We start from the raw sequence: 72,089 nt of genomic DNA on the forward strand, positions 1-72,089 counted from the left end.
GTTTGTTAATAATAGCTCAATAAAATTGGGGAAAAAATCATTAACTACAGTGATTATTTAAATATACACACTAGGTAGGGATCCCTGGGTGGCTCGGTGGTTTAGTGCCTGCCTTTGGCCCAGGGCGCCATCCTGGAGTCCAGGGATCCAGTCCCACGTCGGGCTCTCGGCATGGAGCCTGCTCTACCTCCTCCTGTCTCTCTCTATATATATATCTATCATTCATAAATAAATAAATAAATAAATAAACAAACAAATATTTAAAAAAATAAATAAATATACGCACTAATATAGGGAGAAATGACAGGTGTATGATATCCAAGCATGGTTTTTCCATTTTCCCAAGTCTTCTGTATCCTAAAATAGCATTTTTAAGTTATTTTCATATAGAAATACAATATTTTTAAGGTTATATTTTTAACATTCCATTGCTTTTAAAACAGGATAGTAACTACTCTTCCATTTATATATATATATATAAATATATTTTTTATATGTCTCATATATATAAATGTAGTGTTAAGTATATTCACATTGTTTTGCAATAGATCTATAGAACATTTTCATCCTGCAAAACTGGAATGCTATAGCCAATACCTCCCATTACTTTTTAAATTTTATATTGTATATATGAACAGTTAATACCTGCATTTTGTTTTATTTTCCATTTCACAAGCTTCCTAAATTCTTTCATTGTTTTTAATAGTTTTAAATTTGATCATCTCTGCCTTCTGTAGTATATATTACATCTGCAAATAGTGAGTTTTATCTCTTCCATGAAATTTTGCTTACTTCTGATTTTTTTCTCTTGTCTTTATCTTGGCTATTATCTCCAGTAAAATGTTAAATAATAGAGGTGAGGGTGGACATCCTTATCTTGTTCCTGACTTTAGTGGAAAGTTCATTAAGATATATTTTATTATGTTTACAGTATTTAGTTTAGCTTATTTTATTGATGTTATTTTTTAAATTCTAACTGTGGAAGATGCTAAGCCTTTTTAGTATTATAAGTTATTTCTTCTTAGATATTTTAATATGATAGATTATATTAACAGATTTCTTATCACTAAGCCATCCTTACTTTCCTATAATAATTCCTCGTGGTCCTAGCGTGTTACTCTTTTAATTTGCTTAAGGATTCTGTGTTTATTTTGGACATTTGGACATTGTAATTCAAAAATGAAATTGACTTGTAAATTGGTTTTGTACAGTCTATCTCAAACTTGGGGTCATTTTCCTTCTTTTTCTATGTTCTGAAACAGAACATAGAAAAAGTTATGAGTTATGTGCCTTTTAAAGGTTTACTTGAATCACCCTATAAAACCTATAAAGTCATCTGAGCCTGGTGCTTTAGGTGGGTTGCCCCATGAAACCTTTCTCTCCACCTCCCTTATTAAACATGAATTTTTAAATTTTCTTTATTTCCCAGAGTCGGTTTTGGTAATATATTGTCTTAGAAAATGATCCACTTTACTCAGTTGTTGTTTCCATGTTTCCAATGAAGAAACTGAAGCTAAGGGACCTGCACTGGTACAGTGAGGACTTCAGGCCTGATCTCTCCTCCTTATGTACATTGTTTACATTACCAATGTGGTTTTAAAGTATGATGCTGTTTGAACTGTAATGGTGCATGGGAGAGGTGATTGGGATCGAGGCAGGTTAGAGGACAGGGAGAAAAGGGCATTCTGGTAATGGAGTTAGCAGGAATACTGACACGATTCTGACAGTGAGTGGACAAGGGCACAATATTAACTGTGGTATACATATATTCAATGAATAACAGAAATATAAACAGCTGGAAAGAGATTCCTGAGGTCAAAAAAGTATGGGGCATATTTGGAGACAGCATTATGTTTTAGAAAAGGAAATCATTAAAACTTATTTTGATTTAAATATATTAATAGTACTAAGGAAAATGAAAAGCTGGAAAACAGTGTTTTCTACCAACAATTTCAACCATTTTTTCCTTTTTCAAAAGCCAAAAAAAATTAGAAAAGAAAATTTAATTTGCAAGTTTTTTCAGTCATTTATATCTCTAATGGAGAGATAAATAGATCCACTCAATAGCAAACTTAAAAACCACAGGAAGTCCTAATAGGGAAATATCCTTACAGTAGGCCATCTACTAAGTTCTTTACTAGTCACATGTATTTTGGAGGAAATCTACAGTTTGTACATAGCATAAATCTCAGAATTGAAGAAAAGTTCTCAAATCTGTGGAATGACTTGACAGATATAGGAAGAAAAGAGTTCCTCAAAGAAAAAGCTGCTGAACACCAGACTCAATACCACCACAACAGAAGAATAAATATGCTCCCAGGAGAAACAATTAAGGAATTCTTCAAAATAAATCATATAATGAAAAAATAATTGTTCAAAAGAATGAGAAAAATCCATACAAAATCAGAATAATTAAAATCTACATGAAGGAGGCTTTTAGAAGTTACCTAAGTTACCTAAATTATACAATTTCAAGGTTCTATTCTCATCTCTAATACATTAGTACATTTATAAAGCTCTGTTTCCTTTGATATTTTCCATTCTTCTGCTTCAACACATTTCTTTCTTTAGAGCACACATGATATTCTGTATCTTATAAGATTTATTTTTTTTAGATTTTATTTATTCATGAAAGACACAGATATAGGGAGGCAGAGACATAGGCAGAGGGAGACGCAGGCTCCATGCAGGGAGCCCAATGTGGGACTGGATCTCAGCACCGCCGCATCATGACCTAAGCTGAAGGCAGACGCTCAACCACTGAGCCACCCAGGCATCCCTACCTTATAAGATTCAAACTCAAAGAGAATCCAAGAATGTTTTTCCTTTTCAACTGTTGCTTAAAATAATTTCTAAGGAATGAATTTCTAGAATCATGAATGCTTGGAAGAAGTTTCTAGAGAAAAAAACTCAAGGATTGCTTAGCCAATTTCAATACTAAAGCATAAAGCACAAAATATAATATATAAAGTGAGTTAATCTTCCACAAAGGAGGAAAATGTGTCACAAAGAATAAAGGCTACAACCAGATACGGACTAAGGACCGAGGGTTGAAGTTAGATTGGAAGCTCATATTTCCTTTTCTCCATTTATCAAATCAAGTCAATTCCATGTGTCTGATTTCAGGAAATTAAGAAAATTCAAGACAAATTAGAATAATTTCCTTTGGGAGAGAAAATCTTTGAGCCAGAATGTAGCTAGCAAAGGGCATATTTTCAAGTCCAAGGTCTGGCACTTACAACTACACACAATTCTAATCATATACATGCTAGTAACAAGGAAGGGGTTCAATCTATTTCATAATAGAGGTGATATAAGTTATTTATTGATTCCTGATGAAATCGCCTACAATATTTTCCTTTTGCTCCATTGGAAAGGACTGTAATTACATGGAAATCCATGATAATGTATTAAAGATCTCATGTCGCTGCTCTATAGAGCACTTAGAATGGAGTAACATTACGCCACACACAGCAATTAGAATGCAACTAATTAGTGTCACTTACTGGGAGAAGCAACTGATTAATTATGTTTAGACATTGCTGCTGAGAGAAAACTCAGAGCCTACAGCTTCTAAATTGCATGCTCTGCCATTCAGCTAATAGAACACCTCTGCTAGCTCCATAGTGACTGTGTATTTAATTCAGCCTCACTCTCTGGCTGATACAGGCACCCCTGAAGTTCTGCACTAATGCTATGTTCATGAAACAACCATACATCAGGATTACAGTGTACTTTTCCCTCTATCGCATTAGGAGAGTAATTAGTGAGGCAGCTGCACAGCTACAAACTTCCAGGCTCAACTCGGTGGGCAGTAATATATTTCATCGTCATAGAAACAATATCCTAGCACCTTCAGAACATCAGTTTGGAAAATGAGAATTGCTCAAGGAGTCAAAGGAAGAGATGTGAATACTTTTGTCAGCTTCTGTGAAGCTATTATAGCAAGAAAGCATTTTGAAAAGGGCCCAATACCTCATGCCCAAATTTTGCCAAGTCCTCGTTTACTCTCAGATATCTAGTCCTGCTTCCCTAAATTGAATCTGATAATTGCCTCTTCTCGATCATCTCCATGTTTATGCCACACCAGGGTGGGAAGTGAGGCCAGATGGTTATTTGAAAGTGTCTCAGCCTGGTTTGCAGAGTTTCCTTGAAGAAAAAGCTGCTAAACACCAGAATCAAAACAACCACAATAGAAGGACAAATATGCTCCCAGGAGAAACAACTAAGGAATTCTTCAACATAAATCATATAGTTAAAAATAATTATTCAAAAGACTAAATCTACTCCATTACATTTCTATTTAAATCTAAAATTTGTTCCTACGGCTGCTAGGGAGACCATTCAACTCCACTTCTGCTGTGTGCAAGAGCAGCAGAGGAGGATCCAAGATAAGCATCCATTCCTTCCATATCCACTGAGTTCTATCTACAAAGCATGGGGTGAGTCCTAGAGCCTCTCTTATGAACTGGGCCTGACCCAAAGAGGGAGGACCTCACTGGTCTGAATTTTTAGGCTGACAATTTATAATATCAACTGCTACATCCTCTCTTTTTTAATTCTTCCTTTCTTCTCCCTCTGGCACTGTCCGGTTCCAGGTTTCTGGTGGCTTCCTTCTATACTATCAATTATTATAGGCCCATCATCTCCTATTTTAACATGTAGAGGATTTATGTTGGAATATTATTAAAATGCAATGTAGCTATAGCTAACAATACTGTATAGTATACTTGTAATTTGCTAAAAGAGTGTATCTTGAGTGTTCTCACTGAAGGAGGAGGAGCGGGAGGAAGAGGAAGGCAAAAGAAGAAGAAAAGAGAAAATGGTAGCTATGTGAGTATGTTCATTAGCTTCATTGTGATGATTATTTCACAATGTGTATCAAAACACCAAATTGTACACTCTAAGTATAAACAATTTATCAGTTACACCTCAATAAAGCTGAAAAATATGCAGATTCTGATTGTGTAGGTTTTACATTTGGCCCAAGGTTCTGTGTTTCTACCAAGTGCCCATGTCCTGTCAATGCAGCTGGCTGCCAACCATGCCTTGAGTAGCAAGCTTCTACGTGATCTTATGTCTAGTTTCTCCCCTTCTAAAACACCCTTAGTATTACATTTGGATTAATTTCTTTGAAGTTGTATTTTATGAAATGTGACACCAGAGTTTTCTATAGTAGAATCAGATCTTATTTCAGACCTGATTAGTCATAACTTCTTAGAATGACATCCCCGAATCTGCATTTTTTAACAATCACCACCATGGTTCTCATGTACCCCAAAATTTGAGATTTGCTATTATAAGGTAGAATCCAAATCAAGTTATTTTCTCTTTCTAAAACATTTTTAATGGTCTCTTACTGCCTACTGAATAAAACTCCAAGTTTCTTATCTGACATTCAACTTTTTGCATTTTCTATTCCCCATGACTTTGCCATGCCAGTTCCACATATTTAGAAAGAGAGAAACTGACATAATAAAAATGGTAATAACTATCATTACTGAATACCTCATTTATCTCATTTAACCCACTGAAATCTCATCATTCATGTGTAATAATTTATCTCATTTCACTCTCTTAACCCTTTGAGGGAGGTAATATTTCTTGCTCTTTACAAATGACAAATCTGAATATCAGAGACAGTGGCAGGTTTATTAGTGTGATGGATTAAAAAACTCATGTTGTTTTCAGTCTCCCATATTTCTAAACCTGGAAAGTCACCTGAATGTGCTTTATAAATGTTTCACTCTCAAATAATCATTTGTATAGCAATCAATTAGCAAAAAGTTAGGGCCATTTCTAATGCATACAATGAATGTTGGACATATATCCTAGGCAAAAGGAAGAGTTTTTTTGTACTGATGAAGCAAAGTGTTTCTACTTCTCCCTTTTCTTTCTAAAACTCTATTAAATTCTGCTTGTAATGTTCTAGCTCTCAGAATAACTCTCCAGACTAGTTGCAATAGTCTTTATAAAATATACAGGCCATGAATCCATTGTAAAAATTTAAAACCATCTGTGTATTGTTCATCTAACACAGAACATATTTATTTGTATACCTCATGTACATTCCATTGTCATAGAATATCAGCTAATCATAAAGAGCTGTTGGTGAATTTAAAGTAATATTTAGTATTGTTTACAAAAGACATTACTGGATAAACATAAAAACTATTTTAATATGAGACATGAGACTGAATTTGGCCAGTTGTTACATTAGCACTTTGTAAATGGAGTGTATAAATCAATCATCAAATGGCATGTATTAAGACTCACAAGCATATGGTGCTATTTGAGGCATTGCATGAATAAAACAGACACATCTCTGTGATGTCCATCCCTAAAATAGAAAATGTGATATGGCAGAGGAAGAACAAGAATAGTTTTGCATGCCTTAATGTAATTGTCCCATTTGTCATTGGATTAAGGAAAAGAGAGGACAATTTAACACAAAACATTACTTTCTGTGGGAAACAGGGATTGGGAGATTCAAAGAAAAATTTTCTACTAGTAATCTAATTTTTCTAGTAATCTTAGAAAATATGTGTGTCTGCATATTAAGTGGATGTCATTAGTATCAAGTTAAGGATTTTTCAATGGTAAGCTAGTGCTCTGTTTTGATTTTCAAAATAAATTAGGAAAGCAAATCAATAAGAAGATCGGAAATTATTTCTTTAATACCATATAAATAAAACCAAATCATCTCTGTAATCCAAAAAGAAAGAATCCTCACAAGTATCTTTTTAATTTTTAATTGAACTATAGTTGATACAGATTATATTAGTTTTAGATTTACAACATAATGATTCAACAATTAAGTGCTTTATGAAATGCTTGCCATGATAAGTGTTGTACCATCTGTCACCATCTAAACTTATTGCAGTATTATTGACTATATTCTCTATGCTATACTTTTTATCCCTTGTGACTTATTTTATAAATGGAAGTTTGTACCTCTTAATCCTCTTCACCTATTTCACCCATCCCTCCAACCTTACCGTTGGCAACCATTAGTTTGGTTCTCTATATTTTTTAGTCTGTTTCTCTCTGGATTTTTAGATTCCATATATGTGAAATATTATATTATTTGTCTTTCTCTAAGGATACACTCTAGGTCCATCCTAGTTGTCATAAATGACAGGATCTTATTCTTTTTAGAACTGAGTAATATCCCATACACACACACACACACACACACACACATCATCATCATCATCATCATCTTTACCCATTCATCTATAGATGAACACAAATTGCTTCCATATCTTGGCTATTATAAATAATGCTGCAATAAACATAGGGGAGCATCCTCCCATGAATTTTAATGACAAGTCTGGTCAACTAAGTCACAGTCTCATATCTGAATGTACACATCAAAAAATGCAAGTTATATGTAACATCATAAAACATATGGGGTACAACAGTAAATTAAAAGTAACAATGATAAAAACCAAAGAAACAGTTACTATACTACTGCTAGTTTAAATTATTTTCTACCTTCTTATTAGCCATATTGCATACCACAGGTATGCATATCATACCATATTGCAAAGCTGAGAGGCAATATGCTCATTTCTTAAAATATTATGCTGCTCCTTATAGTTCTAATATTGTTCTAATATTCCATATTTGTTTTTCCATAGAATCTTCTTATGAGTATTTCACCTTAATGAAAAAAGAAAATGAGTTTAAGCCGCTACTTTAATGGCTGAGACATAGTTCATTATTTTAAAACTGCAGAGTAAAACTTTCCACGTAAAATATTTTTTGGACATTTGACTAATGCTTTAGACTCAGGATTTTTTAAATTCAGAAACAACATATCCCTGTATGTCTATCCCCTCTATAATAGAACTTATTTACTCTAGAAATTGAGAAATTTATTAGCATCCAGATTTTCAGTCACTAAAATAAAAAATTCAAATATATATGTTAAAATAGCATTAAATATTATAGGTCCAAACCTATTAAGATTCTTTGTTATCCAAGAATAGGCTATTGAAACAGGTTATCTAAGCATGAATCGTAACCTTCCTTAGAGGATACCCACTCCCTCTCCTGTTCCAGATCTAGCTATTTCTGTAACTCATTCCTGATAATTAGGAATATGTCTGTCAAGTCACTGACAAAGATGATCCAGCCCCATCATTCCTTCTTATTCAAAGTAGTGAGTTTTCTCTGGCCATAGATATTAAATTTCACAACTAATAAAAAATATCTATATTAAAAACAATACCCCCAATTTCTATTTTTCTAACTATATGTGCCCTATTGAAGCCAGGTACTACCTTCACTCCCCGCCCCCAAATCCATAGACATCCATCACTTCTCTCTAAATCTTTAATCTGTCCTCCCTCCTCTTTTCTTTCTGTCTCCGTCCCTTTATTCTCACCTTCCTTTCTTCCTCCCTCACATCAACTCATACTCCTTTTAGATTTTAAATATTTGATGATATCTTTTTTGAAAACTGTCCACCACTAATAATTTAACAGCTGATTGTAATTGTCTCATAATTGTACATGGACCTATAAGAAATCCTATTCGAATAAATTGACTTTTCAAGCTGACAGCTCTGGGCCATCAAAATTTATTTTGGTTTAAGGCATCATTCTTTAGAGGAAGACCATTCAGGAATTTGCCATTAAAAAAAATAGAATTAGGAAATCATGTTAACATGTGAAAAGGAACCAGAAGACTATTCTCTTTGCAATTCTTTCCACTTTGCTACAAATGTATGTGTACATATAAATGAATATAATGACATATAGCGTGACCTGCATGACAGTAGTCATGAAAGTAATAGTCAACTTAAGATATCAGAACCTTGGTGGCCATTTAATAGAGTCTGACAGGAATTATAATGGTATCCACACATGTACTCAGTTCTTATTCACCCTGAACCCCACTGGAAGTTACTCTTTCCAAACAAAATACATAGAATATTATTGTAGTAGCTTTCAAAGTATCAGGAAAGGACAGTCCTATTGCTCTTGAGTGACTTGCAGCAGTCATTTTGTATTATGAACATCCTTGGAACTATCTCTGAGAAAGCCTAAAAACTTTTGCAATCATAAAAAATAAAAAAACCTGATACAGAGAAATAACTCCTCTGCTATGGAACAGAGTGGGACCCAAATAAATAGACAAGTAATTTGGAAAATAAGAGACAAGACATTTGCACTGGACCAGCATAGATGATGCAAATTCATATGAAAACTCTACTATATATTATTTATAGGTTGTTTTATTTATTTATGGTTCCAATAAGAGCATGGACTCTAGAGTAAAACAGTCTTAATTTAAATCAATTCCCCACTACTTATAGCTCTGTGACCTTGGACAAATTTCTTAACCCCTCTTAGCCTCCATATCCTCATTTTTTAAATGGAGATATAGAGGCAAGATGGTGGAAGAGTAGTGGTCTTCCTCTTGTCCCCTAAATATAGCTAGATAACTTTCAAACCATCTTGAACACCTATGAATTCAACCTGAGATATAAAGAAAGAACAGCTGGAACACTATAAAAAAAAGTGACCACTTCTTGCAAGGTGTATTTTGCTTGGGTTGTGGTTGATATTTTTGACTCTCCTCACTCATATAGCCATTCTCCACTGGACAAAATGACTAGAAGGAAGAATTCACCACAAAAGACAGGACTATAAGTAATACTGTCTGCCACAGACCTAATGGGTATGTATTTGAGTAAAATGTCAAAGGTAGAATTCAGGATTATAATTATAAAATTACTGGTGCCTCTTGCAAAAGGCATTAAAATATTCTAGACCATCTCTTACTGCAGAAGAGATCTAATCAGGCCAAAATTAAAAATACTTTAATGGAGATGCAGTCTAAACTGGATGCAGTAACAGGTAGGGTATCTGAGGCAGAAGAGAGAGTAAGTGACTTAGAAGACAAGTTTATGGAGAGAAAGGAAGCTGAGGAAAAGAGAGAAAAACAACTAAGAGCCCAAAAGGAGAGACTATGAGAATGAAGTCATATGTTGAGAAAGAATAACATCTGTCTTATTGGGATTCCAGAGAATATGGGGAGAAAGAGAAGACCATAAAGTATGTTTGAACAAATCATAGCTGAGAACTTCCCAAATCTGGGGAAGGAAACAGGCATTCATATTCAAGAATAGAGAGGATCCTCCAAAATCAACAAAAACTGATCAACACCTTGACATATAACAGTGAGGCTTGCAAATTTCAGAGATCAAGGGAAAATCCTAAAAGCAGCTCAAGATAAGAGATTACTAATTTATATGGGGAGAAATATCAGATTAACAGCAGACCTCTCCACAGAGACCTGGCAGGACAGAAAGTGTTAGCAGGATATATTCAGGGTACTAAATGAGAAAAACATGCAGCCAAGAATACTTTATCTAGCAAGGCTTTCATTCAGAATAGAAGGAGAGATAAAGAGCTTCCAGGATAGAAGAAACTGAAAGAATATATGACCACCAAACCAGTTCTGCAAGAAATAGTAAGAGAGACTCTGTAAGCAAAGAGGGAGCCCAAGGAAACAATCTGCAGAAACAGGGACTGAATAGGTAATATTATGACACTAAATTTATATCTTTCAATAGTTACTCTGAACATGAATGGGATAAATGATCCCATGGGATAAAAGACACAGGATATCAGACTGGATAAAAAAGCAAGACCCATCTATATGCTGTCTACAAGAGACTAAATTTAGACCTAAGGACACCCCCAGACTGAAAATGAGGAAGTGGAGAAATATTTACCATTCAAATCATCCTCAAAAGAATGCTGCGGTAGGAATCATGATATCAGATAAATTAGATTTCAAACCAAAAATAGTACTAAGAGATGAAGAGGGACACTATATCATACTTAAAGGGTCTATTCAATAAGAAGACCTAGGAATTATAAATGTTTATACCCGTAATATGGGAACAACCAATTATATCAACCAATTAACAATTAAAGGGACACATAGATAATAATACATTAATAGTAGGAGGCTTCAACATGGCACTCTCAGCAATGGACAGATTATCTAAGCAGAAGAATACCAAAGAAAAAAGGGCTTTGAATGACACTAGACCAAATGGATTTCACAGATATATACAGAACATTCCATCCTCATACATCAGAATATACATTCTTCTCAAGTGCACATGGAACTTTCTTCAGAATAGACTATAGACTGGGTCACAAACCAAGTCTCAACTGATACTAAAGGTTGGAATAATTTCCTGCATATTGTTAGACCACAATGCTTTGAAACTAAAACTCGATCACAAGAAGAAATTTGGAAGGAACTCAAGTGCTTGGAGGTTAAAGACCATCCTACTAAAAAAATGAATGGGTCAACCAGGAAATCAGAGAAGAATTAAAAGTTTCACACAAACTAATGAAAATGAAAGCACAACTGTTCAAAATCTTCAGGATATAGCAAAGGTGGTCTTAAGAGGGAAATACGTTTCAAAACAAGTCTCCCTCAAAAAATTGGAAAAATCTGAAATACATGAGATAAACTTACACCTAAAGGAACTAGAGAAAGAACAGCAAATAAAGCCTAAACCAAGCAGAAGAGGAGAAATAATAAAGATAAGAGCACAACTCAATGAAATAGAGACCAGAAGAACTGTAGAACAGATTGACAAAACCAGGAATTTTTCTTTGAAAGAATTAAAAAGATAGATAAACCCCTACCAGACTTATTAAAAAGGAAAAAAAAAAGACTCAAATCAATAGAATCATGAATGAAAGAGGAGAAATCACAACCAATACCAAGGAAATAGAGATGATTTTTAAAATGTATTATGAGCAACTGTATGCCAACAAATTAGGCAATCTGAAAGAAGTGGATGCACACCCCAAAACCAACAAATCACCAAAACTTAAACAGGAAGAACTAGAAAACCTGAATAGACCAATAACCAGAGTGGAGATTGAAGCAGTCATCAAAAACTTCCCAAGAAACAGAAGTCCAGGGCCAGATGGCTTCCCAGGGGAATTCTATCAAACATTTAAAGAAGAAATAATACTTATTCTACTAAAGCTATTTCAAAAGATAAAACTGGAAGGAATACTTCCAAACTGATTCTATAAGGCCAGCACTACCTTGATACCAAAACCAGACAAAGACCTCACCAAAAAGGAGAATTACAAACCAATATCCCTGATGAACACGGATGCAAAAATTCTCACCGAAATACTAGTCAATAGGATCCAACAGTACATTAAAAGCATTATTCACCACAACCAAGTGGGATTTATTCCTGGGATGGAAGAGTGGCTCAACATTCATAAATCAATCAACATGATAGATCACATTAATAAAAGACAAGAACAATATCATCTTCTCATTAGTTGCAGAGAAAGCATTTGAGAAAATACAACATCCATTCCGGATGAAAACCATTCAAAGTATAGGGATAGAGGGAACATATCTCAATATCATAAAAGCCATCTATGAAAGGCCCACAGCAAATATTCTCAATGGGAAAAACTGAGAGCCTTTGCCCTAAGATCAGGAACATGACAGAGATGCCCACTTTCACCACAGTTGTTCAACAGAGTACTAGAAGTCCTAGCTTCAGCAATCAGACAACAAAAAGAAATAAAAGGCGTTCAAATTGGCAAAGAAGTCAAACTCATCCCCTTTGCAGATGATATGATATGTATATAGAAAATACAAAGATTCCACCCAAAACTGCTAGAATTCATATAGCAACTTAGCAATGTGGCAGGATAAAATCTGCACAGAAATCAGTGGCATTTCTATACACTAACAATGAGACTGAAGAAAGAGACATTAAGGAATCAATTCCATTTATGATGCATCCAAAACTGTAAGGTACATAGGAATAAACCTAACCAAAGAGGTAAAGAATCTGCACTCTAGAAACTACAGAACACTTTTGAAAGAAATTGAGGAAGACACAAAAAGATGGAAAAACATCCCATGCTCATGGATTGGAAGGATAAATATTTTGAAAATATCTATGCTACCCAGAGCACTTTACATATTCAGCTCAATCCCTATCAAAATACCATGGTCTTTCTTCACAGAGTTGGAACAAATAATCTTAAGATTTGTATGGAACCAGAAAAGATCCCAATGGCCAGATGAATGTTGAAAAAGAAAAATCAATGCCGGGGGCATTACAATGCCGGATTTCAAGCTGTATTACAAAGCTGTGATCATCTAGACAGTATGGTACTGGCACAAAAACAGACACATAGATCAATGGAACACAATAGAGAACACAGAAATGGACCCTCAACTCTATGATCAACTCATCTTTGACAAAGCAGGAAAGAATATCCAAGGGAAAAAAGTCTCTTCGATAAATATTGTTGGGAAAATTGCAGAGCCACATGCAGAAGAATGAAACTGGACCATTCTCTTACACCATACACAAAGAAAAACTCAAAATGGATGAAAGATCTAAATGTGAGATAAGAATCCATCAAAATCGTAGAGAAGACAGGCAACAACCTTTTTGAACTTGGCCACAGCCACCTCTTTTAAGACACCTTTATGAAAGCAAGGAAAACAAAAACAATAATGAACTATTGAGATTTTGTCAAGATAAAAAGCTTCCGCATGGTGAAGGAAACAATCAACAAAACTAAAAGACAACCTTCAGAATGGGAGAAGACAAAGAGCTAGTATCTAAAATCTATAAAGAACTTATCAAACTCAACACCCAAGAAAAAAACAATCTAATTAAGAAATGGGCAGAAGACATGAAACAGACATTTCTCCAAAGAAGACATGGCCAACAAGCACATGAAAAAATGCTCCACATCACCTGCTATCAGAGGAATACAAATCAAAACCACAACGAGATACCACTTTACACTGCTAAGAATGGCTAAAATTAACAAGACAGGAAACAAATGTTGGCCAGCATGTGGAGAATGGGGAACCCTCATGCACTGTTGGTGGGAATACAAGCTGGTGCAGCCACTCTGGAAAAGACTGTGGGGGTTCCTCAAGAAATTAAAAATAGAGCTACCCTACAACCCAGCAATTGCACTACTCAGGTTTTACCCTAAATATAAGATGTAGTGAAATGATGGGACACCTGCACCCCAATATTCATAGCAGTAATGTTCACAAATAGCCAAACTGTGGAAGGAGCCAAATGTCTTTCAACAGATGAATGGATAAAGAAGATGTGGTCTATATATACAATGGAACATTACTCAAACATCAGAAAGGATGAATACCTACCATTTACATTGACATGGATGGAACTGGAGGGTATTATGCCGAGTAAAGTAAGTCAATCAGATAAGACAATTATCATGTGGTTTCACTCATATGTGAAGTATAAGAAATAGTGAAAAGGACCATAAGGGAAGTGGGGGAACTGAGTGGGGAAAAATTAGAGAGGAAGACAAACCATGAGAGACTCCTAACACTGGGAAACAAAGGGTTGCAGAAGGGGAGGTGGGTGGAGGGATAGGGTAACTGGGTGACAGGCACTGAGGAGGGCACATGATGAGATGAGCACTGGGTGTTATGCCGTATGTTGGTAAATTGAATTTGAATAAATTTTTAAGAAAATAAAATGGAGATAGTAATACACAGTACCTATAAAATTGAGAAGCATAGATGCTATTATGTGATTGTACTTCATTTTTAAACTTTGTACCCCTCTGATGAACTTCTGGAGTTTGTTAAAAGTTCAGGTTTATTCAATGAAAAAACATCATCTGAGACAACACATCACAGATGTATGTGCAGACTGATGGGAATGAATCAATATACCACATCCATTGTAACTTCACACAGCACATTGAACACATATACTATAAGAGCTATATGTCATTTATAATGTCTTTTCCAGACAGTAGGATACCTCTGTGTCTCATAGGTGGTTTGTAAAGGTTAAATGGGTTCAGGTGTTGAAAGTGCTTACATATCAAGGCCATGGTGAGCATTATGTAAGTGCTAGACATTATTGTAATTTACATAGAAGGATGGACTTAGTTTTATTCCTAATTGTGGCTTTAATCTTTTTTTCATTCTATAGGAAGTCACACATTAAAAAACCTCTCCAGATGGCACCAGTGGTTGAGCATCTGCCTTTGGCTTGGGTCATGGTCCCGGGTTCCTGGGATCAAGTCCCACAATGGGCTCCCTGTGGGCAGCCTGCCTCTCTCTGCTTATGTCTCTACCTCTCTCTGTGTGTCTCTCATGAGTAAATAAATAAAGTCTTTTTAAAAATAAAAGACCTCATCAGGACTCGTTATACAAGTGTATATGGACTGGTATATCCACTGACTTTTGCAATTGTCATTCTAGGGGCCAGAATGGTAGATCACATGAATGGTTCATTTTATATAGTGCTACCCTAACCAAGCATATTTTCCTCTGGGTATCAAATATGTTATCATTGTTTTTTTTTTTAATTTTTATTTATTTATGATAGTCACAGAGAGGGAGAGAGAGGCAGAGATACAGGCAGAGGGAGAAGCAGGCTCCATGCACCGGGAGCCCGACGTGGGATTCGATCCCGGGTCTCCAGGATCGTGCCCTGGGCCAAAGGCAGGCGCCAAACTGCTGCGCCACCCAGGGATCCCAAATATGTTATCATTGTATAAAATACCACTTTCTATTAAGATGATAAAAAAACAGAAGTTCTGTTCCTTTAAGTAATACTCTTTCCAAGAGGCATTTAGTTGCTTGTTCAAGGAAAGTAACTTCTAAGCTGTTAACCAGAGAACCAGATGAATTATCCATTGTCTATCGGTAGACTCTGTTACATTATCCGGAGTCTATTGGTAGACTATTACATTAGTGATACAAAGTGTTATTAAGCAAACCATTATGTATTAGGTATACATAAACACATGTGAGATTTATTATGTATACCTAAACACATGTGAGATTGCCTTCAATCATACTTTTAGAAGGTTCCTCAAGGTGTAAAACAGGTAAAGAATGACCAAGTCTTCAATGAGTGACCTTTATAGCTGCAAAAACCACTCCACCCTGAATCAATAAAGGCAAAGAGGTCTGGAAGGCAAAATGGACAAAAGCATGACTGGACTACAGGTCAACCTGGCATATGTAGGACTCTACCTTAACTAACATGGTCTTTAATTATCAGGGATAAGCTGTTTGTGGTGAGTTTTATAGTGACTAAAGAATAATTTTTTACTTTACTATGTATCTCCAGAGACTTATCAGAGGATGTAGTGAAAATGTTAAGACTAGCTAAGTATAAAGCTTGTCTTCCAAAGCACATCCTATGGATAATCTCCTTAGCCTTTCTAAGGAAATAGCCACCTAAATTCAAAGTTTGAAAATCTAAACACCCTGCATTCTAAATACCTGTCTTGGAGATGTATAGGGCATATTGATATCAAAGGGTCTGATAAATTTTATTGTGGAGAAACCTAATTTTGTGTTACTCAGAAATTTCCAATAATATTTGACAATGGAAAATCTCTGTTCATTTAACAAATTTTTATTTATTCATTGTTGTTCCATGGAACAGGTTTGGAAAATACTGCTGTAGAAGAGAGCTTGCAGAAGTCTCCTTTAATCACTGAAGGAACACCAATGTTCAGAACAGCGGGAACTAATTAATACTGCCTTAGCTGCCTTCGCTTCAGTTCAGAAATGATCCAAGAATCATTGTTCACCTCAAGCCTTTCCTTCCTTTCAGCTGCTACCCTTCATATCATGCTCATTTGGCTTTGTGCCTAGATGCCACTACTTTTGCTCAGTCTCTTGGGACTGAAAACTTGACTTCAGACTTTCAGATTGGAAGTTCCACATGGAAGGAGCTTGGAAATTGCATTTTGTCCTAACAACAAGAGCTAAACAGACTGAAAAATGAGCTATTCCTTGGTTCCATAAGAGGGAGAAAACACAAGGCAAACTGCTGCCCCCATGGTTGAAGAGTCAGACAGAAAAACTGAGAGTAATGGCTTAGCAGAGCAGAGACCCAGGAGCAGAAAACTTCACCAGAATCAGTGCTGGGGTAAGAAAATCTGATCTGTAATTGATAAATTGCTGGAGACTCAGTGTGGACAAGTTGGAGAATGAAAAACTCCAAAGGGACCCAGTCATAGAGAGGTCCCTTCAATATTGAGATTTATTTCCAGGAGCTAGACTAGATTTCCATAGTAAATATCAGAGAAAAGTCACCTCCAGTTTCTGAAAGGGGAAGAGGAAAAGAAACCATTCTGAAATATGCCAGAGAACTCCATTCTCCACAAAGCCTCTCATCAGGGGAAACTAGTTAACCAGAGCCTAACTTTCTGGGGTATTATCAGAGCCTAACTAACTAATCTGGGAAAAGAAATACCTGACTACAGCTAGCTCTAGCTTTCCAAGGGGGAGCAACTCCAGACCACTCTAGCTATCGCATCCTACCTAAAGTGGGGGCAGGGGGGTAGGTACTGAGAAACACTTGTGAAGTTCACAGTCCAAAGGCATAGCTCACTAAAAGACTGAGACCTAATCATAGGACTATTAATGTTTCCCCTTCCCCATACCTCACCACTACATTGCTAAAAGCCTATTTACAGCAGTTCCTTTTCCTAGCACATCATGTCTGGCTATCAAGAAAAAAATCACAAAGCATACAAAAGACAAAGTACAATTTGAAGAGGAAAAACAAGCATCAGAACCAAACATGTCAGGGATGTTGGAATTATCAGATAGGAAATTTAAAGCCACTGTAATTAATATGCTAAGGGCTCCAATGGACAAAGACAGCATGCACAAACCAGATGGGCAATGTAAGCAGAGAGATGGAAATTCTAAAAAAGAACCCAAAATAAATTCTAGAGATCCAAAACACTATAACAGAAATTTTTTAAAAAATGCTTTCGGTAGGTTTATTAGACTGGACATGACTGAGGAAAGAATCTGAACTACATAATATACCAACAGAATACTTGAAAACCAAAAAGCAAAAAGAACAAACATGGAAAAAACAGAATATCCAAGGACTGTGGAATAACTATGAAATATGTAACATACATGTAATAGGAATGCCAGAAGGAGAAGAAAGACAGAAATGAAAAGAAGTTTGAAATAATGACTGAGAATTTCCCCCAAATTAATGTCAGATACCAAGACACACATCGGGGAAGCTCAGAGAACACCAAACAGAATAAATGCCAAGAGAAAAAGAAAAAAACTGTATCTTGGCATATCATTTTCAATATATAGAAAATCAAAAATAAAGGAAAATTTTGAAAGAAGCCAAAAGAGAAGAGGGTAAAACACCTTAGAAAGGAACAAAGATGAGAATTGCATCTGATTTCTCCTCAGAAACCATGCAAGCAATTAGAAAGTGGAGCAAAATATTTAAAATATTAAGAGAAAAAAACCCATCAACCTAGAACTCTGTACTCTGCATAATTATCCTTCAAAAGTGAAGGAGAAATACTTTCTGAAACAAAAACTGAGGGAATTTGTTGCCAGTAGACAAAGGAAAAAAAAAAGAGCATTGAAGCTGGAATAAGTGAGGTAAAATAAAACCTTTACTTTTCTTATTCTTAGTTGATCTGACAACAGTGTGTGTGCGTGTGTGTGCACACGCGCGTGCACTTATATATAAGTGAAATGAAGTATAGCAATGACACAAGGAACAGGAAGAAGGAATTAAGATTATCTTGTTATTATAAGCTATTGACTCTACCCATGAAGTGATATATTTTTATTTGAAAGTGGACTTGAGGGCTGCCCTGGTGGCTCAGCGGTTTAGCACCACCTTCAGCTCAGGGCCTGATCCTGGAGACGGGGGATCGAGTCCCACGTCGGGCTCTCTGCATGGAGCCTGCTTCTCCTCTGCCTGTGTCTCTACCTCTCTCTCTCTCTCTCTCTCTCTCTCTCTCTGTCTCTCATGAATAAATAAATAAAATATTTAAAAAAGAAAGTGGACTTCAGGGGGTGCCTGGGTGGCTTGGTCAGTTAAGTGTCTGCCTTTGGCTCAGGTCATGATCTCAGGGTCCTGGGATCAAGCCCTGCTTCTCCCTCTGCTGGTCCCCCTACTTTTTGTGTCAAATAAATTTTAAAAAAAGAAAGTGATGCACATGAGAAAATGCTCTGCATCACTGGCCATCAGGGAAATACAAATCAAAACCACAATGAGATACCACCTCACACCAGTGAGAATGGGGAAAATTAACAAGGCAGGAAACAACAAATGTTGGAGAGGATGCGGAGAAAAGGGAACCCTCTTACACTGTTGGTGGGAATGTGAACTGGTGCAGCCACTCTGGAAAACTGTGTGGAGGTTCCTCAAACAGTTAAAAATATACCTGCCCTACGACCCAGCAATTGCACTGTTGGGGATTTACCCCAAAGATACAAATGCAATGAAACGCCGGGACACCTGCACCCCGATGTTTCTAGCAGCAATGGCCACGATAGCCAAACTGTGGAAGGAGCCTCGGTGTCCAACGAAAGATGAATGGATAAAGAAGATGTGGTTTATGTATACAATGGAATATTACTCAGCTATTAGAAATGACAAATACCCACCATTTGCTTCAACGTGGATGGAACTGGAGGGTATTATGCTGAGTGAAGTAAGTCGGAGAAGGACAAACATTATATGTTCTCATTCATTTGGGGAATATAAATAATAGTGAAAGGTAAAATAAGGGAAGGGAGAAGAAATGTGTGGGAAATATCAGAAAGGGAGACAGAACGTAAAGACTGCTAACTCTGGGAAACGAACTAGGGGTGGTAGAAGGGGAGGAGGGCGGGGGGTGGGAGTGAATGGGTGACGGGCACTGGGTGTTATTCTGTATGTTAGTAAATTGAACACCAATAAAAAAATAAATTAAAAGAAAAAGAAAGTGGACTTGGATTAGTTGTATATTACAAATTCTAAGGCAACCACTAAGAAACATTACAAAAAGAAGTATAACCAATATGTTAAGAAAGGAGACAAAATGGAATCACAGAAAATGCTTAGTTAAAACTACCAAAGACAGAAAAGAAGGAAAGACAGAAATAGAAACAAAGGACAACAAATTAAAAAAGAGTAAAAGTATGGTAGATATTAATCCAACTATATTAACAATCCCATTAAATGCCAATGGTCTAAATGCATTAATTAAAAGAAACAAAGTGTATCAAAAAACATGACTCAACTATTTATAAGAAACCCACCTTAAATATAAAACTGCGTTAAAAAAAAAAAACTGCGTATAGAATAGAGGTACCTGGGTGGCTCAGTTGATTAAGCATCAGACTATCAATTTAGGCTCTAAATTGATAAATAAATCTAAATCGATAAATATAAATTTCGATCTAAATCTAAATCTCAGGATCATGAGATCAAGCCCCATTTCGGGCTCTATGCTTGGTGCAGAGTCTGCTTGATTCTCTGTCTCCTTCTCCCTCTGCCCTTCCCCTTGTTTGTGCTCTCTATCCCTCTCTAAAATAAATAAAATATTTTTTAAAAAATACATATAGAGTAAAAGTAAATGAAGAAAAATATACCATGTTAACACTAATCAAAAGAAGGCAACTATATTAATTTCAGACAGAGCAGTTCTCAAATCAAGGAAAATTATTGGGCATAAAAGAAAGCCATTGCATATTGACAAAGGAGTCAGTTCTCAAAGAAGACATAACAATCTTTAATGTGTGTGTGCCTAACAACAGAACATCAAAATGTGTGACACAAAAACTGAAAGAATTGCAAGGAGAAACAGATGAATACATTATCACAATTGGAGACTTTAACACCTCTCTTTCAGAAATGGGCAGATCCAGCAGGAAAAAAACCAGTAAGGACATGATTGAATTCAACAGTACTATCAATTAACTGGATATAATTGATGTCTATATACCACTTTATCCAACAGCAGCAGAATACACACCTTCAAGTTCACATGGACATTCAAAGGACATTCACCAAGATAGATCACATTCTGAGCCATGAAAAATGCCTTAATAAATTCAAAAGAAGTCATACAAGGTCTGCTCTCAGAACATGATGGAATTAAAATGGAAATCAATAATAGATAACTTAAAAATCCCAAAATACATAGTGATTAAACCATACATTTCTAAATAACACATAGGTTAAAGAAGAAATCAAGAGAAATTAAAATATATTTTGAAATGATACTGAAAAGAACTGAAAATTAGTAGGATGCAGTGAAAGTAGTGCTTAGAGGGAAACATAACATTGAATGCATATATTAGAAAAGAGGAAAGATCTAAAATTAATAGTCTAAATTTTCATGTAAGATAACTAGAAAATAAGAGTAAATCAAATCCAAAGTAAACAGAAGAAATAAGAATTAGAGAAGAAATCAATGAAATTAAAATCAGGAAATCAGTAGGGATAATCAACAAGCCAAAATGTTCTTTGGAAAAAAATCAGTAAAATTGAGAAGCCAGCCTAAGGGAAAAAAAGAGGACAAAAATTCCTAATATCAGAAATGGAAGAGGGGATATCACTACAGACCCTACGGATATCAAAAGGATAGTAAAGGAATACTATGAACTCTGTCCCCATAAGTTTAATAACCTAGATGAAATGGACTAATTTTTTAAATACAAAATCCTTAAAAGACAAAAATACACATAAGATTAAATATCTGAATAGACCTATATCTATTAAAGAAACCAAATCAATAATTAATAATCTTTCAAAAGAGAAAGTACTAGGTAGGCCCAGATGGGTTCACTGATCTACCAAACATTTAAGGAAGAAATTATATCAATTCTCTACAATCTCTTTTAAAAGATAGAAGCAGAAAGGATACTTCCTAACATTCTTTGAGGTCAGTGTTATCTCAGTACCAAAACCAGACAAAGATATTACAAGAAAACTACAGACTACTAGATCTCAAGAATATAAATTCTCAACAAAATATGGCAGACTGAATTCTTAAAAGGTACAAAAACGATTATATATCACAACTAAGTGGGATTTACCCCAGGTATGCAAGATTCAAAAAAATTCAAAACCATTAGCAGACTAAAAAGGGGAGAGAATCACAGGATCTTATCAATAGAAAAAAAAATTATTTGATAAAATCCAATGCCTATTCATGATTAAAAAAAAAAAAAAACCTCAGTTGAGTAGGAATAGAGGGATACTTTCTCAACTTGATAAAGTCTAGCCAAAACAAAAACAGAAAAACAAAACCCTATAACTAACAATATGCCCTATGGTAGGCAATCTGATGCTTTCCCACTAACACCTAATACAAGGCAAAGATGTCCTCTGTCACCACTCCTTTTTAAAACACCATACTGGCAGTCCTTACTAATGTAAGGAATGAAAGTTATACAGATTAGGAAGAAAGACAAAATAGTTGTTTTTCACATACGACATGATCATCTATGTAGAAAATGCACAAGATTCTACCTCCCCCCCAAAAAAAAAACCCAAAAAACAAATACAGGAGTTCCTCAGTGGCTCAGTTGGTTGAGCATCTGATTTTTGGTTTTGTCTAAGATCATGTTCTGAGGGTCATGAGATCAAGCCCCACATCAAGCTTTGTGCTCATTGAAGAGTATGCTTGTGATTCTCTCTCTCTCTCCCTCTGCAACTCCCCCCCCCACACACACACACACACTCTTCCTCTCTTAATAAATAAGATCTCAAAACAAAACAAAGCAAAACAAAAACAACTTCCACCCTCTGCTGGAACTAATAAATGATTATAGCAAAGTTGCAGGATGCAAGTTTAATATACAAAAGTTACTCACATCCCTGTAATATCAACAATAAATACATGGAATTTAAAAATACAAAAGTAGAATTATAATATCATCCAGCAATCCCACTTCTAAGTATATGTCCAAAGAGAATGAAAACCAGATCTTGAAGAAATATCTTCATACCCACAGTGTAGCATTATTCACTATAATAAAGATATGGGAACCTAAATGTCCACCCACAGACGAATGGATAAAGGAGATGATACACACACACTCCCCACACATATATTAATAAAGATAGAAATGTAAATAAATATTCAAATCTGAGCATATGTAATATATTGTATACAATATATTCATATATGAATATATGGATATTATTAAGCTATGAGAAAAAAGGAAATCCTGCCATTTGCAAGTAACTTTGTTGAATCTTGAAGGCATTATGCTAAGTGAAATAAGTCAGAAAAAGATAAATACTATATGATATCATTTGCATGTGGAATCTAAAAAAGCTAAACTATGAGGAACAGAGTGGAGTGATGGTTACCAGGGACTAAGGAATGGAAAAAATGGGGAAATGCTGGTCAAAGGAAATAAACTTCTGATGTGGAAACTAACAAATTCAAGAGATTATAGCTGATAATACTGTAATGTTCACTTGAACATTTCTAAAAGAGCAGATCATAGATGTTCTCATCACAAAAAAAGAAATAGAAATTATGTGCCAGGGTGGAGGTGTTAGTTAATGCTATGATGGTAATCATTTTGCAATACATAAATGTATCAAAGCAACACATTGTAGAACTTAAACTTATATAATGTTATATGTCAATTATATCTCAATTAAGCTGGAAAACCCCCCACAATACTATTTACATTAGCATCCAAAGAAATGAAAACATTTAGGTATAAATCTAACAAAACAGGTAGACAATCTCTACAAGGAAAACTAAAAAACTCAGATGAACAAAATCAAAGAACCAAATAAACGGAGAGATATTCTATGTTCGTAGGCAGGAAAACTCAATATGGTCAAGATGTCAATGCTTTCCAATTCAATCTATAGAGTCATTGCAATCTCAATCAAACTCTACCTGACTTCAAGACTTAGGATAAATCTATAGTAATCAAAACCGTGTAGTATTGGGGAAATAACATAAATGAATCAATGCAGTGAAATTGAGAGTCCAGAAGTATACCCTCGTTTATATAGTCATCTTATCTTTGACACAAAAACAAAGGCAATACAATAGAAGATCGCCTCTTCAACAAATGGTGCTGGGACAATGAGACATCCAGATTGAAGAAAAAAATAGAAAGGAAGGAAGGAATCTAGACACAGACCTGACACCCTTCACAATAATTAACTAAAAATAGCTCAATGGAAAATGCAAAAACTTTAAAACATCTAGAAGATAACATGAGAGAAAATGTAGATGTCTTTGTATATGGTGTGCCTTTTTAGATACAACACCAAAGACGTGATTCATAAAATAAATGATTGATGAGCCAGACTTCATTAAAATTAACAACTTCTGTTATGTGAAAGACAGTGCCAGCAGAATGACCAGACAAGCCACAGACTGGGAGAAAATATCAGACACAACTGATTAAAGGACTGTTTATCCAAAATATACAAAGAACTCATTTTTTTTCTTAAAGATTTTATTTATGTATTCACGAGACACACAAGGAGAGAGAGAGGCAGAGACATAGGCAGAGGGAGAAGCAGGCTCCATGCAGGAAGCCCGATGCGGGACTCGATCCCAGGACTCCAGGATCACGTCCTGAGCCAAAGGCAGATGTTCAACCACTGAGCCACCCAGGTGTCCCAAAATATACAAAGAACCCTAAAAACTCAGCAATAAGAAAATAACTCAATTTAAAAAATGGACCAAAGACCTTAACAGATATCTCACTAAAGAAGATACACAACTGACAAGCATATGAGAAGATGTTTCATTTCATATATAATCATGGAAATGCAAATCTAAGCAACAATATGTACCTATTAGAATAGCCTAAATCCTAAACACTGACAATACCAAATGGTGGTGAGGATGTGGAACAATAGGAATACAAAATGGTACAGCCACTTTGAAAGGCAATGTGATAATTTCTTATAAAACTTAACATTCTCTTACCATGAGATCTCCATTGTATTCCTTGATATTTGCCCAAAGGAATTGATAACTTATGTGCACACAAAAACCTGCACACAAATATGTTTATAGCAGCTTCATTCATAATTACCCAAACTTGGAAACTACCAAGATGTCTTTCAGTAGGTGAATGGATAAATAAACTGTGGTATATCCAGACAATGGAGTATTATCCACTCCTAAAAAGAAATAAACTATGAAGCCATGAGAAGGCATGGAGAAACTTAAATACAATTGGAGTGAAAGAAGCCACAAGGAAGGAACCCTAAAGTAAATAACAAGTGTTATTTAGGATGTGTCAATGTAGGTTCATCCTTGGTAGAAAATGTACCATTCTGGTACATGATAAAGTGGAAGCTATGCTTGGGGGGGTGGGGTGCAGGCAAGGGGTAAACGGGAAATCTCTATACTTCCTTTTCTATGCTTGTTAATTTAAACTGTTCAAAAAAAAATAAGTCACCAAAAAAATAATAAACTAAAAAATTATAACCTTGACCTCAAACTACTTTTGAAATATATTTTGGCTGATGAGAATCTGCTGGCAGTCTAGTTCTTGACCCTTTACAGGTAACCTGTCTTTTCTCTCTGGTAACTTTTAAGATTCTCTTCATGCTTGACGTTCTGGAATTTCATTATGATGTAAGTGCATGTAGATTTGATTCATTCTGCCCTTCTCTTTATGTACTATTTCAGCCTCAAAAGTTAGGGGTTTTTTCTTCCAGTTCTAGAAATTCTAACCATCATTTCTTTGACAGTGTCTGCACAATTTCCCATATCCTCTACTTCTGGAACTTTTCTTAGCAATACATTGGAACTCTTCCATCTAACGATCATGTCTCCAATTTTCATATTTTTCTTCTGTTTCATTTTGGGCAAATTTTAGGTACTATCACATTGTTTCTGTGACTAGATCCAGTCTAGAATTCCTATCTGTTGAACTCTCCAATCCAGGGGCTATAGTTTTTATTTCAAGGATTGCTAAAGGGTTATTTTTCATATTGATCTGACCTTAATTTATAGCTATTTATATTTTATATTTTATAGTTATTTTTCTATCTTTACCTGTTTGAGGATTAACATATATTTCAGTCATTTTAAAATTCCCTATTATTTGCATTCTACCAGTAGTGAATATAGCACTTTTTTTTTTTTTTGCTAATTTTATTACTTCTCTTTCTTAATGTTACATTTTCTATATGTAATTGGAAGATTCATGTTGAGGCCATAATAGTGGAAATTACTTACCATTCACTTTCTCCAAATGCTCCTTCTGTGCCCACAGGTGGATTTTTGTCCCATGATAACACTGGAGAAATTGTAAATTTAGTGGCTGAATCAGCAGGTGGTTTGGCCCAGGTCTGTGCTGCTTCTTCAGCCACATCTGCTCATTCCAGCCACCTTCAAAACCACAGCCCCAGGCAGCAGTCACAACCTTCTTCCATCTCTTCAAGGGTAGAAAAGTCCTACCCTAGCCCCAGACTTTCTTTCATGAACTTGGATCCAGTTCCTCAAACTGTGTGAGATGTTTCTTGTCCTTGTTATTCTGGAAATATCTAATTCCCAGGGTCTTTTGACCTAAGATCCAGCAGGCCTATGGCTTTTTTTTTTTAATTTTTATTTATTTATGATAGTCATCAGAGAGAGAGAGAGAGGCAGAGACACAGGCAGAGAGAGAAGCAGGCTCCATGCACCTGGAGCCCGACGTGGGATTCGATCCCGGGTCTCCAGGATTGCGCCCTGGGCCAAAGACAGGCGCCAAACCACTGTGCCACCCAGGGATTCCCAGGCCTATGGCTTTATTCTCCATGTAGCTTGTTTCTGTTCTTTTCCTGGTTCACAAAAACTTTAGCTTAAAGTACATATATATTTTTTTGGTTTTGTTCTAGTATTTTATCATTGCCATATGTTTGTTTGGGGATGGAGAGCATAAATTCATAGTACCACCATGACCACAAATTTTTGAAAAATTCAAGACTCAATTTTAGTAAATGCAAAGTTATTCCCCCAAATAAGATCACTCGATAATCCATATGCTGTATATAATTAGTATGCACCTGTGGTTGTTACTGTCAGGTTTACGATGAATGATAGAAGGTATCTAAAATAATAATAGTTTGTCCTTTAGAACAATTTAGGAAAAGTCAAAGTTGTTGAACAATATTCCTTTATTCAAGCATCTTCATGTGTCATATACTATAAACATTTATATCACTTTTAATATTTTAGTCTATTCTTAGTCCCCAGACTTAATTCTTAATGCTTTAATGCAAAGTTTCTAAATATGTTCCTTGAATATAGCCAATCTAACAAAAATAATTTCCTACAACCAATTTAAAAAAGGCTTCCCAAGAAACAGAGTCAGTTATGAGTAGAAAAATCAGATTGAAAAGTTGTAACATTCTTGATTTCTTGGGTAGTCGTTCTACTGGTCATTTCATCACCATGGTGTGCAAAGGTTATGTTCTACCAAATGATGGGAGAAGAACAACATAATCAGAAGCCAATATCTGAAGACCTAATATAATGCAGGAGCTTTTGAAATTATAGTCTTCTAAGCTTGGATGTGGGTGGCAGAAAAGTTCAAAGCTGCATCCATGGTTACATAATTAAGGGTATATGATTATCTTAAGAGAAGAATCTCCAAAGAATATTCCAAGGGGTCTGTACTCCATTAATTGTAAAAGCCTGACAAAAGTGGTTAGAGGGATTTTTGGCTCTGTTAATAACTGCTGGAACTTTGTCAGTTTATGTGTAATGTATATGTCATTGTTCTTGCATAGTGAGCAATTGGTTTCTCAATGCCATCTGGCATTTTTTGGCTAAACACAGATGCAACACCATAAGGTGAAATACCAGCAGTGAGAAATAATAGTTTATATTTATCATAATGTACTAGCACAAAACCAGAAGCCAGTGACTGCTTAATGTTCCCAAAAATCTGTCTTAATGTTTATTGTTTTTGTTTTGCTTTTGCTTTGTCTTCTTTTTGGTGTCAGTAGGCAATGAAGTGGTTCAGCAATGAATGGATTTTTGTGAAGAAAAACAGAATTTTAACAGACCCATCTTTGTTTTTATAATTAACACACTTTCTTGAATTGGGTAAATGCATGGATGCAATTGTCTAAAACATGTTTTTGGAAACTTTTCGTTCCCTTTCTGATCACATAGCCAAGAATTGATTATTGGCATCAGAGATACAATGATGAACAATGTGCTCATGAAAACTCTATGTGGCTTCCAGTCAAATACCCTAAAGTCTTTTTTTTTTTTTTTTTTTTGAGAGAGAGGAAGGGAAGAAGGGAGAGCGAGAGAAAAAGAGAGGGAGAGAACACACACCAGTGCGGGCGTGGGGAGGGTAGGAGGGAAGGGCAGAGGAAGAGGAGAATCTCAAGCAGGCTCCACACCCAGTGCTGAGCCTGCTGTGGAGCTCTATCTCACAGCCCTGAGATCATGACCTGAGCCAAAATCAAGAGTTTGATGTTTAACTGACTGAACCACCCAGGTGCCCCTACACTAAAGTCTTTTTTGAAGGTGACTCCCAGTTGCTAGCATTTGAAGATCAAAACATTTTAAAAATTTGGAATCATGATTGTAGTTTTGAGGAATCAGAAACTTATTTTCATTTCCTAGAGTCAATTGAAATTCTGTACTGAAAGAACTTGGCCTGTAGCTTTTATAATGGAAGATAATGAGTAGATGTAATCATATATTAAAACCCAATTTTTTTAAAAGACTATTTATTCATGAGAGACACAGAGAGAGGCAGGCAGAGACATTCTTGTGTGATACCTAAATTCCATCAAGATTCAGGGAGACTTTAGCAACCAGGTGGTGAACACATTTCACCCCCAAACTTCATCATTCCCTGACTTTCTTAGTTCTAGCAAGATTTGCTCTGTCCAATATGGTAGCTACCAGTCACATATGGCTACTGAGCATTAGAACCAGGGCTAGCTCAAATTAAGATGTGCTAAGTATAAAATACACCATGATTACAAATGAAGGTAAAATACCTCATTATGATTTTATGATATATACTGTTATATATTCACTATATATAATATTTTGGATATATTGTATTATATAAAATATATTATCAAATTTCATGTTTATTACTTTTTAAAATGTGGTAGTAGAAAATTTAAAATTAGATATGTGACTCATTATTATATTTGTTATGGATGTTACTATTCTAGAGTTTCATCTCCATTCTCTCCAAGCCATCCTCTGGATCTTACCGTGCAGTTTAGGGTAACAATTTCTCTAGAGAAAGCTTAAACTCTAATAATCCAAGTTGTAATCAATAATAATTATACGATAAAGTGTGTGTGTGTTTACACACATTTCACATCTCTTTTATTCTACTAATCCTATTCTGATCTCATTGTCTCAGTTCCTTTATCTTAATTCTATTTCTGTATTTCTTTATCAGTAATTCTGATGTTTCTTCCCACTCTGATTGGACCTAAGAATAATGCATCTGACCTCCAGTTTCTCCAGGTCTCTTTATTTCCATGTGCTATTATCTTTCCACTACATGTACTCTACAAAATCTAACTTTAAATCAATGTTACATGCCTTATTATTTTTTCTTATGCATAGACACAGATAAAGAACTGAATGTAACTATGCAAATTGGAACCTCTACAAATTCAGAGCATCAACATGACTCTTGCTGCCTGGCAATCATGTAGCTTGTGTCTTATCAACAACCATTCTCAGTCTTCTTAATAGCTCTCTACATTTATTGTGTTCACTTATTGATTTTTTTTTCTTACCAAGCATTATTGAATGTCCTTTCAAGAGTAGGAGATAAAGAGATGAAAAAAACATAGTTCCTTGTTTCAATGAATATACAGTCATACTTCATACAATATTTGTAAAGTGTTTGGAATAGTTTCAGGCACATAGTAAAAACAATTAATGTTTGTTAAAATAGTGCATACAATATAGTCATTACTATAATTCAGTAAAAGGAGAAACTTAGGGGTGAAATAATTCAGTTTGTATCTTCTTGGAGTGTGTGGTGCTTGTGAACTTTCCAGTTGGAGATGGCTATTTATAGGCAGTTAGAAAAATAGTTCTAGAGCCTGGGATTTAGGATTGGATTTAAGATAAAAATACTAGAATCCTGAAAAGGTTAAGTCATAGTTAAGTCTTTGATAAGATCATCAAAAGAAAAAAAAGACTGAAATGAGAAACGACTTAAGGTTAAAGGCCTGGAGATATTAACATTTCAGTTCAAAGAGAGGGTCTTCCAGAGGAACCAAACAAATAGTCCCCAAAAAGATGGGTAGAGACAAACCTTGAGAGACTCCCAACTGAGAAACAAAGGTTGCGGGGGGGGGGGGGGGGGGGGGGGGGGCGGGAGTGTCACTGGGTGACAGGCATTAAGGAGAGCACAAGAGGAGATGAGCACTGGGTGTTATACTATATGTTGGCAAATTGAATTTAAATTAAAAAAAAAAAAAAGATGAGTCAGAAAGGTAGAAAGACTACAACAGGACTGGCTCCTTTGCATCACTAAATGCTTAGGTCAAAGTTCCCCTTTCCAAGGAGGTCTTATCACATCATCAAAAATAATACACACACACAAAAATATAATAATACACACACACTTCCCAAATCACTCTATTCCATGTCCTGCATTCATTTGTTTCATGGCACTTTCCATGTTTGAAATGATCCCAGTATTGATTTACTCATTTAAAGCCTGTCTTTCCTAGCTGAAAGGTGAGCTCTTTCAAAGGCAGGGATGTTACCTATTTCATTAACTGTCTCCCGGAAGCATAATGCTTTTGCTCTTAGTAGACACTACATGAGTATGTGTGGAATTAATGACATGACGAGGAAGGAGGGAGGGAGGGAAAGGAAACCCAAATGGAGCAGCCGCTACTTGACAGAAGCTATGGTTACCATATGGGTTCACAGCACTAGTGTGGTCAAATATTTTAATTTGTTGAAAGAAGCCAGAAGTCCAGATATTTACCATATTTCGTTGTTTCTAAAATATATCTTCTCACACTTTAACAACTCAGAAGTCAGGATGTGTTTTATAAATGATTGACATCTTAGATTCAATGAAATTAGGGATATGAAAGTTTTGTTTTAAAAATCATAAAATGAAAAAAGAAAAACAAAACAAAATAAAAATAAAAATCACAAAATGCTGTTTGGGTCAAGCAAAACAGCGTTGTCTTGATTAACAGTTCCCAATGGGATCTCTGACTCAGAAGCTTTCTTATACCACTGCCCTGCATCCCTCTAGTCTCTTTTTTTTTTTTTTTTAATGCCTCCCTATGATGAAAATGCTAAAACATGAACATTGGGCAGAGTGGCACAGTCATTATCATGGTAGTTTACTTAACAGTCATATTAAACAAAAGCAAACAACAACTCATTATTCTTTGACAGCATGTAGTATGTGCACAATGTTACATATTGCATATATGCAGATGCTTGGTCTTTTACTTTGGTTCTGATCATGAAGAAAAATTGGAGGATAGAAAAGAATAGAAAGAAGAAAGGAAAATATCACCAAGCTACCTTTGTCTGGCATCACATCTTTGGCTGGCAAATACGGTCCTAGTTTATCCGGTCTATTTTCTGTTGAGGATTTTATAAACTATCTCTTTATAGCCTTTACCAGATGTTTAAAAAACTACATGAATCTAAAAAATTTACAAGTTGTCTATGCTAAGAAAATGAATAATGGGAAGAAAGAGTTAAAATGCATTTTAGATATTCCAAGACTTAAAGAGGAAAGTCTAAAATCTACATGATTCTCATTTTACTTAGGACAAGGACACCCAAGAAATGTAATTTACTGTCAGAGGAAAGAACTATTTCTTCTTCCTTGCTTCTCTCTTCACACTGAGGTCTTTTTTCAGTAGGAAATACTAGTTGAGCTCTAGCTGATGTATTGTGCTTAGAAAAGAAATGCAAAATGACTGTTATTACCTTCTTAAATACAGGCAACAGCTTTATATCTCCACTTAATATGAAAGAATAAACTGTTTTAACTGTCATTTTGATCTCATGATGTGTTTAATAAAAAGCATGTAACAGTAAATGGTAGTGTTTGGTTCATGTGTTGACATAAATCAATTTATAAACTCTAGGTTACATTTAATGAGTATTTTACATTTCGCAAATAGCACACCGAGAACAGTTCAAACATTACCGCTTTTTATTTCATCACATTAATGTCAACAATGAACTTTGATGTTCTATGATGTTAAATCACCTCTAAGGCCTTAACTTATCATAGAACCATCTAGAAACCCACTTATATATAGAAGTTAAGTGAATAAATCTGAGAATGATTTATTGACTAGGCATGTCAACTTTGTAAAAAAAATGCAGAAGAATATAATAAGTAAAGATTAACATGAAGTAGTTCATATATATATTTTAAACATAAATACATTTCTTTAGGAAGTAGAATTTTAAAGAATGATTTTATGTCTTAGAAAAGTGCAACTTTTCAAATAGTTATATTTTAGGCAATATTTTTAATGTAAATGTGGAAGATGATATTGGATTAAGCATTTTCGTTTATTAATTTTTATGAGCTCCCTACACATGGTATCTAGACAATGAAAGGAGATTTTCAGGGATAAATGGGAGCTATATTATATGGCAAAAAGAAATTAGACAAGACTAGGACTTTAGATAATGGATTACAGAATCTATATTTAATAAAGCATGAAGTTTAGATTATGCAATTTGAACATGTCTGAATTCAGTTCGCATTTGGTGTGTGACCTTCAACAAGACACACACTTTTCTCAGACTCAACCGTTCTCACCTACAAAAGGAAGATAATACTATTTAGTTCACAGGGTTATTTTGAGCTTGACTGAAATAACAGTGTGATCAATTGGTACTTGGTTAGCACACAGTTAAAAACTAAAAACTGATTGCTGTGGCTTAGTAATTTGTCTAACAAGAAGTACGTAGAGTTTTCTTTTTTGTGAAGGATGAATAGAATAAAGGCTTTTATTCTGAAGAGTTCAGAACTGAAGGAGAGAAGATGTAAATAAATAATCACAGCAAAATATACAGAAATATGGACAAGGTAAGGGGCCATATAGGACACCAACCAGCCTTGAGTCATCAAAGCCATTTGAGGGAGCACCATTTATACCAGGGCCTTAAAAGAGATGAAAAGTTTGTCTGATACTTAAGAAAAGATGAAAACACTCATGTGGATCCAAAGGAGGTCGTGGGGGATCTTTCCAATGCGACAATATGTGGAGGGCCTAAACTCATAAGCCCTATGTAAAAGGTGAATAATAATTATTTTAAGATTTTATTTATTTATTTATTCATGAGAGAGAGAGAGAGGCAGAGACACAGGCAGAGGGAGAAGCAGGCTCCATGCCAGGAGCCCAATGCGGTACTTCATCCCGGGTCTCTGGGATCACAACCTGGGCAGAAGGCGGCGCTAAACCACTGAGCCACCCAGGCTGCCCAAAAGGTGAATAATTCAAAAAATTAGGGCCTCCTGAGGTTAATCATTACCAGGTCCCATTATTAAGTAGTATATTTCTTTTACAAAGCAGTAGTATAGGAATCAAGTCGGCATTTATCGAGCACCTACTATCTGGAGGCTATGATCTCAGAATATAATGATGAGCAAACCGTACAGTTCCTGCCCTTGGGAACCTTAAAGCTTAAAGTATAGTAAGGGAAATCAATATCAATTTGAATCAAACAATTCTAACATCTTCAAAGAAGTTCTTGGTGCTAGAAGAATGGCCTACATTGATTTGACCTAATAGAAGGTGCTGTGGACCTGAGATCTAAAGTGTGAGTAATGGTTAAGCATAAAGGAGAGTCTATCTGCAGATTGAGGTATAGAGGCCCTACTGAAGAAAGAACAGGTATGTAGGAACTGGTTGGAGTGAAAATTATGACAGACCATAATGGAAATAAACAAAGAACAACTACATGAGAACAAGCAAAGGCTATTTATTCCAAGTTTGCCATAGCAAGAGAGTTAGCTACTGTCACTGGTGTCTTGGCAGAGACTCAAAGGCAGGCACAGGAGAAAGTTTTATAATGGAAAAAAGGGAAGGCTTCAGGTGTGCTCTCATTGGGGTTTGATGACATAGGGAAGTTGGGGGCAGGCTAATTAGAAATGGAGTATCCTATGTGATTGATTAGGAATGTGTATTTGGCTTTCTTGGGTTGGTCCCAAGTTGGGAATAGGGGTAAACATTAGGGAAATTAAATCAGTTATTAATTAAGTCTGGGCCATTTGGGGCCAATTGTTGCAGGGGTTATTGTTTGGCTTCCTGGACTAGTAGCTATAGATAATAATCCAATATTCTACAAGTCTGCCTTCTACTTGGGCTGGTTACAGTAGATAATGGATTAGTTTCCTGGGCTGATGACTAAAGATTGTGGGTCAGAGTTCTATTTTTATATGTGATTTGGCCATTATCTGTATATTAAGTCTATTCTATCTATGCATATCAATATGGATATCATCTATGAACCAAATGAAGTAAATATGATACAATTAGCCTTGCTTGAGTATGTGACCTTACTGATATCGAGCAACTCAAAAACTTAAAACATCAGGAAACAAGGAAATCTTTTGAGTCCTATAGTTCCATCCTGACAAAGCAGATCAAAAATGTAAGAACATATGGTACTTATTACCCAGGAAGAGCAAACATGTTTAAAACAAAAACACTTATTTCTTTTGATTATTCTGTTCCTTACAAATTAGTTTAACAAAAAGTTGAGGAAAAACTTTTTTTTAAAATACAGTATATAAGGGCCTGAGAAAAACATATAATTAGTCTCTCCTGCCCTAAATTTAATTCCATTTATAAAGTTTATTCCTACACAGAGTAATAATTTCTGAAATACTGTGTGCCTATTTTAAAGCTTACAACTTTGTTCCACACTCCTACTCCAGATCCAACAGCACAAAAATTTTTAGATTGCTGTTGAGTTCTAACACCTCTGGAATGAAAAAAATTAAACAGTAATTTTAGATATTTCTTTTGGATGGTTTTGTACCTTGAATTATTTCTTTCCCTCAGGGTAGGCTTTGCTGATGTCTCTCCTTTAGCCTTCCTCCTACCTTTTCTCCCTAGGGCTCTTCGATACCTGTTTTCCAGCATTGGGAGGGGCTCTCTAATCTCTTAGCGGTGGGGTTACATTCATAAGGAACTATCTGTCTCATGAATGGCTTCTTTCAGAAACCTCTTTTTCTAAAGAAGATTTGGGAGGTTCTATAAATTGGATTGTTTACTTTTTAATTTTTTTTCTTAAGAACTGAATATATTTGAAATTTTTAACAAAGACATTATTTGGATTTTAGCCAGCTAAAATCTAAATTCCATCCAAAAAAATTGAAATGATTAGCATGGAAAGATCATTACAAAACCCATACAAACATATAATTAAAAATGAAAATCGATTTTCTAACATTCATTATGAGTTTGGTCTCATTGGGTGGTAATTGAAGAAATTCAGAGTTTCTCGAGCCTGAGCTATTTGAGGTACTTACTTTCTAATGATGTTCTTGCTGTTTCTGGGTGTGACACGTCATCACTACCATGGTAAGAATGAATTCCAGAACAACTCTAGGTTGGCACCAACATAATTAGGTTTGAGATCCACAAGGAACAATTCTCAGTGCCAGGTACATGAATTAGCATAGGTACTATTCTTTCCTCAGCTCTAGAGAATGATTCTGTTTTCTCCCATTGGAAAAACTCCTAAAGAAACATGTTTTGTCTTTTTTGATTCTTCTTTCTGTAACAGCTTACAAAATTTATTCAAGGGCCGCAAGTAGGCATCAAATCTAAGCTCCACCATGTAAATATTATATTTTTTAGGACATAATTGGCAATTTCTTTTTTTTTTTTTTTTTTTTTTTTTTTTTTTTTTTTTTTATAATTGGCAATTTCTTACTTCTCCTCCCTGTCCTTCAACCTCACACCAGTTAAATCTATATACCCTCATGTGTATTCACATTTTTTCAATTTTCTTAAATAAAAGGAAGTTTCCCTTCTCTATTCAAAGGCCAACTCTTTACCATGTGAACAAGTTCCCACCACCTCTGTCATCAGGAACCTCACTTCATTGCTGATTTTTTTTTTCATTGCTGATTTTTAACTAATGCTTCCTCAACCTCTCCCTATAAAGGATCCTTTCCATGAGCACTTGAAAATTAGTGCTTCCCATATTTATTTATTTTTTTTAATCAGTCCTGGACCTACATGACTCCTACTTACTCTATTTCACTTCATAACCAAATTTTAAAAGGCATTTTTTTCATTCACTCAAATATAATTTTATTGAGTGTGTGCTTTGTACTAAGTACTATTTAATATTATGTGCCAGGTACTACTCAAAGATCTGTGAGAAAAACTCACAATAAAAAGGAAATGTTGAGAAATGCAACAAGGTGAATAGAGGACAGTAGTTGATAGTTGATTTCAACTGTAATTTAAATAGGGTGGTCTAGCAAAGCCTCATTGAAAGGAAATTTCTTACATTCTTATTTCTGTTTTGAGTTTTCTGTTTTCTAATATTTTGCTGAAACACAAGGGTTGAGGGTTCAATGATACATATTCCCCACTTTATGACATAATATCATTGGTGGTCCTTCCACTGCTCATGGTTTAATTTCATTTCATGTTCTTTTCAGCTACACTGAAAACAGATACTCTGATGTGTTTGGGATGTTTCCTTAGACATGTGTTTGTATGTATAGGTGGAGGGAAGAGGGGAAAAACAGGGGAGGGAAGAAGGGAGAATTAGTATACAGAATAGTTGCTTTGTGTTCTCATTTCAAATTTTGCTTTGGCATTCTTTCTATTTCTAAAATGTGTTATAAATTATTGCATATTATATGTAAACATGTGTATAGTTTAAAGAATAATAACATAATGAATATCCATGAATCCACTATTTGGTTTAAGAAATAGAGAATTATAAGGAATTAGAAATCCCTACATAGCTCTTCTCAGATTCATCCCTTTTCCCCTCAACAGAGGAATCCACTACTCTGCAGTTTATATCAATAAGTCTCTTACTTGTCTTTACAGACTTGGACAAACCTGTTAATATATGAAATATATTGTACAGTTTTGCCTGTTTTTGAAATTTAAGTGGAAACAAAGACATTAATCTTGTTTCACTTGCTTCTTTTGTGGTTCTAGTGTTTAAAGTAGTAAACTTTTTTTAAATATTTATTTATTTATGTATTATTTGTGATAGAGAGAGAAAGAGGCAGAGACACAGGAGGAGGGAGAAGCAGGCTCCATGCCGGAACCCGACGCGGGACTCGATCCTGTGACTCCACGATCACGCCCTGGGCCAAAGGTAGGTGCTAAACCGCTGAGCTACCCAGGGATCCCCAATAGTAAACTTTTTATCAATATTTTTACTTGGTTCTAGTACATAAAATTTTTATTTACATTTACTTATCATGTATTTTAACTTCCCTTGAGTTCTTTATATGTTTTAAAACTTTCCAAATGTATGGCATTTTCCTAATTTTGGTTTCTGTGGTCATTGATTTCTTAATTATACTAAGATTAGAAAATAAGTTCTGTGCGATATTAATCTTTTAAAATTTGGTAATGCTATCTTAATAGCTAAACACAATTTTCATAAGTTCCACGTATATTTGAAAATATTGAGCACACTGGAGCAACTAACTAAATAAAGCAAATATTAATGGACATAAAGAAATAAATTGAGAGTAATACAATAGTAGAGTACTTTAACACCCCACTTACATCAATGTATGGATCATCCAGAGAGAAAATCAATAAGGAACCAATGCCTTTGAATGACACATTGGACCAGATGGATATGAAATATATACACAGAACATTCTATCCCAAAACAATACACATTTTTTTCAAGAACACATGGAACATTCTTCAGAACAGATCACATATTAGGCCACTAAAAAAAGATCTAAATAATGTCGTAAATAAATTTATGACTGAAATCATACCATATATCATTTTCGATCACAATGGTATGAAACTAGAAATAAATTACAAGAAAAAAACTGGAAAAAAATGCAAACGTGGAGACTACACAATATGACACTAAACAACCATTGAGTCAAAAAAATCAAAGAGGAAATTTAAAAAATACATGAAGACAAATGAAAATGAAAACACAGTGGTCCAAAATCTTTGGGACACGGCCAAAATAGTTCTATATTTCAATACAGGCTTACCTCAAGAAACAGGAAAAACACTTAAAAAATAATCTAACCTCACATCTAAAGAAATTAGAAAAAGAAGAACAAACAAAGTCCAAGGTGAGTAGAGGAAAGGAAATAATAATGATCAGGACAGAAATAAATGACATAGAGAAAAAAAAAAGTAGAGAAAAATCAATGAAACCAAGAGCTGGTTGTTTGAAAAAAATAAATAAATAAAATTGATAAACCCTTAGATTCATAAAAAAGATATATATAGAGAGAAAGAAAGGCCCCAAATAAAATTAAAAATGAGAGAGGAGAAATAAAAACTGACACCACAGAAATACAAAGGACTTTAAGATAATACTAAAAAAAAAAAAAATAGATGCCAACAAACTGTACAACCTAGAAGAAATGGATAAATTCCTAGAAATGTACAATCTTTCAAAACTGAACCAGGAAGAAATAGAAAGTCTGAACAGACTCATTACAAGAAACTGAATCAGTAATTTCAAAACTATCAACAAATAAAGCCCAGGTCCAGGGGGATTTACAGGAGAATTTTATCAGACATTTACAGAAGAGTTAATAACTATTCTCCTCAAACTATTAAAAAAAAAAAAAAAGGAAGAGAAAGAAAAGCTTCCAAATACATTCTACATCATTACCTTGATACCGAAGCTAGACAAAGATAGAACAAAAAAGGAAACTATAAGCCAAAATCCCCAAAGAACATAGATGCAGAAATCTTCAACAAGATATTAGCAGACCACATACAACAATACAATAAGATGATTCATCACAAATCAGGTAGGATTTATTTCCGGGATGCAAGGATAGGTCAATATTCACAAATCAACCTCATATACAACATCAACAAAACAAAGGATTAAAATCATATGATCATCTCAATCAATGAGAAAGAGCATTTGACAAGATTCAACATCCATTCATGATGAAAACTCTCAACAAAATGGAGTTAGAGGGAATATACCTCAACATAATAAAGGCCAAATGTAAAGAATTTGCATCTAACATAATCCTCAATGGTGAAAAACTGAGAGTTTTCCCTCTAAGGTCAGGAACAAGACAAAGATATCCACTCTTGCTACTTTTATTCAACATATTACTGGAAGTCCTAGCCATAGCAATAAAAGAAATAAGAGACAGCAATATTGGTACAGAAAAAGTGAAACTGTCACCATTTGCAGATGACATGATATTATACATAGAAAATCCTAAAGACTCCACCAAAAAACTATTGATAAATTCAGTAAAGTGGTAAGATACAAAATACCCAGAAATCAGTAGCATTTCTATATGCTAATAAAAAGGTAACAAAGAAAAATTTAAAAACCCTGCTATATATAATTGATTCAAAAAGAATAAAACATTTAAGAATAAACTAAGTCAAAGAGTTGAAAGATCTATACTCCAAAAACTATAAAACACTGATGAAAGAAATTGAAGATGATACTAACAAATGGAAAGATAATCCATGCTCATGGATTAGAAAAATTAATATTGTCAAAATGACAATATTACCCAAAGCAATCTACAGATCTATTAAAATACCAACTGCATTTTTCACAGAACTAAAACAAATAATACTAAAATTTATTTAGTCTTCTAGGAACCACAGAAGATCCCAAATAGCCAAAGCAATCCCGAAAAAGAACAAAGCTAGAGATATCACAATCTCAGATTTCAAGATCTACTACAAAGCTGTAGAAATCAAAACAGTATGGTACTGGCACAAAAATAGGCACATAAATCAAGAGAACAGAATGGAGACTCCAGAAATAATTATATGGTGAATTAATCTATGACAAAGGAAGCAAGAATATACAATGGGGAAAAGATAGACTTTTCCATTAATGGTGCCAGGAAAACTGGACTACTTTCTAAGACCATACACGAAAATAAACTCAAAATGGATTAAAGACCTAAATGTGAGATCTACAACCACAAGAGACATAGACAGTAAGTTCTCTAACATCAGCCATAGCAACATTTTTCTAGATAGGTCTCCTCAGGCAAGTGAAACAAAAGGAAAATTAAACTATTGGGACTACATCAAAATAAAAAGCTTTTGCATAGCAAAGGAAACCATCAACAAAACAGAAAGACAACCTACAGAATAGAAGATATTTGCAAATGAAAAATCCAATAAAGGATTAATATCCAAAGTATGTAAAGAACCTATACAACTCAAATCAATAACAAGAACCATCTGATTTAAAAATAGACAAGGGATCTAAATAGGCATTTTTCCAAAGAAGACATCCAGATGGCCAACAGACATGAAAAAACTCTTGATACCATTAATCATTATGGAAGTGCAAATCAAAACCACAATGAGATATCATCTTATACAGAAAGGGGTTAAAATAAAAATTACAAGAAATGACAAGTAGTTATGAGGATGTGAAGAAGGAACCCTTGTGCTCTGTTGGGGTAGAAGATAAATTTGTACAGCCACTATAGAAAGCAGTATCAAGATTCCTCACAGAAAAAAAAAAAAAAGATTCCTCACAGAGTTAAAAATAGAAATACCATATGATCCAGTAATTCCAGTAAAGCCAATAATTCCAGATCAAAGAAAATGAAAACAGGAATTCAGAAAGACATGTGCTATGTTTACTGCAGTGTTATTTACAATAGCCAAGGTATAGAAGCAACTTAAGTGTCCATCAATAGACAAAGAAAATGTCACACACACACACTGCAATATTATGCAGCCATAAAAAAGGATGAGATTGTGCCATTTGAGACAACAAGGATGGACCTAAGGTATAATGCTAATTGAAATAAATAACATTGAGAAAGACAAATACCATATGATTCCACTCATAAGTAGAATTTACAAAAAAAAAAAAAAACAACCCACATGAATAAATAAACAAAATGCTGAATTAGACCTATAAATACAGAGAACAAATTGATGGCTACCAGATGAGAGGGAGTAGGGGACTGGGAAAAATGGGTGAAGAAAATAGGGACATACGGGCCTCCGGTTATGGAGTGAATAAGTCACAGGAATAAAAGACACGACTCAAGGGATATGGTCAATGATCCTGTAATAGTGATGTAACAGGATAGAGGGCAGCTGCACTTGTGGTGAATATACCATAATACATAAACGTGTCAGATCACTAGGTCATACACCTGAAACTAATGTAACATTGTGTGTCAAGTATACTCAAAAAATAAAGTTGATTTTATAAAAAACAAAGAATGAGTGAATCCCAATTGTTAGCTTGTATCACCATCTTCCAAAGCTTTTCTTTCTATCCCGTTTCATTTTCCATAAATTAAGCAGTATTACTATTGTTTTATGATTTACCTACATATTTACCAATATCTTTAGGTTTTTTTTTTTTTTTTTTTTGCATTCCAATACACTATTTGGGATTTTTTTTTTTAGCTTGAACTCCTCATTTATAATTGCTTTCATGAAAATCTGTTGGTTTTCATTGATGTGATTAAGAAGTTGGTCATCAATATAACTGCTATTCTTTTATGACCTTGCCTTTTTTGTTTCAGTTTTACTATGATTTTTTATGAAATAAATTTACTTTTATTACCTAAGTTTCACTGGGCTCCTGTGTTGCAGTGTTGATGACTTTCAATAATTCTGGAAAATCTTCAACCATTATCTGTACAGATATGACTACTGCTTCCTGTTATCTCATTCTGGATCTTCAATAAAATGTATGTTAACCTTGTTATTTTATTATCTTCAACTCTTAGGTTCTTGTAATTTTATATCAACATTTCTACTTGGTTTTATGAACAATTTCTTCAAGCATAATTTCCAATTTTCTATATCAAATATAACTAGCTCTTCATTGGTTATTTTACTTTACCATTATATCTTCTCAAGTTCCTAGAATTTTGGGGGGTTTTGGTTTGTTTGTTTTCATTTTTGAGTCATCCTATCTTGCTTCTCTTTTTTTTTTTTTTCTATCTTGCTTCTCTTTAATTTCTGCAAACAGATTAGGTAAATTTGTTTCTCATGATTTCAATATTTTATATTTGAGAGTCAGATATTCCTTGCCTTTTTCATTGTCTTTCACTTAATGATTTCCATCTGTTTTATGATTTTTGAGTATAAACTATTCATTTTCTTTAGAACTTCTTAAACTTTAGAAACAGCATTCCTCAAATAGATTTCACCTTTGCTTTGGCAAATTGGCTTTCAACTAAACCAAAAGGATTCTAAAGTGAATTTATATCCTCACCTCTCACAGACCCCATAGAAAGTATTAATTTAGGTTATCAATTCATTAGAAGGCTGCCTTCTGGCCATGAATTCTCAAGGAGACTGTCTGTTATCCTTTCTACAGCATATAAATCTGAAAATGATTTTCCTCACCTCATCTTCTGCACAATTGGTTTATTTCTGATACTAAGTATTTTGTCCTTTTAGGCTCTGCTTTTATGATGAGGTCTCCAGTTAGAATCCTAATCCCGGAAGGGCCTTAATCCTTATCATTTGTCCTTTTTCCTTTTCAGCTAACGAGCTGACTTAATATTCCTTGAGCTGAGCTGAAATGCTTAGAGCAAAATTAATCTTTGGTATTTACTTATCTTACTGAATATTTGCTTTTGCTTTATTTTTGGTTTCTGAAGAATTTTCTGCATGCTAATCAGCAATGCATTTAAAGAAAAACATTTCTAAAATATTTTTATTCAGCATTTTTCCCGTTGGGAAGTTTAATCAGATAACTTATTCTATCATATGCTAGAAACTAAAGGTATTATTTGGATTGTTTTTTCTTTTTTTTTAATTTTTTTATTTATTTATGATAGTCACACGCAGAGAGAGAGGCAGAGACACAGGCAGAGGGAGAAGCAGGGTCCATGCAGGGAGCCCAACATGGGACTCGATCCCAGGTCTCCAGGATCACACCCTGGGCTGAAGGAGGTGCTAAATCACTGAGCTACCCGGGCTGCCCTAAATTTTTAAGATCAATCCATGTTGCCACTTCTCTCCTAAATGTCTTCTGATTGGAGTATCTTCCACTGTGGGATGGAACATCTGGATACCCATATGGGGAAAAAATATCTTTCATTATACACAAAAATTCACTAAAATTTGGTTATAGTTTTAGATGCAAAATCTAATAATATAAAACTTCAAGAAGAACATAAGGTATTATGTGTTACTTTGGGGTTAAAAAGATTTCTTAGGACACATAAAACACAAACCATAAAATTGAAAAAAATTAGATGTAATCAAAAGAACTTGTGCTATTAAAAGATACTAATAAAAACTATAGCATTTTACCCTATTCATGTTTTTCCCCATGGGAATGAGCTGTGTTACCTGGGTAACTGATGATAAACATGGGTCAACATTTCTCACCTCAGTTGGACTAATTTATCTGAAGTCCTAGCACAGGGGGTTTGGTCTTTTTTTCTTTCTTTCCATTATTCTCCCCAAGCAGGTCAGGTCAAACAACTGAGTCCATTTGTCTGCTTTACAGATTCAAATTTGTCTTCAGGTGGGACACAGAAAATAGCAGGACCATTTGAGCCTCATATTAGGCTTTGTCTTATAACTCAGCTTTTATTAGTAATAAGGATGATATTTTGATCTTCCCTATGACTCATTAATTTGTTTTATTTTTTATTTGGTAGATTATTAGAGTGAGGCAGAAGGATGCTTTTTGGAGGGCATCCTTTAAAAATATATAGTGTAGATTCTTATAAAGCAATAGAAAAGCATGTACTTGAGGGGCACCTGGGTGACTCAGGGTTTGAGTGTCTGCCTTTGGCTCAGGTCATGATCCTGGGGTCCTGGGATCAAGTCCATCAGGCTCCTCGCAGGGAGCCTGCTTCTCCCTCTGCCTAGGTCTCTGCCTCTTTCTCTGTGTCTCTCATAAATAAACAAACAAACAAACTTGAGATACACAGTAAAATAAATTTCAAAAATGCAATTATGAAAAAAGGAAAGGGTTACAAAACATTATAGTATGGTACTACTTATATAAAGTTTTAAAGCATGAAAACTACTGCTATAAATTTTAGTGCATAATCATGTTGTAAAATTATGGAACTATACATGATGATGATAAACATTCACTTAATAATAGTTGTTTCTTTTTACAGAGGAAAACAGGAGTACCCAGGAACTTCTATTTCATCAACAGTGGTTTATTTCTTTAAGTTCTGATAGATCAAGATTTGACAAAATGTTGCTGCATACATAAATGTTCATCATATAATTTCATATTCTTGTATGTTTGAAATATTTGAGTAAAGAATAAACTAGAACAAAACATAAGTAGTATCAACCAATTCCCTTGCCCAAAACTTTAAAATACCTTTTCATTCCACATCAGATAAAATCTAACACCAATGCTCAACTAGGTAGAAGTAATAATCAGACATGCCAAATAGGATGGCAATATAAGAAATGCATTCTAGAATATTAGAGGTGAGTGACATCTTAGGAACCATCAGAGTCAACATTTTCCCCATCTAAATAAATAATTACCCAAATCAGAAACTCCGGGCATTAGAGTTCCAGGAAACTGTTTGTGGTTTTTGTTATAACTAAATTTTTTTGTTTGGTTTGGTCTTTAATTTCCCCCAGAAGTTTCTGATAACTTGCCAGGTTATAACTGTTGATTTCTTCCATTTTATAGGAAAGAAAGCTGAAGCTGAGAGTAAAATCATTCAGAGAAGAGGAGCAAAGCAAATTCACATTTACTGAGCACCTATTATGAACTGTACTAGGGTTCTATATTTCATTAAACATACAATTCCCTTGGCAACCATTAAAAGTAAATTTTTTCAGATTTCTTACTTTTGAAAATAATTATACTGAATTTTTAAAATATAATGCATGCTGTTTATAAAATGTTTAAAATTTTAAATGTAGAAAAATATAAATTAGAATAGCTTGTATTGATTATGTTATATTCCTCACCCTAGATAAACACTTAAAATTTTGAGCAACACCTTTTGTCTATATATTTATACATATGTTCAGGTATAATTAAATTTGCAGAATTATTTTTACTTGGGATCAGACTATGAATCCAGTACTCTAACATTTTATTAACGTTTTATTTAAAAATGTGTTAAATAAAAAAAAATTGTTAAATATGTCAATAAACATATATCATGGAATTGAATATAAGTGTCTTTACCACTCCCTACTGAATGGAAATTTGAAGTTTTGGTGATTTTTTGTTGTTGTTGTTTTAATGTATATAATCATCACCTTTGCGCATAATCTGTAATTCAAAGTTCAACATGTGTCAAGTTTCATCTTAAGATCTAGACATAATTAATTCGATTTATATTCCACAAATTATGGGGAGTTCAGTGCCTCTCCAAGGATTTCTACATATTCAGATAGAGTATTACTTTCATCATTAGTGGTAGGTTGAGTTCCTGCTTCCACTGACTTGGTTTAATGATCGTTTCATCATTGTTTGTGTTCTTTCTCTTCTGTTCAAATTCATCTTCCTAAATATTCTTCCAAAATATCCTACTAGCAAGTTACATTTGTGGGAGGCATAGAAGATTTGAGGAGATGAAAGGAACTGTATCATAACAAGTCAGACAAGTCCACATTTTATGTGTCCATGTTGTTAAAAATGGGTTTGCCATTCTTAAACTCAGATTTCAAAGTTCCATCATGCCACTTCTTCAATTCTTCTGAGTTTTATCCCACATTCCCATATTACTGTTGATTCCCACTGTTGACAGATGGCTTTCTCATTGTGACCTTACCTCCAACCCAACTAGAACAATTATGGTATTTTCTATCAAACAGCCCTTCCTAAAGGGTAGATTATTTTCAAAATTGGTAGGATTATGTCCTGTGGGTTAATTTTTACCCTAATATCCTCTTGTTTGGTTCTTGTATGCTTAACTTCTTAGAGCAACTTCTTAGAAATTTCTTATATAAATGGTATTCATCTTTTACATTTTGATACACATACCAAACTACCATTATGAAAATTTGAACCAATCCTTGTATTTTCAAGTGAGCTTCAATGAGTAGACTCTAATTACAGTGCTAGCGATTTAATAGATGGGACATTCAAACTCAGCCTCTTGCAGTTATATCCATAAACAGTATTGAAATTTATGATCACATTAGATGTTGTAAGGTTTAACTAGGGTAACATGTGAATGTAGAAGAACCTCAATATATATCTAAGTACTAAGTGAGAAATTATACATTGTCCACATTACTACTACAAATTGTGTGACAGCACTAGATTATTCTTTTTTTTTTTAATTATTTTATTTTATTTATGATAGTCACAGAGAGAGAGAGAGAGAAAGGCAGAGACATAGGCAGAGGGAGAAGCAGGCTCCATGCACCAGGAGCCCGACGTGGGATTCGATCCTGGGTCTCCAGGATCACGCCCTGGGCCAAAGGCAGGCACCAAACCGCTGCGCCACCCAGGGATCCCAGCACTAGATTATTCTTATTTCTCCACTTTGATCTTGTAATGCAGAACTTCAGCATTCTTATACTACTTATTGCATCGAAATTAAACCATTCTAGACACGTGGATAAAACCTACCACATACTGTATGAGCTTTTTGGGGTCCTTTCCTAAAATCTATACATTTTACCTTAACATCATGAAGATAAATTTGCAAGCAATTTACTTCAGTTCTCTATACACTGGTCCTGTATCAGTACCTGTGCAAATGTTTCTTCTATCTTACATTTGAAAAATCAATGAAAATAGTATCCCATTAGTGGAAAGAGCTCAGTCTTTATAGTTCAAACACATAAGGTTTGAGTTATTAGTCTCTAACTTATTAACTATATAATATGTGAAAGTAACTATGAATCTCATTCCTCATCTATAAAATAAAGTAATGTTATCTGTAAGATTTTTGTGATGATTAGACAGGAAACAATAGGTCAAAACCAATGTGAATATCCTTGCCATTCAAAACACAACAATTTCCTCTCTTATCCTTTATGTTTACAATTAACTGCTTCTTTTAACAATGACTCAGTCCATTAAATATGGAACAAAAATACATTTTAGAGAGTTGATAAAAATGATAGAGTAGAAATAGCATATGTTGAAGTCAAATGTATCTAGGTTTGAATACATTGAATGTACTCTGCTACTTCTCAGCTCTGTAACTTTGAATAAATTATTTAACCTTTTTTATAAGTCTGCTTCTGACAGAGCTGATAAGCCTCACTCCTAGGGTTGTCATCAGACTTTAACTTAAAAATGGCCCAGAGAAAGTTACACATAGTTGCCTCCTTATTCCAACTGAATGGATGGTGTAGATTGACCTCTGTTGTTTTTTAAAGCAGTTATCAACTCAGACCTAAAAATATCAAATTAGTCTGATCCATTAAAATATCAAGTATATAAAATATCTACTTTCAGTCTCGATCTGATTATAAATATACCTCAGGAACAGAAAACAAAAATCCCACAAATGTTTTATTTCACAGTTAAGTCATCCATGTGCCAGTTACAGATAAGCCAATAAACAGTGACATCCACATTTTGGGGACCCGTCCTCTGACATATTGGTCAAAATATTATGCAATCCCTTACCTAAAGTAGTCAAGGCAACTGATTTGCAACCTGATTAAAAGCAGGAAAGAATACAGTAAAATATTTGAAGGGAAAATGAATAGTGTAAATGTTCTTCTACTTTTTGTTGAAATAAAGCAAATTATTTCTAGTGGTGCCACATATGGAGTTCTCGTCACCATCTGCTCATTTGGGAGTCACATTCTTAAGGGACCAACAGAACTTTGCTTTTTGTTTTTGTTGAGAGAGGCATAATCTATTAAATGAGTAAGGCTAAAAATAATTAGTATATAGATAGCATTCCTTCATTGTTGAGCTGTTTTAAGAGGGGATATGTGTGTTTCATCTTTCCCTTGAAACTCCACTATCAAATACCACTCACTATGAAAAACAACAATGTCTTCATCTCTGCCTTAGCCTTTGGGACTCTGTCTTGAATCCCCAAAGAGCCTATAAAGAGTGCCCGTCGTCTAGATGGATGGAGAGCAGGTGTGCAAGTGTTATTCTCATGGGCACTTTATCCTCCAGCTGAAAAGTGCTCAATCTGTTCTTATGTCACTGGTGCAAACCCATAAAATCTGAGAGTGGGGGTCCTATATGTTCATGGAAAATGATTTAAGCCAAGCAATTAGGTCTGGAATGATGACAATAGCCCAGATCTCAAAATCGGTATGCTATCAGTTTTGAGGTCCTCACAAAGTTGATACTCATTAATATCAACGATAGGTTTATGTTGACTACTTCCTCCCCTGCAATGACAGCAAACTAGTTCAGGCCTCAGTGAAAACAACAAAGTGACCCTGGAAACAAGAGCATTAAAGCAGATGACAAGAAGAGCTAAGCAGTAGTCAAAGAAAAACTGCCAAGAATTTTCAGAAATGAGTAGCTTGTTTTGCTTACTCTCAGACCACCTACTGAAACAATGAACACATTTTAATTGCTAAATCGTAGAATTAATTTATTCTTATTTTTTGTTTCTTTTTTAATGAGGAATCCAAGACTTCCAGAAACCAGAAAAAGATGACTGATACATTATTTGTGAAATATAATTTAATAATTTTACTGTGAGTGGATTTATATCTTATCAGATATACTAAGATTATTTGACTTCAAAATTTACATGCCTTGTTTGTGACAAAGAAAAGATAAGTTGAACTATATAAATCCTTCTCCTTCTGAAGAATTTTTTACTGTGAAGTACATCAGTACATAGAAAATAAGTGTCTCTACTAGAAAACTGGAAAATAACCCAAATACATTCTTTTGTGATTTAATTTTTAGGACATAGCATGTAAGAAAAGATCTTTTGAACAAAGAGTTGTTATGCTTATTAGGGTCCTAAGACAACTATCAAAAATTGATTTAGGCCTGTTAAAGCAGCAAAACAATTTCTGTGGGAGATTTTGAAAGATACTCCGAATCATGTGGAAGGCTAGAGAATGGAGCCTTCAAATCAAAGGGAGGCAGGATGGGTTGAACTCAAGGCAAATCAGGCCACACCACCACACACCAGCAGGATTATAAATTTGCACCATTGAGTACTGGAGGTTCAACTTGCTTCACTAGCACAAATGATGCTGAGCCCTGGACATCACCCCTGCAACTCTGAACACTCCTGTCACTTAACTCCTAGAAACTGAACACTGCTTCCAACACCACTGTCCCCAAAGGAACTGGCCGTCATCTCTGCACAGGGGCCTGTGAAAGTAAGTAGGGAGTTTGGTGGATTTTTTTGTTTTTTTGTTTTGTTTTGTTTTGTTTTTGTTTTTTAGATTCTATGGTAGGAGACAATGAACTCTTCTTTCCCCCTAAAACCAACAACCAGCCACCTCAGTTCATCTTGGCACAATAGTAAGATCATTGGTTTTTTCCTACTTGAAACCTTAAGAATGACTCCTCTGTAACAAAATGCAACATTGTTCATATAAATCCAAGCACTCTTACCCTCTCAACAAACGAAGCACCTCAATTCCTCATTAGGAGGAGCTCAATTCCATGTTCAGAATTTGAGAGTGAGGTCTGTTCCTCCTCTAGTTCCATCAAGATACTGATTAAATATTATACCAGCTATGGACAAAATTATAAAGTTAATAACTATCCCAATATGTATGCTATATACAATGACAACACAGGAAAAAAAATATGAAGGTATATGTATGCACACACACACACGTGTATAAACTGAAGTGCACACACAAGCACATGGATACTGCATGTGTATGTGTATAAACATACACATATATAAGCATATAAGAAGTGACTATAACTTATTTCTACGGTTTGTCAAGTCTTAGCTGCATATTTAAGTTCTTTTTCTACTTTATAATCCAAGTTCCTTTAACTCTGATGTACACTTCAATTGGTTGGGATCTAATCTAATAGTAATCCTATTGTAGTATTCTTCAACATTTTGTATCAGATGTGGCAATAAAAGCAAGTATCCCCAGAGATTACCTGAGTTCCACCCATTGTCCTCTTCATCCTCACTGACTAGTAGCTACCCCATCTCTCTCTGACAGTAAAAATCAATTACCTAACCAACATCTTAAATCTGTTTTTGCCTATTCAGCCGATGGTGTGAAAAACCCCCAAATGATAGCTAGCAGTTTTATTTTCCAAGTCAATAGAGACATTGTGTGTCATTTGGTTAAAAAAATAAAACAGAGCCAAAAATCTTGGGAATAGAAAATAACAGACATTTTGTGAGTGAGTTATTGGTATGAGAGATTTACCATGTCCACCTTTTTATTCTCTGACTCCTATATCATGTCTACAGAAGAAACATTATAATTATATTGGTCACTGGTTCAGAACATACCCTTGCCTGCAGGACAGCATCTCAACCTCACAAAGCATTGTTCCCAGATGGTGGAATATAGGAGTCTTTTACAAAGCACTCAGCCATTTCATAAGGCCAGCTGCTTATAGGAAATGGAGTCTTCATAAGAACAGCAAATTTAAGGGCTCAGCTCTAGGCTTTGAATCTTTAATTGTAAAATGAGGATAATACATGTGGTATGAAATATGATAATGGCAGATAAAGCATTAGTAAGTCCACTGATAATGGTGCTGGAAGCAAACTCACATTTAGAATAAGTATCTTCCAAGGAGAAGAAATTCAAATAAGTGCTTCCACCCATAAGGAAAGCAGTCCATTATAATCAACCAGCCATCGGGTAACTAACTAGTTGCTCTAAGACTATGGAATCTCTTGGTAGGTTGCTACTGCTTGTAAAGTGAGAAATCAGGGATGGCAGTAGCTGAGTCAATCGTAGTGAAAGCAAGTCATTTTGTTGAGTCCACGCAAGCCATTTATCCCTGAGAGTATGATGCTTTCCATCAAGGCCCTCATCTACTCTGAGGCAATAACAGAGGAGTTTTTTTGCATTTGAAGGCGATGTCTGTTACACAGAGTTATAATACTTTATCTCTGATCAGAAAGGCTATCACTTTTGATTATGTCCAGATCGAGAGAAGGAAAGGACTTTTTTTTTTTTTTTTTTTTTTTTTTTTTTTTAGGAAAGGACTTTTACTTAGCCTAGATTGCAATACATGAAGTTATTCCACTCGGAACTTCTGCTACTCTGCCATGAACCATTGGCAATGACTGAGAAATGAGGCTTAACAGCATCTACAGAACTTGTCAACAAGTGTGGGCTTTTTGGTGGGCACTCACACATTCTAGGATTATTCTAGGAATTTTAATCTCCATATTCTTCCTAAAAATTCATGAGTCACAAACTTAAGATTTGTATGTATGCTTGATTTAGCTATCATCTCTACTTCCACCGAAAAATAAAAATGATGATGGTTACCAGAGGGAGGGCGGGTGGAGGGATGGGTGAAATAGGTGATAGGGATTAAGGAGTACACTTATAATGAGCATTGGATGATGTACGGAAGTGTTGAATCACTAAATTGTACACCTGAAACTAATATTATGCTGTATGCTAACTGGAATTTAAATAAAAGCTTTTTAAAAAAAAGAAAGAAAAAATATTTTACTTATTCTTACACTAGCCAAATATCCCTTCTTCATTATCATACTTAATGGGCTCTAATGCATCCACAGGCCATTTCCAGCTGGTGTCAGAACATAAAGCTGTATTTATAAAATAAATTATTTCTTCTCATCTTGGAGAATTCCTCCATGAAACCATAAGTGGTGTTGAATAAGGACTCACAAAGCAGCAGATATAGGAAGGCAAAAAGTAAGCACTTGGTTTATGCAATTTATTTTTTTTCTACAGGACCATTCCAGATCTAGTCCTATTTTTTTTCACTTGTACTTGTTGATGAAATACTGCTTAGAATGTCTGACTGTATGTCTATGCAGATTATAGAGCACTGGGTTCATGTTAGGAACCTTAGGTTGAATGGTCACTTAGGTGTTAAATGTGTACTAGATTAACACTGTTCAAAGGTAAACAGTTGCCACAGAATTTAAGGCTGGGTTCTGAAATCCGAGGGCCCTCCACTGGAGCACTTTTTCCACGGGTCCAATCAAAACTGGCCTTTTAGGCCAAAGGTAAAAAGCTTATATTTATACTTCAGTGCAATATACCTCACTTCCAAAATGCAAAGAAACTCACTGATTTGTCTTTCAGAGTAGCAACCTCCTAACTTTAAAGGGGACATCTTTACATGCCCTAACCATATAGATTAGGGATTGGCAAACTAGAGCCCACAGGTCGAATCTGCCAAGCCATTTTTTTTTTTTAAACAGCCTGTGAGCACTGCTTAAAGGGCTAATACTGTGAGCTACCGGTACCTACATCCTGCTTGGCTCTCTAGTGAAGCTCTTATTGACAGCATATAGTTGGATCATGTGTTTTTATCCATTCTGCCAATCTCCATGTTTTGATTGGAGAGATTAATCCATTTACATTTAAACTAATTATGAATATGGAAAGATTTACTCCTGTCATTGTTTTTTTGTTTGTTTGTTTGTTTGTTTGTTTTATGATAGTCACACACACACAGAGAGAGGCAGAGACACAGGCAGAGGGAGAAGCAGGCTCCATGCACCAGGAGCCCAATGTGGGATTCGATCCCGGGTCTTCAGGATCGCGCCCTGGGCCAAAGGCAGATGCTAAACCGCTGCGCCACCCAGAGATCCCTGTCATTGTGTTTTTTATATGTTTTATAGTTTTGCCCTTCATTTCTCAGATTGTTTTTTGTGTTTAGTTGATTTTTTTGGTAGTAAATATTTAAGTTCCTTTCTCATTGCCCTTTGTGTATATTCTATAGCTCTTTTCTTTGTGGTTGCCATGGAGACTTCATTGAACATCCTAAAGGTAGAACACTCTAACTTGAATTTATACCAGCTTAACCTCAATAACATTCATAAGAAGCCTGTTTCTCTATAGCTCCATGTCCATCTCCATACAGCTTTGAGTCATCGTCTCCTGTCCTTTCATTTAACTTTGCAGGACTCCCTTCTGTATTTTTTGCAGGGCAGGTCTACGGGTCTTGAACTCTCTCAGCTTTGGTTTATCTGGGAATGTCTCAATTTCACTTTCACTTTTGAAGGAGAGTTTTACTAGATATAGGATTCCTGGCTGACAGCCTGGGGTTTTTTTGTTTGTTTGTTTGTTTGTCTGTCTTGGGTTTTTTTTTTGTTTTGTTTTGTTTTGTTTTGTTTGTTTTGTTTTTTGTTTTGTTTTTTTTTTTAGCATTTTGAATATATCGTCCCACTGCCCGCTATTCTCCAAAGTTTCTGATGAGGAATCTGTTGATATTATTGAAGCTAGTTTTTATGTGATGATTCACCTCTCCTGCTGCTTTTAAGGTTCTTTGTATTTGGCTTTTGAAAATGTGATTTTATGTCGTGGTGTGGTCCTCTTAGCCCATCTTATTTGGAGTTCATTGAACTTCTTGGATGTATATATTCATGCCTTTCATCAAATTTGGGGAGCTTTCATACAGTATTTTATTTTGATCAAATATGCTCTCTGTCCTTCTCTCTCCCTTCCTCTTCTGGGACTCCCAACATGCATATGTTGGACTAATTGATGGTATCTCTCAGATCCCTTAGGCTCTGTTAGCTTTTCTCAGTCTCTTTTTGGCTCTCAGCCTTGATAATTTCCATTGTCTTTTTTTCAAGGTGATGGATTCTTTTGCCTGCTCAAGTCTGTCTTTGAGTTGCTCTAGTGAATTTATTTCAGTCATTGTACTTTTCGGCTTTTCAAAATTGTTTAGGTTTTCTGGCTCTTTGATACTTCTATTTGTTCACACATTATTTTGATTTTCTTTATCTTTCTTTAGTTCTTTGAATGTCTTTTTAAAAAATGTTTAATAGTCTTTTTCTAGTATATCTGCCATTGGGTCTTCTTCAGGGACAGTTTCTGTTGATTTTTCTTCTGAATGAATGAACGTTTCCTGTTTTTTGTATGACTTGAGATTTCTTTGTTGACCAGTGGACATTTGAATGTAATATCATGTTAACCCTAGAAACCAGACTCTCCCCTTCCCCTAGGGTTTGCTGGTTATTGTTTTTGTTTTTTATTGTTGCTGTATGGCATCTCCATGCCGAGGATCAGCCTGAGGTATAAATGTAAGGTCTTTTAAAGTCTTTTCTGAGCCTTCTCCTGAGTACATATGGTCACTTTCAAATTTTCCTTATATATGCAGTTTTTGAATATTCTAATCTTCAGTGTCTGGCTCTTGAAAGGGAAAGAGAGAAAAAAGGAAGGGGAAAAAGTGCTGGCTGTTAAATTCCCTGGAAGTCCCTTCAGTGGGAGAGGGAGGAGGGAAAGGACTTACAACGTTGGTTGGGGGGAGGGGTACAATAACAATGGATGCCTCATTGTCTGCACTTCCGTGACCTGATGCAAACAGCAGTCAGAGCACAGATCCCTGCTCTTTGGAGGATAGGATCCTTCTTACCTTTCTTGGATCTCAGATGCTATGAACTTGCTACTCTGTGACATGTGCGCACAATTGCCTACCATGTGGCTGATGGGTAGCTGCTACTGTGCTAAGGCTAAAATTGACCAAAATTAACTACAACCTACCATCCAAGCCTTCCATTAGAAGTTGCAACCCTTCAATAGACTGCAAAATTCCAAAATAATTACACCAGACAGATTTTGCCAGTGAGATTTTTGTCTAGAGGGGGAGACCATTTCTTGGTGCATCCTCTTGTCATCTTCATCTTGTAATGGTTTTGAATCCAGGTTTTAGTCAACCAGCTAAGTAAATTAGAACTACTTTTACATGTTTAAATAGCACATGGAATTTCTGATAAGTGCTCACAATGTGCAAACTCACCCTGAACTAAACAATGCTTCGCTCTCATTTGTCTAGCGTTCTTTTAATTCATTTTTACAAATACGTTCCAGATATTTACTGATACAAATTAGCATTCTTTGTAGTTCTCTTTCAGCTTGATTTGTAATTTGCCTCCTTCGTTAATTGCCTCTTTTAGACAAGAGCTGTAGTATGAAAGTCATGATAAAAAAAAAAAGATAGTCCACACCCTCAAGGAGTCTCTAGTTTGGTGGTATTTTTATTATTTAATCCACTTAAGTAAAATCCACACTGAAGGACTGAAATCTATTGGTCTAAAGCTGTTTTTTAATTTAGGAAGATTTTGTACACTAGGAGATATTTTATAAAGCCTGGAGCTATTTTTGGTTGTCACAATTGGAGGATGCTAATAGCATCTAGTGGGAAGAAACCAGAGACACTGCTAAATACCCCAAAATGCACAAGGTTGCTATTCTCTCCCAACAACAAAAACTCATCCAGCCACCAAATCAACACTGCTGAGAGACCTTGATATCAAGCTTACAATTGACTGTCTTCACTCGCTTATCAAGAATATTTTATTATTTCTTAATTATCATTCAAAATATATCTGAGGATATCTGATTTATCTGACTCCTGATGACAAAAGTGCAAATGAAGACACTTAAACTATACAAAATAATCTGTTCAACCACAATGATATGCTTGACTTCAGGTGAGACAAGCATATTTTAAACTCAAAAGGGCAGATTGCTAACTAACCTAACAATTAGTCTTATGTTGAAGCAAAACTTCCCTTGAAAAGTTAATAGTAGTCACTTATTACTTTTAACACTTATAATTTTGCATTCTGTATTTTCTTACAGCCATATAGAACCCCTACCTTGTGCATTATTTTACTTACCTAAGTGAAGGAAAGTATTGTTGTTAATATTATTGCATCTCCATCAAAGGTGTTTACAAATTAATTACCCTTGCACTTACACTAATACTCATCATCCCTACCTTCTGATTCTGACTTTCAAACTCCTAACCTTTGTAATATTTTTGTAGATATGCACAAATCAGATATATAGTTTCATCAAACTGCTGGATACAAATTATATATTTCAAACTCTATTTTATACCAGGCTTTAAAACCTCACTTCTTCATAAGATCTGTTAAGTCTTACAATATAAAAAGATGATACTATATAACCTAAGGAATTTTCAAGATTAATTTCTAGTCAAATCCTTCTTAAAAGATTTATTTCCTCAAACAAATAAAGACAGAGCTTAAAAAACATGATGCTCTTTGGGAAAGCTTAGTGGTGAAAATGTGTTAATGGATTAATTGTTGCTCCAGGGGAAGGTGTAATTCACATTCTGAGAGGAGCAGCTGTTCCAAGATAAATGTACCGGGAGTTACACTTCTGGTTTTTGAGATGACAGACCACCTGATCGACAGCTAGCAACTCTTGCTAGAGTTGATCAGATCAAGTTTTGGTGGGGTTTTTTTTTGTTGTTTGTTTCTTTCTATCCCCTGGAATATGGCTAGTTACATTAGACTGAAGAGCCTGATCATTATGCCCTTCACGTAGCAGTGGTATTTCAGCTGGTATTAATTTTGTTGTCAAAGATACAGTTGTTGTAGGAAATATTTTGAATTTTTAGTACCATCTGGTGTGCTGAAGGAAGAAGTAGTGCTCTGAGCATTGGCATCAATCCACTTTCTAAGTGGGTAATACTAGTGCTTTGAAAAGGGGGCTATCAAGATGGGAGATGAGAGAGTCATTAATTTAAACTGTTTTCATGCTTGCACTACAAATACTGCAGTATACCAATTTAAAAAAATTTGTACGTGTGCATGTTAAAAATCCTTCAGAAGAGCTTGTCATTTATATGTAACATTGGTATTCTTAGTAGTTCATGTCCAGAAACTTAGATATGCAATAAAATAAAACTAAAATGGTAGCCATCACTGAGAAAAGGAAGATGTGTCGAGGTTGGGCTACGCCTTATTAAGAGAGGCAATAATTTGGTATTTGGGGTTAAGTTGGTTTTCCCTTCCATCATTCTTTATTTTCAGATATCTTATTGCAATGTTCACTGAACTCATATTTTCTCCCAAATAGATACTGAGTCAGTATAAACTAAAAACATGCAATTACTTATGACATAATTTCTTTTGCCTCAAAGAGTTGGGGATCTTTTTTGCAATTATTTTTTCAGCAACTCAAAGTTCCCCAGAGATCAAAATATAGTATAAATAAGATAGTCAGGCATCTGCTTAGGACACAAGTCTACACAGGGTACTAAAATGTCATGGGAGGGCAGCCTGGGTGGCTCAGTGTTTTAGCGCTGCCTTCAGCCTAGGGTATGGTCCTAGACACCTGGGATCGAATCCCATGTCAGGATTCCCTGCATGGAGCCTGCTTCTCCCTCTGCCTGTGTCTCTGCCTCTCTGTGTGTGTGTCTGTCATGAATAAATAAATAAAATCTTTAAAAAATAAATATAAAAAACTAAAATGCCATGGGATAATCATACATGTAATAAGATAAAGAAAATATGTATACCAGAAACCTTATAGAGAGAAGTATAGATGGCAGCAGGGATTCTTGATTAGGAAGTTTGGGTATAGGATGAGGAACACTCTCAAGGAGCATACTTAAATAACAGATTCCTATTCAAGTGATTTTTTTGATAAGTGTATTGGCTTTGTTTATGGAGTAAGATATGATTTAAGGGATCCATGGCTAAATTTTTATAGAGCACAGTTTCAATGATGATGGTTTACTTCTTTCCATTCTCCATGTAACACTTATGCTGTTCTCCAAATAAATGGTGAAAACTTACCTTAAGAGTATCTTTTTGAGCAAGCACAAAATGATTAGCTTCCCAGGGCATTTACAAGTTTTATGATAACCCTTAGTCACAGAGATAATATATGAAATGTAAAGTCCTCATGCAAAACCCTATAGGCTAAGAGGTACCTCTGAGACTTAAAGTGCTATGAAATTTCCAAGGAAAATAGACTTTTTATTCAGTTGGTCTGAATTACAGAAATGGACTGAATTACAGAAAAAAGCATCATAAAAGAGCAGATACTTTAGCTCAAACTTCAGAAAGAAATAATATTTCAATCATGAGAAAAGATGTCTGGGCAGAAGGAAAATATGAGCTAAGACTCAGAAGAAAATTCAGAGTGTTTTTGAATAAGCTGATAGTCTAACATTGAGGTATGAAGTTTTTGTAGGAGAATAGCGGGAAATAAAATCATAAGAGTTGGATATAAACAGGACATGGAATAGCTTAAGGGGTGGATTTGACTATTTATTGGAAAACTTCTAAAATTTTTGATATAGTATATAGCAACCTGGCTACAGGTAGAAGGATAGATGCTGGCAGGGGATAGAGAGAGAGTAAAAGTGGGTAACTCATTAAGTGGCTACTGCAATGATTTAAGTTGATGATGGTTTAAGAGTTGATAACTTGAATAAAAATAAATGAAAGTGGAAATGCAGAGATAAACACAAGCAATACTTTGTAGTTAGTGGCAGTAAGACTTAGCAACAGAGCAGATACTGGAATTCTAGTGGGTTGGGGGAAATTGAAGAATGATGGAAAGTCTACATGGCAGATGGGAATAAAGCAATCAGGAAATGAAGTGGTCATGGAAAAAATGTCTAAATGGTGATATGATGAGTAGAGCTTGGTACATATTAAGTTGGTTTTCATAGGACTTAACATCATTCTCTCCTTTGTAGCATATCATGATAGAGAGGCATCCTGGTGAAATTATAACTACCATTATTGAACAGCCATTGTTCATCAGTTATAATGTAAGATGTTTTAAAGATGCATCCCTTCTAAACATCAAAACAACTCCAGAATATAAACATTCACCCATTTCCATTTTAAGACAATGAAACTAAACTTCTGATAGGTTAAATTATCGAATCAACGTGATGTTAATAAAAAGGAAATGTAGAATTTAAATCTATGTCTACATGACCTCATTAGACAGAAGAACTAAAATATGATGAGAAGAAGATAGTCCTGGGAGTCTATTAGAGGAGCATTACTTCAGATGGGGGATTTTATCTCCAAACTAGAAAAAAATAAGGAAGAAAGACTGAGAAATTCTCCTGAAAGATTTGTTCTATACAGTTAAGATAGCACATGACAGTCTTCTGATTGATGGCCAGTTAGTTGAAGTCTTCTGGTACTTTCAGGACACACCTGATGTCAGAAATATTAAATTCTGAAATAGGGATTTGAGAATTGAAACTATACTGCATCATACTATGTTTTATTAACTTATGAGGTTGGGCTATTGTTTTAAGAATACTATCACTAAGAAGAAGATTCCGTCCCTTCCTAGCTTGATTAATTTTATCTATTTTGTTGTTTTTAAATAGGAGGAGATGTTGGATTAAATAATTTTATTATAGCTTTTAGATAAGCATATATTTATTATTTTCTTCTTTTAATTTCCCTTTTTTGCCATCACTTACAGTTAGTCAATCTACATGGGTTCCCCATTTTACCCCCCTAGATTATCTCCTAAAGCTTTCCATTTGTCTCAATCCCCCATACTATTGCCCTCTCCCATCTACTACTGGTCTTTTTTTTTTTTTTTTTTTCTACTACTGGTCTTGAACACATTCTTGTTGTTTTACAAGCCAGTCTCTCCAACGCAGCCCTTGTGATTATTTAAAAGTATAAACATCTCTTGCTTAAAACCCTTCAATAGATTCACAACATTTTTGATAAAAATAAAAATCCATAAAATGACCCAGTAAAGTCTGTGGGACTTGAGTCAGTGGATATGTCAAAGAGTAATGCTGCCTTCTGGGGCTATCTTTCCTATTCAGGATCATGAAGGTTGGGTATATCCATGACTACAAAAAGGACACAATTACTGTCAATTTCACTTGGATTTTTGACACATTGTTTTTCCATGCTTCTTTGGATTGATGCCAGTTTTGGTCTTTAATGTATATATCCATGGACATTTTAACTGGAATTCAAGGGAAAGAGTTGACAGAGTTAGGAACCAGCATTTTAGATTTTCCATATTCAGCTAGCAATCCTCATTGCTGCTTCAAAGGACTGTAGTAGGTTTAAATCTTTGGTGAGCAGATGTTAAGTAAGAATCAAAAACAAGTAGTTGAGGTCATGATTCCAGGAGAGCTAACTTCCTTCTCTTTCCATATTTCTCTCTTCAGAGTTTGAGAGTCAGATTCAGGCCCTCAGGATATACAGATGGAAGGGAATCCTATTCTAGAAACAAGCCAACATAAACGCTGTGTTCAGCTAAGATCTGTGTGTCTGTATACAAAAAAACTTTAGAGCTCACAATTGTATAAGCAAGGGTGTTATATGTACAAGTTATTCTATTTTGTTACACAGTTTACATCAAACTTGAATTCAAAACATGAAAGCATCTCATTTTTCTTATTGGAAATATTTACAGTCTGTACCACTAAAAGACCTCTACTTTGTTCCATGCTCAAACTATTTCCTGAGGTTTAAAGTCACCAGAACATACAAATAAACTGTTACAGGAACATACTGAGAAATGAAAAGGAAGGTGGCAAGAGAATGGGCCTAGAACAACCTGACCAAATTTTAAACTTATTTTGGAGATAAAAACATTGAATGGAATTCACCACAACAAGGCTAGCAAAAACACTTAATTTCTCTCAAGAAAGAGTGAGCAGGGCTCATGTTTTCTGTGTTGAGCAGGGCTTCTCCTTACAATACCCCTTCTTTGATCAAAACCCTTGCCATATACAAGGTATATGCCCTTGAGTAAATGGACATACAGTTTGGAGGGTCCAATAGCAAATATTTCCCTACCCGGGTCCAAAAAATTGGCTATTTACGATGTTGCATGATTTTGGGAAGATGATGCAAATTTCCCCTCCTGCTGGCCCCAAATACATCAATCCCGCCCTACCCTCCTTTCCCAACTTTTTTGTGACTGAATCTCAAATTCTAGAACTGAAAGTTCATTAAATATGCCTTCTTTGCACTGAAAATTCAAATTCAAGTTTTAAATTTGTAAACACCTAGGAAAAATGACAAATTAGATTGCTAACAACAGAGTAGTAGTCTGAAGAAATTAGGTGTCTAGAAAAGGTTTGGGATATGTGGGACACAGCTCTGTTTTCCTCTCTGAAGTATTTCTCCTCAGCCTAAGCTTTGAGCCCAGTAGAAAATGAAATGTCCTTAGATCCTTGGATTCATCAGTGATCCTCAGAGAACAAAGAAGGTATAGGTGTAGGAGGTGGGGTGGTGGGGAGAGGTGTGAGGACATGTACGAGGAGAAAAAAGAGGAATGTCAGAGCCTACACATTTGAATTTCTGCTATACACCAAGCCAAATCACTTTGCCTTTTAATACCACAGAAATAAGAGACACCTCTAGGCAGTCCACATAGAAGATCCTTGTAACAATATCTTAAGAAGCCTCAGACAGCACCAGGGACAGAAAAATAAATATAAGAGTTTAAGCTCCGTCAGTTTCATGCAGGAACATCAACTCAGCAGGGACAAGACATGAAACAGACCTATGGTTCAAACATACCAGTGAGTATCTAGACTATTTCCTGAAATGAACTTCTTGGATATAAATAGCATAGTAATACAAATATACATACTTTTTACTAACCTAACTTTAAGATTTCCGGACTCCGCTTTGCAAAGAATCTGAAAATGCAATGCACTTGGTTAAGGAGAATTGCTTTTTGAACTTTAATGAACATTATGGCTAATGGAACCATGCTTTACAATTCTACTTAGAGACAAGGATAGTGAAAAATAATGTTTTTATTGATAATCCCTTTTCATTTGTATGTTACACATAGACAAATCCTTCACAAATTAATGTAGTAAGAAAAACTACAGCAACAGTTAATAACTTTGTTACCATTATTAACTGATCAAACAGATTCACAGATGCATTATTATTTATGATCATGAATGACTGTAGTAGTCTCCTGGACACTAGGAAATTTAGAAAATTTTTAGATGACATAAAGAGACAATTTTTTTTAAAAAGACTATTCATTCATTCATTCATTCATTCATTCATGATAGACACAGAGAGAAAGAGAGAGAGAGGCAGAGACACAGGCAGAAGGAGAAGCAGGCCCCATGTAGGGAGCCCGATGTGGGACTCGATTCCAGGATTCCAGGATCATGCCCTGCGATGAAGGCAGGCGCTTAAACCACTGAGCCACCCAGGCTGCCCAAGAGACAATTTTAAAAGCTTTTATTTTGCCACACAGAAATAAATATTTTAGCATTCTGATGTATTTTATTCTAGCATTTTTCCTAGGAGATGGAGTGTGCAGTTGGTTTTCTGATTGCGAATCTAAATGAAAATAACATCTACAATCATCCTGATTTGAATAAATGTTTTGGTTCATAATCACTGAAAAGATATTTGATCACATTTAGTAAAAATTGTTAAGTTTTAAATGTAATAATGTTATTAAAATTATGTTTTAAAGGTAAAAAAGTAAATTTGAATAGTTGGAATGGTATGAAGACTTGGATTTCCTTTAAAATATTCCAGAGTGGGGGGACGCCTGGGTGGCTCAGTGGATGAGCGTTTGCCTTTGGCTCAGGGTGTGATCCCGGTTCAGGGATCGAGTCCCACATCAGGATCCCTGTGAGGAGCCTGCTTCTCCCTCTGCCTATGTCTCTGCCTCTCTCTGTGTCTCTCATGAATAAATAAATAAAATCTTAAAAATACATAAATAAATAAAATATTCCAGAGTGGGATGATGTGAAGATAACAATTAAAGAAGAACCATGATACACAGAGGTTCACACACTATTTTTTAATAAAAGGTTTAAAATATTTTAAGTTGCAGTCTAGGATTTGTGGTATATTTTACATACATTTATCAATACCTTTCACCTCACTAATTTCAACTTAATTTCTCTATTCATTTATTTCTATGCTGGTTTGACCTGCTAAAGCTGAAATAGGTGTGTAAAGTTATTCAAACTACTGTGTTTAAATTTTTTCCAAGATGTTTTTTGTTTGTTTTACCCTGAAATTAGGTGATTTATTCTAATAAAATAGGTTATTGTTCTTTCTTCATTTATGTGTATACAATATTTTATTGACAGGTCTCTAGTCCCACTTAATTTTTGCCTTACGTTTTAACTTCCACACTTATTTCTTCTGTTTTTGCTGGATAATTCTTGAGCATCTTTTTGTCATTCTGGTGGTTATTTAATTTCCCTAACACTTTGTCTTTAGATTTTTCTACTTTAAAAAGTCTTTTCTAAGTAAACATGATTATTATTAAATAAAATAAAATAAAATAAAATTTTATAAATTTTAAAACTGATTGTTTTCTTTTATTAATTCTATATTTAAAATTATAGTTTTCATCTTGAGTTTTATATTTTTCACTTACTAATACTCTATGTGGATGGATACACATATGTGTATGTACAAACATATGGAGCATTTTTATTTTCTTTTAAACTCTGCAGAAATTTGCTAGTTATATAAACTGCTTTTAGTTCTAATAATAATAAAATTTAAGTACTGTAAAACATTCCATAACCTTGTTTCTATAAATTTGAAATCCAGGAATGAAAAAGTTTAGCTTAACTTTATCCTATAGAACATTAGAAATTCAACATATTTTCATTTCCCTCTCCACATCCTGCCCATTTACCATTATTTGTTGATGTAACATAGGGTGTTGTTTTAAAATATTGTTATTAAATGGTTTATACATGAAATCTTCCTTTTCAGGTTGTTTTGATTTATAATTCATTTATGTAGAATGCATAACAAAAGTATTTAGATAACATGTTTTATTAACTTTAATGCTTATCTGTACTTTTTACATTATGACATATCTTTTATATAAAACATTATGGTGTGTATATTGTAAAGCATTACGAGACACAGAACTTGAATCTCTCTTTGTATCATTAATTTCTAAATCTGTGGTACTAATAGAATTTATATGCTTCAAAGGATTCTATAAGAAACTCTAAGAGGGGGGAACACTTCCCTACTCATTCTATGAGGCCAGAAATACTAAGATACCAAACCACTCAAAGACATTACAAGAAAAGAAAGCTACCGACCAATATACTTTGTAAACTTAAGAATTTTGCATTTAAAAAAAGTTAGCAAATGGAATCCAGAAATAAGTTTTAGCAGATAAGTATATCAAGTAGAGTTCATTTCAGAGATACAAGGTAATTATATCATTTGATAATAAATCAATACAGTTTACCATATTAACAAACAAGAGGGGAAAACCATATTTGCTCAGGAGACACAGAAAAATTGGTTGGAAAAATTTAACACTCATTCATGATAAAAATAGTAAACCAGTAATACACGGGAACTTCTGCAACCCGATAAAGGCCATCTAACACAAACCTACAGCAACATATTTAATAGTTTTCTACCGTAAAACAAGGAGGTAGGGGAGGGCTCTCATCCCTAGATAGACTGGGAAGGTAGAAATAAAACTATTTTTATTCATAGACAATATAATCACCTATGTATAAAATCCTAAAGAATTCACAAAAAAACTAGAAATGAGAGTCTAGCAAGTTCATAGGATATAAGATCAATACCTTTTTCATTTCTAGGTACCAACAAAAATTAGAATTAAAAAATTTAAATATCATTTAGAGCAGCATCAATAAAATTAAATATGTAAGAATAATTTAACAAAATATGTGGAAGATCTATCTATTCATGATACACTAGAAAATATCACTGAGACAAACTGAAGATCTAAGTAAGCAGAGTTAGATTATGTATATGGATTGGAAGACTTAACATTGTCATGATGTCAGTTATCTCTCTCTTGATCTATAAATTCAGTGCAATTCCAACCAGAAGGCTATATTGTAGAATTTGAAAGTTGCATCTAAAATACATGAGGAAGTGTGAGGAATACAGAATAGTCCAAACAAATTTGAAAAAAAAAAAAAACAAAGTTAGAGAATGTACCTTTCTGAGTTCAATATTTACTGTAAAGTTAGTAATTGGGACAATATATGATTGGCATAAGAATAGTTATGGATGGAACAGAGATATCACAAATAGATCCACAAGTATTTGATAAAAGGATTTTCAACACATGTTCTAAGGTAGTGAGGACAGGATAGTCCTTTCATTGAATGATGCTGAGACAATAGACATCAATATGGAGAAATGAAGAAAGGTAGAGAGAAAAAGAGAGACAGAAACAAGGGGAGGGAGAAACTGTGATCTTTACCTAACAACATACCTAAAAATTACAATGGATCATAAATTTAAATGTAAAAGCTAAAACTATTGACTCTCTAGAAGAAACCAGGAGGAAGCCTTTGAATTTTAGAGTATGCAAAGATTTCTTAGATAGCTCATAAAAAGTACGAACCATAAGCAAGAAAATTAATAGATTGAACTGCATTGAAATTAAAAACTTTTGTTCTTCAAATGGCACTTCATGAAAGACAATCCACCAAGTAAAAGAAAATATATTCAAAATGCATGATAAAAGAGGGGATCCCTGGGTGGCTCAGCGGCTTAGCGTCTGCCTTTGGCCGGGGGGTGTGATCCTGGAGTCCCAGGATCGAGTCCCACATCGTGCTCCCTGCATGGAGCCTGCTTCTCCCTCTGCCTATGTCTCTGCCTCTCTCTCTCTCTCTCTCTCTCTGTGTCTCTCATGAATAAATAAATAAAATCTTAAAAAAAAATACATGATAAAAGACCTATTCCAGAATCTCAAAATTCAGTTATAAGACAAGTAACACAATATGAAAAATGGGTTTGAACACTTTTCCAAAGATCAATGAATGACAAATAAACATATGAAACCATACTTAATATCTTTAGTTATTAGGAAAATGCAAATTAAACACAACTAAGTACCATTTCATGCTCATTAGAATGGCTGAAATGAAAAAGACTGATAATATCATATGCTGACAGGGATGGGGAGCAAATGGGACTCTGATACATCGCTGATGGAGATGCAAAATGATATAGTCACTTTGAAAAAAAGATTGGCAGTTTCTTATAGCATTGAGTATTCACCTATAAAATGACCCAGTAATCCAACTCCTAGGTATTTGCCAAAGAGAAATGAAAACCTATGTTCACACAAAGATATACACCAATGTTCATAGCAGCTTATCATAAAAGCCAAAATAACAGATACCTATCAACTGCTGAACAAATCATGATTTATCCAGAAAATGAAATACTCAGCAGTAAGAACTACTGATACAAGCAACAAGAATCAATCTCAAAAGCATTGTGCTAAATCAAAGCATATACTGTATGATTTTACTTATATCACATTCTAGTGACAAAAGTAGATAAGTAGTTTCCAGAGGCCAGAACTGGAGGGAAGGAATTAACTATAATAGGGGTATAAGGGATCTTTGTAGTGTTAGAAATCTGTATATATTTGTCCAAATATAATGAAATGTAGAGTTTAAACTGAATTTTATTGTATATAAATCAATGAAGCCGACTTCAAAGAAGTCTTCTAAAATAAGACATTTCAGACAAAAAAAAAAAAAAATCCAGCAAGTTACTATTACTCTAAACACATCAAATTTGAGTCACTTTACATTATCCCACAGCAATGAAGGCAGGACTAGGAGATGGAAAGAAACTAATGCATTCATTTATTGATATCTTAATATATTCAAGTATTTACTGAGTAGCTATTATGTATATCTAACATTGTACAAGATAATGGAGATACAATAATTAATCATAGCATTGATCTTCCTGTGCCTCAAATTTTAGTTGAAAGATGAAGCCAGGGCAGCCCCAGCGGCCCAGCGGTTTAGCACCACCTTCAGCCTGGGGTGTGATCCTGGAGACCCAGGATTGAGTCCCACGTCAGGCTCCCTGCATGGAGCCTGCTTCTCCCTCTGCCTGTGTCTCTGTCTTTCTCTCTCTCTCTCTCTCTGGGTCTGTCATGAATAAATAAATAAAATCTAAAAAAAAAAAAAGATGGACCCATAAACATGTAATCGTTTTACCATGAGGGCAAATGTTGAAAATATTTTGGAAGTGCACCATATGTATAGTGGGCGGAGTGGGGATTTGACATTAGCCCATTCCTCATTTTATTAGGTAACTCAATATACAGTGATCTGTTGATTCAGTTCAAATGCTCTTGACAGAGCTATGCCCTGTGCCTAGGACTGTCACTGTTGCTCAGTTTTTGTAACTATTTTATCTTCACTGAAATTACTTGGAACTTAGATTTGAACATGTCACCCTTACCTCTCCTTTAGTAGGACAGGAGAGTGAAAACGGGAACAAGTCACATGATTGTCTTACTCTGGGACGTGAACATCTATCTCAGTTAGCCTTGGCTGATCTAAGGCAGCAGCTGACCATTGTGATAATGTTCTGTTGACAGGATCACCCAGTCCCTTCTCTTGGGGAGGGTTAGTATCGCTTCAGACTCCTCCCTCCAGGATCTGGGGTTTTGGCAGTGACCTTACTGCTCTCCTTTGACCACAGCTCCCAATTCTCCCACTTGCTCCCCCTCCGTGGGCAAGTGTATTTTATCTACGCAGCATTTACTGTTGAGCCCGACAACCTTTTTTCCCTTCAAAGTATTAGTGCTTTTCCTTTCATGAAAAAACTTTCATAGATTAATTGCTTCCTCTTTTGTTATAAAATTTCTTGGAATGTCAAACGTATTGAGGAACACAAGCTCTTTAACTCCCTTCTGTCTCAGGGAATTAAGATTCCCAGCAGACTGCAGGCTTCCTCCCTAGTATGCTCTCTGCTTTAGCAAAAAAATTAACACGTAGTTGAATGATGAGTCAGTGATTCTCAAAGTAAGACTCCAATGTTCCAAAAATCCATATTTCAGTCATAAAATGTTTTTCATCTTCTTTACAAATATGAGAGAGTTTCAAAACTATCCTCTTCAAGTAAAATTATGAGTCATAAATAGAGTTTATTTGTATATTTCTCACTACTGGTAGCAAAAACACACACACTTATCCCCCATATGGATAGCTTCATACTCTTCTTAGTTACAAACACAATCACAGATCTTTTATTTTTTATTTTTTTTCTTTTATTTTTTAGATTTCTTTGATCCTTACATGCAACAGTAGCAGAAAGTCCCATTTCCTACCTACTTCTTATCTAAAAACTCTAGGGGCTATTGAAAGGGCTCACTACTTCTTATCTTTTCTTACTTGTTTTATTTTCTCAAATATCCTGACAGATAATATTTGTCCACTAATTGGAAGATTCCATTTCCTTGGTAATTTGGTAAAGAGTGCCCTACACATGCATGAGCTCCTGTGTGTCCAGCTTTAGGCACTCCTCTCTTTTAGTTCAAATTTCCCAGAAGCTCCCACTGCATAAACCTAGAAGCCTCAGACTCTATTTCTTTCTGGCAACCACATGCATTCCACTGGTGAATCTTCATACCCAGAACTATTAGAACTCTCCTTCAAAGGGACACTGCCTTCAGCAATCCCAAAGTGATTTCCTGTTCTCCACACCTTGATATTACTGGCGATTTTTCTTGTTAAAAAAGAAACCTACACATTTCTGGTGGGACAACGCTTTCCATGGGATATCTCATTTGTGAATGGGATGGTATTGTATACACATGTATATAACATACTTATATGTATATGTAACTACGTATATAAGTGTGTGTGTGTTGGTTTGAGCTCATTAATTGACAAATGCCTGTTGAGTACCTATTATATACCAGCCACTAGATACAAAAGTTAGTAAGGAACAATCTCTCAAGAAATGTAGGAAATCATATAAGCAACTGTGATCCTATATGAAAAGTACTATTCCAAAAAAAGAAAAAAAGTACTGTTCCCAAGTTATACATGGAATATAGACACCTGGAACAACATGCAAGGATAAGTTTTACAACCAAGGGGCGAATTCAGTAGAATCCTGACACTATTGGCAGATTTTGCTTCATAATTATGCCATGAATAGGTCTTTTGATTTCCTTCTTATGTCTTAGATTCCGGACAACAGAGAATTATTTTGTGTTTTTAGTTTTTTGTTATCGTTTTATTTCAAGAGCACACATATTCTAGTTTAGTGCTTGCACCTTTATTTCTAGTTAAAGCATATGGAATAATCTAAATAAGAATATATTTTATAAAGCTTGAATAGAATGGATACATTGCATTTTGGGTAGTGATGATATAGGGGATCAGTATATGGTCTCTAAAAGTTTATTTTTTTTTTTAAGCTCAATTTAGTTAAAACTTCTGGCACAATTTGGTACATTCAATAAGACCATTTGTCAAAACGTGAGCTGACCATCACTTAAAAAATACGAAGCGTTTTATAGATTCATAATAACAAGCACTGAGAAGTAAGCTTATTCTACTCTTTTTCATATTGGCATCTGTAATTCTATATAAGCACAGACAGTTGGCAACCATAACAAAAGATCCAAATAGTGTCAACCCCAAACACACAAAGACATGCAAGTTGTTTAACAAATTTTCATTATTGTTGTTTTATTTTGACAAATTTTTTAAAACATTTTATTGTCCCAATGTGGGACTCGATCCCAGGTCTCCAGGATTACATCCTAGGCTTAAGGCGGCGCTAAACTGTTGAGCCACCCAGGCTGCCCAATTTTAACACAAAATTTTGATAAAGGTTAGAAATCTTGGTAGGTTTTTATTTTTCTTAGTAATGAAGGATTTATTGTTTTTAATATTCTATTTTGGATTTTTATTATGAACATTTACATCAACAGGGAGGAAGAGAGAAAGAAAACACTTCATAGTTTTAGTATATAAGGATTTGAAGATTTTTAGAGAGAAAGTACACGTGCATGTACAAGTGGGGGAAGGGGCACAGGGAGAGGGTAAGAAGAGAGAATCCCAAGCAGACTTGCACTGAGCACAGAGCCCCACGTGGAGCTGGATGCAGGACCCCGAGACCATGAACCGAGCCAAAATCAAGAGTCTTCTGCTCAACCAATGGAGCCACCCAAGAGCCCTAGTATATAAGGATTATAATCTATTTTTTGTAACCGAAAGTTACTGACCTATTAAGTTCTGGGAACTTCATCAGATGCTGGGCAAGACCGGAAATACCATGGAAGTGGTTTAGTCCCATTTTACTTGTATGCGATTGTGTGAGCACGTCTGAAACACTACATAAACAGGTCTCTACATAAAACTTCAATGACTACTTGTTCCTTTAGCAGACTGAATAATTTTGAATGGAATAAATAGTTTAATGAACTTCAGGGATTGCATGATGTCATCTGGGGTGGAGTCAGGGAAGAGTGTGGAAAGAGATCAGGCTAATATTTACCTCTGTAATCCTTAACCCAATGTCTGAGTTTAATAACGATTTTCAAAATAGAGTAAGATGCTGTATTTTGCCTATTGTGATTCCACTTGAAAACTTCGGTGTGATGGGTACCTTTTTTGCCAGCCAGAACATTGCTGAGGAAACAATACTCCAGTCACAAGCACTAATAAAACGATTAGGTCAGAATGGACATGTGTAGGCAGTCTTGGGGGCATGTGTATGCACCTTGTTGGAAGAAGGGTGTTGGCAAGATGTTGGCAAGATGAGCATGTATTGGGCAACATGTTTATAGGATTTGCAACAGAGCCTCCAGGGAAACATCAACAGCAATATTTGCTCAACACTACTTTTAATTCTTTTAATGTTCTTTCTTCTAAGAAGAAGTAAATACAAAGCCTTTGGCATTTGTTTTGTTTGGTTTTAAAGTAACAGCTACCTTGTTAAACCTCAAGTTTGACGGTGTGCGCTTGTATGTCAGGTTATACTAGTTTAGCTTTGTCAACTTGTAAATGGGAATAATTCAAAGAAACTCCCTGAAGTAAAGCTCAAAGTGAAACCAACTTCCCCAAGTACCAGGAAATAGTCATCAGAAAAAATAAAACTGCAACATTTGGTAAAACTTATTTTTCCCATCCTCTTGAACCATATTTGTTTTATTAGTATTAAAAATTACAGTTGTGTCAGTTCTGCAGCTGATAGCGGTTGGGTTCAAACCAGAGTCAGTGGCAGCTGCAAAAATAAGGAAACATCTCGTCTGCTGCCATGAGAGGATTAGAGTGTAACTCCCAGCAAGCCAGCTTCATGCAGACTATCTCGGGTTTATCATGTAAGAATCAAAGTCACATGTCTCTGCATGAGCCATGTTAGCTGAAAACCTTCCAGCCTAATAAGCAGAGAAACGTAACCACAAAAACCATGAGGCTTTCTACATTTCAAGGACAAATGAGTGAGGGAGGCATTCTCTTCATACAGAGCAGTTTCTACCCCAGAAACCTGTCCTGTCCTATTCCTGGAGCTCTTAATTGCCCCCTTACCTCTCTTCAAAGGTTCTCCAACCAGAAATTGGTTAGGTAGTTGCTTCCAATAATACAGGGCTCTCCTCCAAGAGAAAAGTAGAGCCTGCTCTTTGGCCTCTACTGCTAATTCATAACCCCGAGACTAGTGTTCAAATGCTTTTGAACACATAAGCACAGCAAGAAATCCATTTTCATCCAGATCCAGTATACATATAAAACTGTAGCAAGAGCTTCATGAAAAATATTTACCTTTAGTACATGTGATGCACTCTGATAGTTTCCATTTTATTATATTGCTTAATTTTTATATGGTTTTTGCAGACCACCAAATTGACTTCATTACATACAAATACATCATGACCCACAGTTTATAAAATATTGCCAAAGTTCATTACGTTTCACGTCCAGCTGTGCATCAAAATCACCTGGAGAGTGTTCTTAAAACAAGAAGCCAGGGCCGGAGAGGGGAGAATGGGGAGTGACTGATCTAAAAGCAGCCAGACTGTTTCTCCCAATTATCTGCTGAGTGACCTTGGATAAGTTACCTAAGCTCTCTGAGTTTTAATTTCCTCACTTGCCAAATGCTAATAGACTCTTCCGTACAGATTTGTTCTGTGTACGAAATGAATTACCAGCAAAATGCTTTGCTCCAAGTCTGAAACACGGTAAGGAGGCATTAATACTATTTTTAATAGTAGGCTGCATTACTGATGTCTAACGGGGATTTTTCATAACAGGCCCTAATCTGCCTTACACGCTGTGCCTTTCCTAGAGCCAAAAGTGGATTAGAACTCAGCCACCTCATTAATACTTTGCCTGGCTAGTAAATTGGAGGTGCCTAAATAAGGTAATAATGAGGTGACCAAGTCCTAACCTGATTTTGGCCCCTGCTAGAGGTATTAATGAGGTGACCAGGTTTTAACCTGTTCTTGGCCTCAT

General features: G+C 35.1%; 1 long non-coding RNA gene across 1 annotated transcript; it reads left to right on the forward strand.

Moving 5' to 3' along the window:
- Nucleotides 1–3,894: 3,894 nt before the first annotated feature.
- LOC111092825 lies at nucleotides 3,895–37,114 on the forward strand. The gene is made up of 3 exons (XR_005380058.1): nucleotides 3,895–4,442; nucleotides 16,493–16,981; nucleotides 37,062–37,114. It is a non-coding gene; the product is annotated as an uncharacterized LOC111092825 (long non-coding RNA).
- The last annotated feature ends 34,975 nt before the right edge of the window (nucleotides 37,115–72,089 follow it).

The sequence above is a fragment of the Canis lupus genome, chromosome 27, assembly GCF_011100685.1.
Source record: "Canis lupus familiaris isolate Mischka breed German Shepherd chromosome 27, alternate assembly UU_Cfam_GSD_1.0, whole genome shotgun sequence".
Classification (NCBI taxonomy): domain Eukaryota; kingdom Metazoa; phylum Chordata; class Mammalia; order Carnivora; family Canidae; genus Canis; species Canis lupus.